Raw genomic sequence first — 72,089 nt, 5'->3', positions numbered from 1 at the left:
CCTGCATTTCTTCCCATACATCTTCATCTATAGCTGTACAAGAAGGTGAGTGGTGCATTGGTACTATCAAACAATGTCCTTCTGTTAAAGACTTATAATTAGGTAAACTTAAATATGACTGAAAAACAAAAATTGTTGAACTATTATTATCAAATCTTATATAACAGTCTCATTGTTTCACATCAAACCAAAAATAATTCTTTTCTTATTTTAAAGATGCATATGTGCAGAATAAAGTGTTCGTTCTTGTAATATTAATTTTATTTTAGACTTGACTAATACTCTGAAAAAGAGTTAAAAAAGTCCAAACATTATAATATTTTCTAATAAAAATTTGTAAGGGTTCCGTGGAACCCAGTGTCTCGCCTACTTTTGCTGTTGTCTATGTTTTCAGTGTGATAGGGGAATGCACATAATAGATTTACAGTTAATGAAATAAAACGTTTGAAATGTATGAAAAATGTACGCTTGTAAAAAAGGAATGCAGTATGCAATCTATAGATTTATAAAAGAGTTGAAACATAAATTTATTGAATGGGGGAAAATTATTAAAAAATTTCCTCTAGATACTATCTTTTGATTGTAAGAAGTTTCTGTCTCAGTTTGGTAAAAATCCAGGATGGTTTATGAATCAAATAAATGTTTTAAAAACTTGAACTGCAGACTGTATGTAATGTTAACTGGAAGAAGAACAAAGTCCATTTATAAGTAATATTTGGAAAAACAGGAAATAAATTTTTAAAAAATTTCCTTCTAGATACTAGCTTTTGATCATAAACAAGCTTCTGTCCAAGTTTGGTACAAATCCAGGATAGTTTAAGAAAGTTATTAAAATTTTTAAAACTTTAACCACAGAGTGAATTTAATGTTAACTGGCAGAAAAACTAAGTCCATATATAAGTAAAATACGGATAAACAGGATTTTTTTTTACAAAATATACTTCTGGATACTATCTTATGATCATAAACAAGCGTCTGTCCAAGTTTGGTAGAAATCAAGGATAGTTTAAGAAAGTTATTAAAATTTCAAAAACTTTAACCACAGAGTGAATATTTGAGGACTCCGCCGACGACCACGACACAATGTAGGATCGCTATGTCTCGCTTTTGCAACAAAAGTCGCAGACTCAACAAAAAGAGTGTATGAAACATGCATAGACTGGATTGAACTTCAAAATATAAGTATCAAATTAAGTAGTGTTTGATATATATATATTAACCTTCGTTCCTATGGCTATAATTAAATGTTTTGGCACATTTCCAAAACAGAAATGACATTTCTCTAATGCCCCAGCCATCTTTTTATGATCTGTAAATAAAATAAAATATACAATAGCTATGAAACATAAAATATCAATTTTAATTCCTTTGACTAAACTGTCTAAAGATGGATGTCTCAATACACTTTGTAAACTTTCCAAATACAATTCTGGCATACAATTTAAAAATTATTTGAATTATAATTCTTTGCAATCTGTTTTAGGTTGGTGTGTTCATTTTGGGCACTTTTTCACCGGGGACTAAGTAACCAAAATAGGACTGTTGTCAAAATATACTAATTTGGTGTATTTTACAGTCACACCTGTATTAAGAGACCTGCTCAAGGGAGAGGACAAAAGTGGCATCTCTATACATGTGGTGTTTGAGTCCAGTGGATACCAATTTTCCTGGATTGAAGAAAAATTTATTTTTGTCAATTATTAAATTTCATGGTTTTGTTAAAATCTGCATACAAAACTATGAAAATGTGTAATTCTTTATAAAATCAAAATTCTTGGTTTACCTATACCCATCAAATCAACGAAAATTGGTATGCCACGAATAATAATTAATCAACAGTAAAAGGTTTTTTCCCTGCTTGCTTTGTCTTCTTTTATATTTGCGACTGTATTGTACAGCATAAGAAATGTTTTTGCTGAAATTAAGACCAGTCTTATCTATGTTAAAACACCCCATGGTGCATGACCTTCACATATGCTACCAGTTTTCAACAACATTTAAAAAATTCCATGTATAGCAATGGTTTTACAGAATTATTTCTATGAGAAAAGATACAACCATTATTTTGGTACTTTGAAATCGGTTTCAATCATTTTCAAATTTGACTTGAACATCTTGTTCCTTTACTCATTGTCCAGAGGCATTTATTTTTCTAGTCATAAAATTGCGTTGAATCACCAAGTACATCATCAAAACTTTTTGCTTTTTGTCTACATTTAATTTAATTTCATTTGTCATTTAATGTTAATAGTTCCCTTTAGTAGCAATATATAGCAAAAAATCATTCAAATTTAACATTTCAACTTGAAAATAACGAGTAATTAACTTTACATAAAACATCCCTTTGAAGTCTATAGAAGGTAAGGTATTTCTTTATATGTTGATGAAACGATGCACATATTGACTTCAGTGACTTTTCATTTCTAATCACTTGCATACTTTGTGAAAAAAGTTAATAACTGACCTAGAAAACAGTTAAATATTCACTGAATCACTTGAAAAGTAAAGCTTTCTGACAGATTTAACATAATAAAATTATTGCTTTACCATATATAGCTTGTGATCTTTCTTTCATTTCCGATATAGATATGGATTGTTTTTTAGCAGCTCTGTCCAGGAACACATCATCAATCTGGTAATCATCATCTGTCTTATCTATCGACTATAAATAACATATGCATAAAAGATATATTTGACAAAGATAATATGCATTTTATTTGAAGGCTGTTCCAGAAAAAATTGTCTCAGCCTTTTTGAAGAGGCTTTTGTATAAATTTCTACAAATGGTTTGGTTTAGAATATAATTGCATGAAATACATGGTAACAAATCTAACAAGTAAAGATTTTAAACTTAAATAACTTTATAACCATTTTAGGATTTTTCATAATCCAGAGATATCTTCCTGAGTAAAATTTTGAATTTTCTCCCTCATTTTTCTATATTCAACTAATAAAAGGACTTATTTTGGCAGTCAACATACCACTTACAACAGAATGCCAGATGGAAATTTCAAATCACTTATGGCAAGAACTTTCCATCTGGCATTTGTTAAGAAATATGATTATCCAGCCCTTCTGCCTCCTGAATTTTAAAGCCTTAAACAAAAAGCTTATGCAATCAGCATTGCTACCATGTCTTGCCTTCTGTGGCATTTGTCACAAGCAGGATTTACTGTAAATTCAGAAATTATTGCGTGCATTTATTATTGCGATTTCGCCATTTTAGACTAAAATGCGATTTTAATTTTTGCGATATTGTGAAAAATCCTATTAAATTCATATAAAAAATTTCAAAATGCGAGTTTAAATTATTGCGATTATAACCCTGTCGCATTTTTCGCAAAAATAAAACATCGCAATAATTTCTGAATTTACAGTATATAAAATACTATTTATCAATTTTTCAGAATATAAATATTTTAAATATCAGATGACCAAGACAACATGAACCTTTATATCTTATTTCCTGTATCCAATTTAATAGTAAAGTGTCATATTGCGACATCTATCTATTTATACTTTATCACTTAAAGGGGCATTAGGTACGAATTAGACAAAAAATTAAAATAGTTTTTATTTTGTTTCAAACATTTATTAAAGTGTAATGTAGAAATAATATTTCACTATAAGCAGTCAGTTTGGTTCAATTTCGTCAAAATAAGCTAATAAACATTATTAGCTTGCCTCATTTGACTCCTTATTCAGGTAAACTTTAATTTGACCTTTAGTGGAGATGTGTTCAGAATGTGGTTCATTCATTAAAAAGAAAAGAAGGTCAACATTGAACACCAGAAATAACAATTTTGTTGACTGATCCGGCCCACAAAAATCATTCTTGTAGAGGTAAAGCGATAATATACACTTATTTTTAATCTATGACATAAAATCAAACAGAAAAATTCATGATTGCAAGTGCTTGGTTGTCTATTTATATTTATGTTTATAATGGGTTATATGTGGTTCATAAGTGTTTCTGGTTTCTCGTTTTTTATATAGATTAGACCGTTGGTTTTCCCGTTTGAATGGTTTTACACTAGTTATTTTTGGGGCCCTTATAGCTTGCTGTTCAATGTGAGCCAAGGCTCTGTGTTGAAGACCCTACTTTGACCTATAATGGTTTACTTTTATAAATTGTGACTTGGATGGAGAGTTGTCTCATTGGCACTCATACCACATCTTCTTATATCTATATATGACCATCAGCAGTCTTCAGAGGTCATCTAGATGGATAATTAGATGGTGTCTAGTCTAAAATATGCAAAAAATGCTGATACTCTATAACTAATCCATGCATTATTGTTTCTTATGGACTTTTTTGTAATTTGAATATATGTTTTAGTATGTTATAAATCAAATAATAGAGTTTTGGTCAATTGGTGAACAGCTAACGCCTCTTTAAGAAAAGATATATGCATATGTTATCTCACCCTCTGTGCAAGTCTGGCAAACATCTTGCTATCATCTTCAGCTGTACCCATCTTTTCTCTCTCAACCTGTATAATCATTTCAAAGAAATCCACTAGATAATAAAATACTAAGGAACAAAGAGTGATTAACACATTTCTTTATTTTTATTTAAATGAAAGACATGCCACTGCCAAATATTAAATTTTTTTTCAAACATATCTGTAAAAAAAGAATCATTTTAAGTTTTGAAAGGTGAAAAATAATTAGTTAACTGCATTTAATGTAATTTCAGCTCACAGATCATGTAATGTATTGCCATCATTCAGCCTATGTTGAAAAGCTTATTAAAACCTTGCCTTAAAAGGCTATACTTTATCTTGATTTTTAAATTTTAAATATCTTCTGTTCTGAAATCAAATAGTGAAATATTTAGAAACTTTACAGGATGGATGACTGGAAGACAGGTTAAATATTTAGAAACTTTACAGGATGGATGACTGGAAGACAGGTTAAATATTTAGAAACTTTACAGGATGGATGACTGGAAGACAGGTTAAATATTTAGAAAACTTTACAGGATGGATGACTGGAAGACAGGTTAAATATTTAGAAACTTTACAGGATGGACGACTGTAAGACAAGTTCTTGTACAAATGATCATTTACTGCTGAGTAGGTGTATAGAAGTTTTTTTTCAAATGTTTTTGAAAATGTATAAAGCCATTCACTCTTTTGATATCAAATTAAATTTCAATCCTCACTATCTTAAACTATATATTGCCAAGCTTATTTTGGAAATGTTATTTTGATTGCCTGTATAAATAAGGTCTTATGAAAGCATCTGAAAAAAAATTCTCCATGCCTGTATTTATTGATGATTAAACAAAGATACAAAACAGCATGGTTGAATTTCTCTGCAAGTTGGTAAAGGGAAATAATCCAAATTTTCTCAATCTAAAATCCAGTAGTGTAATAAAATAATGTAATGATCTCATTCTTCCTACACTAGTGTTTTGGAATTGAAAACTTTTTTCTTCATACTTTTTGTTAATTTCAGTATTACACAATAGAAACATATCTTTGTTGCAAGTTAAGTCATGTATAGATGACAATAAACTCATCGATTTAAAAAATAATTGACTTCAAAGGGAGAAAAAAGGATGTTTTATGTCCATCTAAATCCAAACCTTGCTGTCCCCTCAATCCATGTTGTTTAAAATAAATGATTATCTGAAAACCATAGAAATTACATGAAAGATATGAAACCTACCAAACTCTTCAAATCAAACTTGTCATCATCATCAAAATACTGTTTTCTCTCTCCTATTCCACCATGGGTATCAACCTGCCAAAGAAATACAAGTATACATTATCCTTAAAAATCAAAGTTTGAGAACCACAAAATACTTACCGGTACTATAATTTATGAAAGCTATATAAAGGATTAAGACAGACGCCAAGGGTAATATTGCAGTTAAATAACACTGGTCTTGATTTAAATGGGAGCTTTAATGTAAACTGATTGCTACTAAAATCAACAGGGAGTTGCAATCAATGTCATGCAGATAAATAAATGAAAAATTCCATGCTGAGTAAGTATAAATAAAAATTGAAAATATCATCAAACAGGAAGTGACTGCCAGCAATTGGCCTAGCAGATCTGAAAATCGTTTGTATGGTACAACTTATCATAATAAAGAGGCAGACCAAATATCAAATGATTCCTTAATACAGAAACCGAAAAATTTCTGTTGAAAAATTCCATGCTTATTAGGTATTATAAAAATTAAAAGTATCATCAAACAGGATCTGAAAATTGCTTCACTGTTCAATACATCATTACGAAGTTTTAAATATCAAATCATTCCACAATGTATAAATTGAGTAATATGTAACAAAAGTTTTGATCCGACAAAATGGACAAATGGACCAGGTGAATGCAGAACACCACCAACTCAGTGAATGGGGGTGTAAAATTGACAATGAAACTTTAGTAACATTTATTAAGAAACTTAGGTATTATTCTTTTTTAAAAGTTAGTCAACCAAGAATTAAGTGCTTTACATGATGCAGCTTTCTAATAAAGTTATTTTTGACACAAAGCAATATCCGTGTTTGGCTATGGGGCACCCCAAAAATAAATACAGAGGCAAACAACTACACATAGTACTGTATGTAGTAAAGTTTCATCCCATTCCTATAAATGTAGGAGATTTAGCATAGACAAACTTTTGAGGTACAGAAAGGCATGATGACTTTAATCTAGGAGAACATGATTATTTATTAGTTTTAATTGGCTTTGATCTAGCTGTCAGTAATTGCGAGTACTCTCAGATCTGTACTTTGAATCTTTTTTGTTGTGGTGTATAAATTCCCTGCAATGTCCAGTCTGTGTTTTTGTTAGTTGTTTTTCTACTTTGTATTGATCTGGTGAGTTAAGCTCTTTTCAACTGATTTTTATAGTTTGTTTGTATGTTGTACTGTTACACCACTGCCCCAGGTTAGGGGGAGGGTTTTATGCCAGCAAACATGTTCAAGCCCCCATATTCTGTATGTGCCTGTCCTAAGTCAGAAACCTGTAGTTAAGTGGTTGTAGTTGGTTCATGTCTGTCATATTTGTTCTTCATAAATTGTTTTGTTATAAATTAGGCTATTAGTTTTCTCAATACCAGTGTTTCACATATTTGATGTCAGACCTTTTGTTATCGACTATACGGTATGGGTTTTTTCTCATTGTTGAAGGCTGTTTGGTTGCCTTTAATTGCTTACATCAACTTCATTAGAATTTTGGTAGATAGTTGTCTCATTGGCAATTATACCACATCTCCTTATTTTTATAATGGTAAAAAAGAACAATATAAATCTGCATTAATATGTGGTCACACATAATTTTTTATATGTTTTATTGGAACTAGAATACATTTAACCACTTGAAAAAATAATAATATACTTTTAGAGCATTTCCACAGTAAAACAAACCTTTTGTTTCTTTCTCCTTCTTTTACTACTAGGTTTTCCGTCTGTTGACATCTCAGGTAAAGGTATGATACGTCCTCGTTTATCTGTTTTTGTAAGGACAACAACATTATCTTCATCACCTTGACCTTCTTTTCTATCACCAGAAGGAGCTACAGTCACATTTCTTTCCTTCAATTCTCTTGCTTGATCTAATTCTACTTTCAGTTTTGCAGCTTGGTCCTAAAAAATAATTATTACGGAGTAAACCTTTTTATTACCAGTTAAAATTTTGTAATATTTGTTTTTTATCTTATAAGCTTTAATTTTTTTCTCTTTTAATTTTAATTTAATTATTTGTATCTGTTTTTGTCTTTCATAATGAACTTTGTCTGACAGACATGTAAACTTTGCAAAGAACCCATAAACCATTTATAGTTATCCTATTATTCATAATAAGTAAGAAATTGACATGACGAAAAAAATATACATTTGAGGTCCAGGACAACGGGTATATGACAGATGGAAACTTCATAACATAAGGCATCTGTATACAAGGTATGCATCATTAAGTTCTTCTATCCTCTGAAATAAAAAGCTTTATACAAATTGCTTATGCAGTGTAAAATTCAAATCATAGAGGTGAAATCTTAAGGATTTCAGTCCAACTGTTGTGAAATGCTATAGAATTTAAGGAAGCATTCTTTTTAAACATCTGATGGCCCAATAGGTTTTTGTCCTTTAAATTTCCAATTGAAAAGAAAATTCTAGAAAAAGCTATAATTATCCTAAGAACAAAAATTGTAATCCTACCATATCTCCCATCAACTCTGCCTTAACAATTTTAGCCCCAAGCTGATTCATTTCTTGTTCGGTAAGAAGTTTTACAGGGGGAGATTTAGGTGTTTCCTCTTCAGACGCTTCTTCCTCTGAACTTTCACTACTACTACTGCTACTACTACTGGTACCTAAGAAAATTATGTACATTTATTATTTGGTGTTGTGTACAAACAAATATGCAGATGTATCAGAGAGAGGTAATAACACACTACAATATAAATTGAAACAGAAGACGAATAAATGAATTATTGTTTTCAACCTTAGTGTGACACTCAAATCGACAACTGTCTAAACAGGTTATTTCGTATATAGATTTGCACCCTATTTAAACTTTTACAATGAATAGATTATGATATCATGAAGCTGTCGTGGGGTTGATTCCAAGGTGTAAGTATTTCATTATTTATTACAAAATGTAGACTATGTATAACTTGCTCTGCCATCTTTGTGCTGTGCTAACTTTTTTGTGTGCTTTCTCTATTTTTAGTTCATTATTGTGTTTTTATGTTGTTGTATATGTTAGTATGTACTCAGTTAAAAGCTCTCTAGAGCTTACCTTTTGTGGTTTATAACTATATTGAATCTAAATAAAGCATTCATAGAAATGCTAGAAATTCTTATTCATAGAACGCTGTTATATAATTTGCAAATTTTTGAAAATATCAAACAGGGTTCTCACTAAGGCTATAGTCCATAAGTCCTGGACTCATAAAAATCTGTCTGGACTCATCATTTTCAAAACTGGTGAGTCCAAAGATGCATCAAGATTGTAAAATTTTGTATCAACTGAGCACACATATCATCATGATATAATATAAATTTGATGTCATTACCTTGCTCAATTCTGTAATGGAGACTGAAATAATCAATTATATAGCAATTAAATTTCTTCTCACTGTCGGACTCGCCATGGCCAAAAAGATGAGTCCCTAGACTGGCCTTAAAAAATCTGCAGTAAGAAACCTGCATCAAATGTTTGATGCAGTCTTATTTAAGTCATCCGAAAGACATACATACATGAAGCACAATTCACTCACAGTAATAACAACCAAATCTTACTTGGTGGTGTTGGCTCCTTTCTTTTTCCTTCTTGTACCTTGTCATCTCTGTATTTATCCACATTCACAAATTCCTTCTTTTTCCATGCAGGGATATCAGACTTCTTGGATGAATACCTGTATCGTCTATCATTTCTTTTCTCTATTTCATCATCTGAACCACCAGGTCTTACAAATCTATTTTTGGGATTATCTGACTTTTTATCAGCAGTTTCTTCATTGTCACTATCTGGTCTTTTAAATCTACTTGATAAAGAACTTTTGTTTGAATTGAAATTTTGTTTAGATTTAGGAGATCTTGACCTCCTTCTATTATCATATTTTGGCGACCTCGACCTATCTCTTCTTGAAGAACTTTGATAGGGAGATCTACTTCTATAATCTTGTCTTTTTACTGGTGACCTTGACCTCAACCTAGAAGGCTTCATGAACTTATTTTTAGGTGACCTTGACCTTGATCTGGAGGGCCTCTTAAATCTTCTGTCATTAGGAGATTGTGACCTTTTCGTCCTTTCCTTTGACCTGGATCTTCTGTATCTGTCCTTTGATCCAATTCTTCTTCCCTCCCTAGATCTTGACCTTGAAAGTTTTCTGTATCTTTCTCTTGAAAGACTCCTTTCCCTTCTAGTAGACATATACTGCTTTTGTGTATTATCTTCATTGTCATCATTAGGTTTCCTAAATTTCTTTTCTGAATGCCTGTCATTTCTACCTTCATCTTGCTGTTTAATCACTTTCTTGCTTGACTTTTCTGCATCAGATAACATTTTTTCTAGTTTTTTTAATGACTGTAAAGGGAAAATAAATGGTTAAAATAAATTAGATTTGTTTTCCCCAGTTGTAATGAAAATTTTCAAATTCCAGTATAATATTATATTAATACATGTACAACTAAAGGTTGGTCAGTTTGGTTTAAACCATCTAAGTCATTTCAGAGAAGAACAAAAAACTTATCTGGCATCAATTGATTACAATACCTCATGGCAATACCAAGTAATTATCCCAAATCACTTTCTTCAGATATTTTAATCATTGAAAAAAACAAAAATGGATTGTCACTATGACAGCCATGGTAATTTGTTTACTGCATTTCTTATTCTCTGTCCAAAATCAAATTCTATGAGACACCTTTTGAATTGGCTTCTGTTTACAGTCAAATCTGCAATTGACATGTCATAAAAATTACAAGTGATGGTAAGTTATGCCAGCTTTCATTCAAACTATTCATAAAGTGAAATATGAAAAAATTAAGCAAGGTTCTGGTACTTTTCAATTCATGAGAAGAAAAATTGAATTGTTAATTGGTCCATTGATTAAATAGCTTAAAACAAAAATTAATGTTGTACTGACCAGTTACAAGAAAATGGGTTTAAACTTGTATACAATGTAGTTTATGTTGTACTGACCAGTTACAAGAAAACGGGTTTATATTTGTATACAATGTAGTTTATGTTGTACTGACCAGTTACAAGAAAACGGGTTTATATTTGTATACAATGTAGTTTATGTTGTACTGACCAGTTTCAAGAAATTGGGTTTATATTTGTATACAATGTAGTTTATGTTGTACAGAGCAGTTACAAAAAAATGGGTTTATATTTGTATACAATGTAGTTTATGTTGTACTGACCAGTTACAACAAAATGGGTTTATATTTGTATACAATGTAGTTTATGTTGTACTGACCAGTTACAAGAAAATGGGTTTATATTTGTATACAATGTAGTTTATGTTGTACTGACCAGTTACAAGAAAATGGGTTTATATTTGTATACAATGTAGTTTATGTTGTACTGACCAGTTACAAGAAAATGGGTTTATATTTGTATACAATGTAGTTTATGTTGTACTGACCAGTTACAAGAAAATGGGTTTATATTTGTATACAATGTAGTTTATGTTGTACTGACCAGTTACAAGAAAATGGGTTTATATTTGTATACAATGTAGTTTATGTTGTACTGACCAGTTACAAGAAAACGGGTTTATATTTGTATACAATGTAGTTTATGTTGTACTGACCAGTTTCAAGAAAATGGGTTTATATTTGTATACAATGTAGTTTATGTTGTACTGACCAGTTACAATAAAATAGGTTTATATTTGTATACAATGTAGTTTATGTTGTACTGACCAGTTACAAGAAATTGGGTTTATATTTGTATACAATGTAGTTTATGTTGTACTGACCAGTTACAAGAAATTGGGTTTATATTTGTATACCATGTAGTTAATGTTGTACTGACCAGTTACAATAAAATAGGTTTATATTTGTATACAATGTAGTTTATGTTGTACTGACCAGTTACAAGAAATTGGGTTTATATTTGTATACAATGTAGTTTATGTTGTACTGACCAGTTACAAGAAAACGGGTTTATATTTGTATACAATGTAGTTTATGTTGTACTGACCAGTTACAACAAAATGGGTTTATATTTGTATACAATGTAGTTTATGTTGTACTGACCAGTTACAACAAAATGGGTTTATATTTGTATACAATGTAGTTTATGTTGTACTGACCAGTTACAAGAAAACGGGTTTATATTTGTATACAATGTAGTTTATGTTGTACTGACCAGTTACAAGAAAATGGGTTTATATTTGTATACAATGTAGTTTATGTTGTACTGACCAGTTACAACAAAATGGGTTTATATTTGTATACAATGTAGTTTATGTTGTACTGACCAGTTACAACAAAATGGGTTTATATTTGTATACAATGTAGTTTATGTTGTACTGACCAGTTACAAGAAAACGGGTTTATATTTGTATACAATGTAGTTTATGTTGTACTGACCAGTTACAAGAAAATGGGTTTATATTTGTATACAATGTAGTTTATGTTGTACTGACCAGTTACAACAAAATGGGTTTATATTTGTATACAATGTAGTTTATGTTGTACTGACCAGTTACAAGAAAACGGGTTTATATTTGTATACAATGTAGTTTATGTTGTACTGACCAGTTACAAGAAAACGGGTTTATATTTGTATACAATGTAGTTTATGTTGTACTGACCAGTTACAAGAAATTGGGTTTATATTTGTATACAATGTAGTTTATGTTGTACTGACCAGTTACAACAAAATGGGTTTATATTTGTATACAATGTAGTTTATGTTGTACTGACCAGTTACAAGAAAACGGGTTTATATTTGTATACAATGTAGTTTATGTTGTACTGACCAGTTACAAGAAAATAGGTTTATATTTGTATACAATGTAGTTTATGTTGTACAGAGCAGTTACAAGAAAACGGGTTTATATTTGTATACAATGTAGTTTATGTTGTACTGACCAGTTACAAGAAATTGGGTTTATACTTGTATACAATCTAGTTTATGGAATAAATCTATACGGATTTAGAAAACAATGAAAAAAAGATTTTTTTAAGGCTTAATGCTAAAACTGTTTATGCAAAATCCCTACTTATAATTGATTTTAAATCACCTTATTTACAGTTGCAAGAATTTAAAATCTGATAGACACAACACACAAATATGAAATTTTTACTGTTCAACCTGCTTACATTGCTGTATTAAGTATATGTAGGCTACTTCCATGAAAATTCTATTTAACCATCTAAGAATTTGTTTTACTTCCAAAACCTACACCATATTTTTCAGTAGCCACATCGTCTAACGTTCTTCCTTCTTCCTTAGCTTGTTCTACACATCTTTGATAAGCTTTCTTCATCCAACTCAGTCCTCCATCTCCTATACCTACAGAAGTACTTGATTTCTGTATCATCTCCGGTAAGCCAGTGCCACCATCTTTCCAGTATGGGTTTAGTTCCCTTTCATGTTGACCAGGCTGCATAAAAAATAGGTAAATAGAATATACTACATGAGAGATAAAAGCTATGCAAAATAAAGTCTGCGTTAATGAGAAAATGTTGAATGGAAGTCCTGCTATTTGTCTGTTGATGCTAAACTTAATATTTCACTTTACTCAACATCTTGATTGATATCTGTCAAAACTTAAATTTCAAAAGTCATAAAAAATTGATGAATTCAAAATTACAAAGTCTTAAAATATTAAGAAGTCACGATACTGAGTAGAAGTATCAGCATCAAGATAAGCATTAAGTGGAGATAAAAAATTATCAATTTCAGAGAGAAATAGATCAGTTTTGTTTTGGTCTTAATTTTTGGAATAAAAAGTTCCACAATGATTCCTATATTATTGCCTTAATGTCAATATTTCAGAAACTTTTTTTATTCCGAATAATGGATTTATAACTGAATTCCGAAGCATTTCGAAACCCTGACAATTCACATACTGAAATGATATAACAGATTGTATGAGTGATGAGTAACTGGATATTCAAAAATAATCAAAGAGAATTTTAAAAACAAACCAATAAAATGGTAAATCTAGGTAACGCAAAAACAAGCTCTTTTGATCTGATTCACATTTTTAAATTGTTGAGCTTTTATAGCTTTAATAAACATGTACTATATATACCATATTGGTTTTGATCATTTTTGAAGGTCCTGTAGTGAACTATAACTGCTCACATCCTTGTCATTTGCTCACTGGTTGATAGTTGTTTCATTGGTAATCATATAACATTTCTTTATTTAACAGTATACTACTAGTGCGATATAAAAGGTTTGTTTTATATCTAATAAAAATGGCAGCTTCAAAACAGCAAGATCAAATAGAAAAATAGTTAAAAAAAACTAAATTACTTACATTCTTGTTTTATTAGGCATTGATTCTATTTTTGTTTAAATTTGCCCAAACTTTAAAGCAAGCTGTCTTAAAAAAATCTTTTTTCTAAATGGAATCAGTGAATAATTCTTGCTTTCATCTCCATCAAGATTATATAAAGTTCAACCTGTATAAAAGTGAATAGTTTAAAAATCTCATATGTATACAGAGATTGTTTATTGTATATTAACAGGGTTTGATGTCAATAGACATTATCACTTTCACTTCATAACAATAAAAAAAAATTAACAAGATTTAGACACAGTATAAAATGGCATGAAAACAGCTAGATCTACTCCTTTTATATGGAAGGAATGAAATCTCTTTTCTATTTTCAAGACTAGATTATTATTTTCAAGAATATTGTACCAATTACCTGTAAAATGGCAGCATATAATTTAAAATTGATATCAGTGTTTTTCAATTACAAATGATATATTTTCAAATGTTACCGTATCCAATAAATTAGGCTTATCAGCATTCTCTTTTTCTTTTTCTTTTCTTTTCTGTTCAAGGATGTCCTTTTTTGATACTGTTGGAATCAAATCCATAGGACTTTCCATCCAGCTGTCTCTCTGAAATCAGAAAATGATATTTCTGATGGTGATTTGTCCAATGATTTGTTTCCGTTCTATATAATAGGTATTAATGCTTTTAAAAGTATCATTGATCTGGCTAAATTCCATTTAATATAAATGTTTTTTTATGAAGGATTAATATGTTCAATACAGTTAACCTCATCTTTGGAGTAAGTTGAACATATCAGTTTAATTCAAATTTTGGATTTTAATAACACTGTCATGAAAAGAATAACCCTGTGGTTCCTTTCTCTAAAATTCAGGGTAAAATAGCAACCCTGAACCATTTGCAGCTTTACAAAATTTAAAAAGATTATACAAAAGTCATGAATAAATTACATTAAGCAATCAATGAATAAATGTCTTCAAATGTTCAACATATTCTTTTAATGAAGATTTGAAAGACTATCTCATGTACATGGACTTCAGGCAGAGATAAAATTTATTTATTTCAGAAAAAAACTGTGATAGCTGCCCTGAAGGAACAACACTGCAGTCATACATACTGCTTGATTTTTCAGTAAATTTTTGAAAAAAAATTAAAAACAACAACAGCAAGTGACCAAGAGGCCGCTCAAAATTTCCAAAGGACAATGTTTTCATGCATATAGATAATTAAAACTTTTCATGAATAATGAAGTATTTAAAAAGAAAACAATATAAATGCAATGCATATAAAGCAAAACAAGTTAATCATTACTGCATTCTACCTGGAGTTGAGGTCCTCTGATGACTCCTTTTTCAACATTTTCTGATGACCCACTTGTACTTGGTTTGGCAACAGAACCACCCTTCTCAACCCAAACAGGTTTATCATCCGAATCCTAATAATAAACAAATGTAGAACATGTATAAAAGTGTTAACATTCTTCATAAAAAAAATGTCACAATTCAACAAAATTTGATTTTAAAACAAGACAAAAGTATTCTCCCTTTAATCATTGTATACTTAATTCTTTTGAAGGAATAGTACTTTGTAGGTTGACCTTGAAGTGTCCTATATCTGTAAGACACATATGATGTATCCGCATGTTTTAACAAAAATGGACAAAGTTCTGGTATACATCCATATAGTATGGATTTTGCTTTGAATCCAAACTTGTAGGGTCAACAAACTTTTTCACAGATTTTGGCCATTTATGAGGACTTGAAAGTCAGGTTCATATTTTTCAAATTATCAATTTTATACCAGTATTCACAGCATGAAGAACCATTGTCAATAGTTTTACAGCATTAAGTGCATGAAATTTCATACTTACCCAAGCAAAAATATTTTAAACAACTTGTAGAATGCAACAGTAAAAATCAAAATAATTTTAACGACCTAAATTTTCGAATTCCTTGGGAATCAACCATACACTTTTATTTCTGAAACAACAGTCTTAATAAAAAAATCAGCACCTTATTTCTGTGTAATAGGGCCTCCTCTAACAATAAAGCTAAAAATCAGCACCTTATTTCTGTGTAATAGGGCCTCCTCTAACAATAAAGCTAAAATCAGCACCTTATTTCTGTGCATTAGGGCTTCCTCTAACAATAAAGCTAAAAATCAGCACCTTATTTCTGTGTAATAGGGCCTCCTCTAACAATAAAGCAATAAAGCTGAAAATCAGCACCTAATTTCTGTGTAATAGGGCCTCCTCTAACAATAAAGCTAAAAATCAGCACCTTATTTCTGTGTAATAGGGCCTCCTCTAACAATAAAGTAATAAAGCTGAAAATCAGCACCTTATTTCTGTGTAATAGGGCCTCCTCTAACAATAAAGCTAAAAATCAGCACTTTATTTCTGTGTAATAGGGCCTCCTCTAACAATAAAGCTAAAAATCAGCAACTTAATTCCATGCATTAGGGCTTCCTCTAACAATAAAGCTAAAAATCAGCACCTTATTTCTGTGTAATAGGGCCTCCTCTAACAATAAAGCTAAAAATTTAGCACCTTATTTCTGTGTAATAGGGCTTTCTCGAACAATAAAGCTAAAAATCAGCACCTTATTTCTGTGCATTAGGGCTTCCTCTAACAATAAAGCTAAAAATCAACACCTTATTTCTGTAAATTAGGGCTTCCTCTAACAATAAAGCTAAAAATCAGCATATCTGATTAAATTAAATGTACAGACAAAAAAAAAACCAAAAGAAAAAAACAATATTTATATTACCTCAGATGAGCTTTCGCTTTCAGACTTCTTTTTCTTTTTTTCTTTTTTGTGCTTCTTTTTCTTTTTCTTTTCTTTCTTTGCTTTCTTGGACTTTTTACTGAATTCCTTAAACATAAATGAACAAACTTTGATGATGTGGCAGTAATGTTGCAATAAATGTGTAAAGAATATTATTATGTGTATACCGGTAAGTCTAATAGATGTTGGTTTAACATACTTTAAATTGGATGTGTGGATAAGTGTTTTACATTATGAGGCATATCATTGTTAAATGTGTGGAGAACTGTTTTACATTATGAGGCATATCATTGTTAAATGTGTGGAGAACTGTTTTACATTATGAGGCATATCATTGTTAAATGTGTGGAGAACTGTTTTACATTATGAGGCATATCATTGTTAAATGTGTGGAGAACTGTTTTACATTATGAGGCATACCAGTGTTAAATGTGCGGAGAAGTGGTTTAAATTATGAGGCATATCAGTGTTAAATGTACAGAAATGTGTTTTAAATTATGAGGCATATGACTGTTAAACGTATCATAATACATGTTTAACCCCACCACATTTTTTGCGCCTGTCCCAAGTCAGGAACCTCTGGCCTTTATTAGTCTTGTGTGTTTTTTTAATTTTGGTTCATTTATATGTTTCGGAGTTGAGTGTGGCATCCATTTTGCTAAAATAGTATACATTATTGCTTAGGGGTCATCTGAAGCCACCTCTGGGTACAAGATTTTCTCGATGCGTTGAAGATCCATAGGTGGCCTTGGGTTGTTTTCTGCTCTTTGGTCAAGTTATTGTCTCTTTGACACATTCCACGTTTCCTTCCATTCTCAATTCTAAATACATGTATATAATCATCACAGAACTCAACACAAACTTCATTTTTGCTGAGGTGTGGAGTGGAATTTCAACATACTGTGGATTCATTTATTTTCGTGGGTATCAATTTTCGTGGATAGAGAAAAAATTCGTAAGGGTTCCGCGGAACCCAGTGTCTCGCCTACTTTTTCTGTTAATCGCAGGCTCAACAAAAATGAGGAAGTAAATCAATAAAAATATTCCTCTTGATACTATCTTTTGATTGTAAGAAGCTTCTGTCCAAGTTTGGTAAAAATCCAGGATAGTTTATGAATCTAATAAATGTTTAAAAGCTTTAACTGCAGACTGAATGTAATGTTAACTGGAAGAAAACAAAATTTACTTCTAGATACTAGCATTTGATCATAAAACAAGCTTCTGTCCAAGTTTGGTACAAATCCAAAATAGTATAAGAAAGTTATTAAAATTTTAAAAACTTTAACCACAGAGTGAATGTGTTGTTTCCTGGCAGAAAATCTAAGTCCATTTAAAAGTAAAATACAGAAAAAAATGGATTTATTTTTTTTACAAAATTTCCTTCTAGATACTAGCTTTTGACCATAAACAAGTTTCTGTCCAAGTTTGGTACAAATCCAAAATAGTATAAGAAAGTTATTAAAATTTTAAAAACTTTAACCACAGAGTGAATGTGTTGTTTCCTGGCAGAAAATCTAAGTCCATTTAAAAGTAAAATACGGAAAAAAATGGATTTATTTTTTTTACAAAATTTACTTCTGGCTACTATCTTATGATCATAAACAAGCTTCTGTCCAAGTTTGGTTCAAATCCAGGATAGTTTAAGAAAGTTATTAAAATTTTAAAAACTTTAACCACAGAGTGAATGTGTTGTTTCCTGGCAGAAAAACTAAGTCCATTTATAAGAAAAATACGGAAAAAATGGAATTTTATTTTTACAAAATTTACTTCTGGATCTATCTTATGATCATAAACAAGCTTCTGTCCAAGTTTGGTAGAAATCCAGGATAGTTTAAGAAAGTTATTAAAATTTTAAAAACTTTAACCACAGAGTGACTGTGTTGTTTCCTGGCAGAAAATCTAAGTCCATTTAAAAGTAAAATACAGAAAAAAATGGATTTATTTTTTTTACAAAATTTCCTTCTAGATACTAGCTTTTGACCATAAACAAGCTTCTGTCCAAGTTTGGTACAAATCCAAAATAGAATAAGAAAGTTATTAAAATTTTAAAAACTTTAACCACAGAGTGAATGTGTTGTTTCCTGGCAGAAAATCTAAGTCCATTTAAAAGTAAAATAAGGAAAAAATGGATTTTTTTTTTTTACAAAATTTACTTCTGGATACTATCTTATGATCATAAACAAGCTTCTGTCCAAGTTTGGTACAAATCCAGGATAGTTTAAGAAAGTTATTAAAATTTTAAAAACTTTAACCACAGAGTGAATGTAATATTTCCCGGCAGAAAAACTAAGTCCATTTATAAGTAAAATACGGAAAAAATGGAATTTTATTTTTACAAAATTTACTTCTTGATACTATCTTATGATCATAAACAAGCTTCTGTCCAAGTTTGGTAGAAATCCAGGATAGTTTAAGAAAGTTATTAAAATTTCAAAAACTTTAACCACAGAGTGAATATTTGTGGACGCCGCCGACGACGACGCCGACGGAATGTAGGATCGCTATGTCTCGCTTTTTCGACTAAAGTCGAAGGCTCGACAAAAAAGACGTTTCGTGGTATACGTAAATTCGTGGAACGCTGATCACAAAAAAATATAAATTCAGATTCGTAATTCGTGGATTTCTTTTTGATTTAGGAGATCATATAACCTCCTTAGTTTGATCAATAATAAAACAAACAAAAAAGAAGGAATTCATTGAAAAAGTTTTGAATTGTCAAAATCCTCGCTTGGTCATTCTAGGTTAAAGTGTTCATTGAAAACTTCTATTACAATAATGGACAGAGACAACTAATTATTTGTTTGTTTTACAATTTATAAATTCTTGTCGGAATTTTATAAGGCATTCAAAACTCTATGATTGAAAGCTCATTTCCCTAATCACGATATAATAAACAGTCATATAAGTAAAAGGTGTGAAAATAAATGTTCCTGTCATAAACAAAATTACCTACGGGCAATATCCCCGTACTTAATCCTATTGATTTTTAATCACCAGTAAACCAAACTATGACAAGGTAATTAACAACTTGCAGTTATTTTCCAAGAACAGTTTTAATCAATTTTAAAAAGTAAGTTATCACTGATATTCGATATATTTATTATTGATTTAATCAAAATGCTTGTATCTTCTTTCAATAAAAACACGTGTTATGTTACAATGTTTATCGCTACTCAACACTATACTAGAACTGCATAACATAACCGGAAATAAACATCCGACTCCATACACATTTCTCGGGATTATTCTTCGTTAAATTCTTAAATTCGTGGTTCGCTGTGACCCACGAAATCCACGAAAATTGGTATACCACAAATAAAAATGAATTCACAGTAACAATATACATAATACCATGCATGTAATTTTATTACCTTTTGTTCCCTTTCAAGTCTGTCATTTAATGCTGGAAGCATCCATGTATCCTCTCCTCTTAATTTGGCTTGTTCTTTTTTCCATTGCTCTTTTTCATACTCCTTTTTAGCCTGAAAAGAAAGATTTCTAACATGCACTTTAAGGCATGTGTGATATATCAATGTTAAAAATACACATCAGGGGTGGATCTAATATTTTTTAAAGAGACTGGGGGCGTAATTCCATTAAAGAGAATAAATCCAGCCAAGTGGAACATGGCGAAAAAATTTGTGGAAATTTTATCCTAAAAAATTATAAAACTTCCATTCAAAGGGGGTTTGTACACCCTTTACACAACCCTGAATCCAACACTGCACATGGCAGAATTCTGTAGTAATCAGTATAATTCACTCAACTGTGGAGACAAATTGTAAATCCTTCAGGCTACATTGCTATTCCTCCTCAAATGAGATTTAATATAAATAATGCAAAACGGACATTGTAGCACATGCACTATTAGATTTGGGTAGCCAAATACAAAAATGTGCTCCGCCAGGAGCAGCTGGATACGACCGCAGAGGTCGAACTCTGAACAGTTGGGGCAAGTATGGACACAATATTCAAGCTTGATACAGCTCTGAATTTGAAAAGTGATTAAATATTTGACACATTATAGATTTCTGACACAGAATAAATGTGGTCAGATAACTTTAAAATTTGAAATGGGACATTTAATCTACTTAATGGTCCAATATCCAAAATCTAATTCCATGGTTAATTCAGCATATAAAAAAAAAATGAATTCAAACAAAGTTTAATTTTGGACCCTTTGGACCTTAATATGGACTTATTTGAAAACAGGGCCCAAAATTAAAAATCTGAATGCACAGTTAGATTCAGCATATCATAGAACCACAAGAATTCAGTTTTTGAAGAAATCAAACAAAGTCTAATTTTGGACCCTTTGGAGCTCAATGTAGACCTATTTAAAAATGTCCAAATATCCAATATAGTAATACATGGTAAAAACCTCAAACAATACAAGACTTGATATTAACCCTCACTGAAATTGGTTAAAAGATTTGTATTTATTTTCAATTGAAGATTTCTTGCTGTTGTGCAATACTTAGTAAATCTGTTTACAAACTAAATATAATAATTTGCACACCCTGTTTGGTGTGTATCTCCTGCCATATCAGTATTTGTTGTCTCTTTATATAGATCAGGAATAATTTATGTTAGAACCAGCATAGCCAGTATTAGAAAAGTCTTGTTTTTGGCCCCTATTTGGCCTCTAGTTTCTTAACGATTAAAGCCACAACCCACAAAATCGACCCCAATCTTTTGTGTGTGGTATGGAACCTTGAGGTACAATTTCATAGAGATCCATTGACTAATGCTTAAGTATTTGTCCGGAAACCAGAAAAACCTTGTTCCTCACCCCCACCCCCCCTTTTTGGCCCTGATTCCTGCACGATTTGAGCCATAACCCCAAAGTCAAACCCAACCTTCCCTTTGTGGTATGCAACCTTGGGTTTCAATTTCATAGAGATCCATAGACTAATACTTAAGTAATTGTCTATTAACCAGAAAAACCTTGTTTTCCCCCCTTTTGTTGCCCCTAATTCCTGAACAGTTTGGGCCATAACCCCCAAAGTCAATCCCAACCTTCCCTTTGTTGTACATGTATGGAACCTTGTGGTACATTTTCATAGCGATCCATACACTTATACACAAGTTATTGTCTGGAAACTAGAAAAATGCCTTTTTTGGCCCCTTTTTGATCCCTAATTCCTAAACAGTTGGGACCATAACCCCCAAAATCAATCCCAATCTTCCTTTTGTGCTCTTGAACCTTGTGGTTAAATTTCATAGAGATCCATTCATTTATACTAAAGTTATTGTCCGGAAACCAAATGTCTTTGGACATCGACGACGACAAAGACATAATAGCAATATACGAACGCAAATTTTTTGCGGTCGTATAAAAATAGCTCTGGACATAAAATTCCAAAAGGGATTATCTGGATTACATCTTTTCTTCTTCAGTTACAGAAAACCATCAACATAGTACTAATGTTTACCAGGTTGGGAACAAACCCCCTAAACCTATGGTGATAATACTTGCATAGAGTGATTACCTTCCTATAGAGGGATATATTTGTTCAGACTGGATTTAAAGCAGGAAGATGGCAAAAGTGCATTTTGTAGTTATATTGGCTATAATCTATAGCATTACAATGCATTATAGGTATCAATTATTGCACTTTACTAAAAATCAGGTTTTCTTCTAAAGTGACAGAACTTGCAATCTATTGTGTACCTATCTGAACACCTGATCAACAACAATAGGGACAGTTGACGTTTAAATTTTATGTTAAATCTAACAATAGAAATCTGTCCATTGACATTGAGGCATAACTGAGTGGAATTTACCTGCATGATCATCACAGCTTTCAATTATGATGAACAATAGATTGTATATTCAGTCAGTTTAGCCAAGGACTTGTATATTTAAATATACAATTCCTTGGTTTAGCAGCAAACTAGATATGTGCATATCAAATCTTAAGTACATCAATTGGTGCATCCAATGTTGCAGGTTACTGCCATAATAAGTAGAAAATGCGCATTTGCCATTTTCTGCTTTAAATCCAGTCTAAACAAATATATCCCCTACAGAAGGTTAATCACTCTATACAGGTATTATCACCATATAGCGGGTTTGTTCCCAACCTGTTTACTTTCAGGAAAGATGTTTACTTTGTTTTTAATTTTAGCCTTACTTCAATGGAGCGCAGTCGCATTGTAGATTAACATAAACAGCATGATATAATTCTAATGGACTCATGAGAGGAAGGTCAAAAGTGTTAAAGGATTAAAACGCATGTTGACTTTGTTGAATCCGGGTCCGTTCGCGCCCAATCATGTTCGCCCCCATGCCATTCGCCCCCTTTCACTTTCGCACCCTACACGTTCGCACCCAAAGTCCGTTCGCACCCTACACGTTCGCGCCCAATTTTTATTGGTTTTGTGTTTAATAATTTGTAAACGAGTTTTGGTAAGTGTATTGCTATAAATACATATTTTTTCATTGTTTCTAAATAAAGTGAGATTCTGACAAGGTTTTTTTTTGTGTCATGGTAAATGTATTGCTATAAACTTTTTTTTTTCATTGTTTTTAAATAAAGTGAGATTCTAACGACCAGTATCTTATTTTTGTGTTGAATAATTTTTAATCATGTTTAGGTAAGTGTATTGCTCTCTATATATCTATCTATATATATATATATATATATATATATATATATAAATTATTTTTTTTCATTGTTTCTAAATAAAGTGAGATTCTGACAACGTTTTTTTCAGGTGTTGATAAAATCTTAATCATGTTTTGGTTAATGTATTGCTATAAATATTTCTTTATATTGTTTCAAAAGGAAATGGGATTCTGACAACGTTTTTTTTTATGTGTTGAATAATTCGTAATCATGTTTTGGATAGTGTATTGCTATAAATATTTTTTTTCATTGTTTATGAATAAAGTGAGATTCTGACACACATGATTTCACAGGAGCCAAGCTGTTAAAACAATTATCTTTCATGTTTTTTATTTAAAATCTTCAAAGTTTTACTCATACCAAGCTAAATACATGCAGTATTTACATTTAAAGCAAGTTAAAACAACCATGACAACAATCATGATTTTTAAACACTCAACAATAACATCATATTAGGCTGTGTATAAATACCAATTAGCAGTAATCATACATAATTAACATTTAATAATTAATCATCAAATCAATTTAAAACAATATTTCATTTAAAAATTCCCGAATTTTTATTTATGAAAATAAAAATATTTTACAAAACATCTAAAAATTTATCAGGTTTTTGAATAAAAAAAGGGTGCGAACGAGTAGGGTGCGAACGGATCTAGGGGGCGAACGTGTGGGGTGCGAACGTGTAGGGAGCGAACGTGTACTGGGCGCGAACGGACCCGATACTGACTTTGTTGTGTATCCTGCCTTGTCCTAACCCGAATAATTCAGTCGTTATATTCCGCTGATCTACGATGGCTACATTAACGCCTGAACGCCTTCGTCGATAAAGTCCGTCAACCGGAAATTTTACTTCGCAATGAATTGTGGGAGTTACAAATAATTTGGCGGTAAATTAAGGAGGAGCTATCGATGTTTGTATTCATATGTAAATATGTGAAATGGATCATTGTAATCAGATTTGTTTTCATTGTACGCATGTGTTTGACCTTAACAACTTAAAGAATGAAAAGAGGCGAAATTTGAAAAACGAAATAAAAGAAGTTAATGCTGTTAAAATACTGTCAGAGTGTTATGAAATAGATGAAGAACAAATTCGCTATGTTGTTGACTTGAGAGTTGATGATGTTTTCATTTGTAACCAATGTGTTATTACTTTAAAGGCCGTATTTACGTGTGAAACTAAGTTGAAGAACTTAGTGAACAATATTAAGAAAAGTGCTTCACCACAATTCATCTCCTCGTGTGGGAGAAAATCGGACACGGAAAGGGCTTGAATTATTCGAGTTAGCCTTGTCCTAGATTTTGAATTTAGAGAAACCTTCAAGTAGCGTGTTAGTAAGGGGTAAAAGTACGTGGACCCTCTTTCTACTTATAATTACTTTGATAACTAAATAATCCCTGGCTTCTTGTCTTTCCTTTCTTTTAGCCTTTTTGTCTGTTGTGCTTTCAAATGCAATACCACTCATGTTCTCTAATGTAGAGGTTTGAAAAGTGTATAAGGTAAAAAGAAGAACAATTGACGGAACAAATCAAATCCTTTCCGGAAACGTTGATAGCGACGGTAAAAACATATTGTGAATATTATTCAATAATGAAGATCTTGATACTGTTATTAAAAATGTTACTTATTTAAATTTCGATTTTTTTTTACAAAATTATAAATCAAATCAGTGTATTTCCTAATTAAATATCAATTACAAACAATTATATAACATGTACAAAGATAAACAATTTGTGAGAGAAGCCCGCTGGGCTAAAGAAAGAGAACTCCACCCTATATAATGTCACTAAAACCTACAGTTAGGTGTGTCAATTTTAAATTTAAAAAGAATTGTTGGTAATTTGTCAAACTAAACTTTATTTCATCTACATTTACATCTATATATATACTGTTGATTTGCAGTCGAAATCAAACACAGATAATGCATTATTTCATACCTTTACACCTTTTGTGGCATTTTTGTAGTGAATATATATGAGGCGCCGTTTTACTATTTATTCCCTATTTTCTGATATCAAAAAATGATTTTCTGATATCAAAAATTCTATTTTTTGATATCAGAAAATCGATTTCTTGATATCAAGAAATAAAGAATATTTTCTGATATCAAAAATTCGAATTCCTGATATCAAAAATTCATTTTTTGATATCAGGAAATAGATTTTTTGATATCAGAAATTCGAATTTTTGATATCAGAAAATATTTTTGATTTTTTGATATCAAGAAATAGATTTTTTGATATAAAAAAATGATTTTTTGATATCAAGAATTCGAATTCCTGATATCAATAAATGATTTTTTGATATCAGAAAATAAGAAATAAATGAATGATGGCTCCCTGTGTATCATTTAAAACATTCAGGCTCACCAGTGAGGCCAAACATCAGGAAATATCTGAAATAATGTTCCCGGTAGACCAATTGTTTTATAGTGTGGAGTACCACTATACACGGTATTGGTCATTATATATTGGACATTGTGTCCCTTGTTACAAAAAAAATGCTTATACACTTCAAGTTTTATAAACATGAATAAGACTTCAAAGTCTCCGGAAAACTGCTATTTAATAACAATATTTGAAGCAAAAAAAGTATTTACACTAATCTTCAGTTTGATTAAACTTATTACGAAATTCAAGACCCATGCACTAAAAGACAATATATGGAAGATTTTTTACAATTATTCCTAAATAAAACATATTTACTCTTGTGTCGTACAATCCGAATGGGCGGGATATGTCGACCTAAGAATTTACTACATACTGGAAAATGTTTTCAAGATTTAGATACGATGGCTCGATAATATATTCAGGTTCAACTGGCGATATACACGATCTTTTCGCCTTATATATCTAATACAATGCATAAACAAGTCTAAATTGAAAACAACGTTCAAACCTATGATTGCGTTGGATAAAAACCGCAATTTTTATACGTGTGCATGCAAAAAAAAATTCTTGGTAGAGGGGTCTAAATACAGCACAAACAACATTTTCCAAAAGATCAAAAAAGTGAAAAAGTATATTTTAACAATACGCATTTGACTAACAGGTCGAACAACGGATATTATTAAACCCTGTTGACTGCCATTGGCGATTGCCAAATAAACGGATCACAAGATGTAACAAAATTGATCTTAATTATTAATTTAATACCAAACAGAAAACAATAAACTTGCGGAAAAGATGGTATACCGCAAACATGAGGTGCAAAAATTTGTACACCATATCCGGATTTCGACAATTAATATCTCTTCAGTGATGTTAGGAATCGAAACGGTATTTGGAAGACCATATAATTTACCTCAATTTAGGATAGACTCTTGAATTTTGAAGAGTCGAAATGTATACCCTACTAAATTGTACTTACCACTTTTCTCAAAATGAAGTGAAAATTTCTTGACAATCCTTTCAATATAAAGACAAACTTTTCCAAAATGAAGGTATTTTAGAGATGAAAACGTACATCCAACCTACTGAAACGTTTCATTGCTTCACAGAAAAAGCTCATATGTATTTAAAAGGTTTATGGAAGACGCGGTTCATAAGAAATACTAGCAGTCTCGTAAAAAGACGAAATAGACAAATCTTTTGAAAATACAAGACATGCATTTTTTTATGTTGTTGTTGGCTTTGAACTAGTTGTCACTATCACATCTGTAATTTGTGTCTTTTTGTATTTTTACCCTGCCACGTTTGTTCTTACACTATGTTGTAATGTAACACCAGTGTCCCAGGTTAAGGGGAGAGTTGAGCGCTCAAACATGTTTAATCCCGCCACATTCTTTATGTGTCTGTTCCAAGTCCGGAGCCTGCAGTTTCGTGCATTGTCTTGGTTCATAGAATTGAGAATGGAAATGTGGGGGGGGGGGGATGTCAAAGATAAAACAACCCGATCAAAGAGCAGACAACAGCCGAAGGCCACCAATGGGTCTTCAACGCAGCGAGAAAATCCCGCACCCGGAGGTGGTCCTCAGCTGGATCCTGAACAAAATTGTGTACTAGTTCAGTGAAAATGGACGTCACACTAAACTCCAAAACATATCAATGAACTAAAATTAAAAAACATACATGACTAACAAAGGCCAGAGGCTCCTGACTTGGGACAGGCGAAAAAATGCGGCGGGGTTAGACATGTTTTGTGAGATCTCAACCCTCCCCCTATACCTCTAGCCAATGTAGAATAAAGAAAAACATAGCAATACGCACAGTAAAACTCAGTTTAAAAGAAGTCCGAGTCCGATGTCAGAACAGGTAACAAAATAAACTAAGCAAAATGACAATGATACATAAATGAACAAAGGACTACTAGCAGTTACTGACATGCCAGCTCCAGACCTCAATTAAACTGATTGAAAGATTATGTCTTCATCATCATAATAAAATCCAGTACAATCCCTCCCGTTATGAGTTTAGTATCATACCACCATAGAATATATAAGAAGAACATAAACCGTATCATGCCCACAACTGGTTTTAGAATAAATGTGTATATTTCCGATGCAAAGACCCTATGAGTGAATCAATATTAATACCAAAATATGCAATCATTAATGACTAATTGACAACAGTACCGTAACTACCGGTATATCCTTTCCGAATAAGTCTGTTTAAAGGTTTGGTTAGATTTTGAGGTGAATGCCGACATTTTTGTGCTTTGTAAAGAAGTCTGCATGTTGATTTATATTTACGAATGATGTCTGCCATATTTGTTTTACGTAAATTGTTTTGTTATAAATCATATAGGCATTTAGCTTTCTAAATTGAGTTGTTTATTTCTTTTTCATATTGGAGCCTTTTATAGGCGACTATATGGTATGGGGTTTTCTCATTGTTGAAGGCCGTACGGTTGCTTATAATTGCTTACATCAACTTCATTTGAACTTTGGTGGCTAGTTGTATCATTGGCTATCATACCACATCTCCTTATTTTTAAACTTAACAGAACTAACTTACTTACTAAATCCTCAACATAAACAACGGGAAAAAAAATTTAAAAACAAGATGAACAAAACACTGGGGCTTGATATTTGCAAAAACCTGACTGCACAAATCTGTTTCAGAGGAAACCAATAATTGCTTATAAAAGAAGCGAGAACTTACAATTGTTGACTATAAACCTTAAAATAATAAATATGTGAAACACAAAAAACACAAAAGTTCTTATATTAAGACTGATGAAGTCGAACTCTGATATATGCTTTCGTATAATATATTACACGACCGAAACACCAGACTTAATGTAAGGGCTCATTGGTGAACGTTGATGCTTTTATTGACACACAGGGAGCAATCGTTGATATTTTTCTTATTTTCTGATATCAAAAAATCATTTTTTGATATCAGGAATTCGAATTTTTGATATCAAAAAATCAATTTTTGATATCAGAAAATGTATTTCTTGATAACAAAATATCGTTAGTAATATTTGATATCAGAAAATCTATTTTTTGATATCAGAAAATGGATTTCTTGATATCAAAAAATGATTTTTTGATATCAAAAAATCGAATTTCTGATATCAAGAAATAAAGATTATTTTCTGATATCAAGAAATCGAATTCTTGATATCAAAAAAGGCAATTTTTGATATCAAAAAATTGAATTCCTGATATCAAGAAATATTTTTTGATATCAAAAAATCATTTTTTGATATCAGGAATTCAATTTTTTTATATCAAGAAATATTTTTTGATATCAGAAAATAAGGAACAAATAGTAAAACGGCGCCTCATAAATATAATGTTAATAAAATTAAGCATGTAAAGTCTATGGCTGATACAGAAGATTTTTTTACAAGAACTTAATTCGTATAGTTATTTCTTGCTGTTACGTGTATATTTCTGTTGTTAAAAGATTCTTAAAAGCCACTGATTTAGATATATCCCTAACTCGGAGACGTACGTACGTCACATTCAGCGTATCTTTTTACGGCAGATGAATTTGGACTAAAAACTACCGAGAACCTTCTTCGCTCTACTGGTAGTCATCGTGAACGTTAATGATTACTCATACAGAGGTTTCAGAGGATTTATATTTTAAATTTAAAATATTTGTTCTTATAGTTTTAATTTTGGATGTAACACATCTTCTGATTGGCTGAAAGTTTTTTTGTCTATCAGCTCATAGACACAATTTTGACATGTGACCGTGACGTCATCAAAGTTTTTTCATGATTTACTCCTAAAAAATTGAATTTCAGAATTAAATTATCAGGAATGACTGTAATATTTTTTCTATCTATTCGAAATAACCTACAAAAATGTGGTGCACACTTTTAAATAACCTGCCACGCGAGTTATTCAGTGTGCACCACATTTTTGATGTTATTTCTTCATAGACAGAAAAAATATCACTGTCATTCCTTAAATATATCCAAATTTTGATAACGGACAGGATATCTTTCATTGGGCTGTTTCGTGTTACATGAAATAAATTTAAAAATATGCTTTCTCTTTGAAGGAGAAAAAAAGAACGTCAAAAACTTAGTATTTGTTTTAAACTGTCCGACAAAGTCTAAACTAAAAAAATTTGACCGCTTTAGACTATTTCAAAATTTCAATTATAATATATATTAACTGCCTTAATTCGTCAGGCAATTTTTTTCTGAATCATTTTACCTATATAGCTTAATATATCATGAAACATACTAATTTAAATAACTATAGTATTGTTAAAATTATTGACACTGACGAAGGCTATTTGTTCAGCCGAAATATTTGTCAACACGATTTTGTAACACCATCTTCGTATATTACCATCTTATATTAGTACCGTTGCGCAAATCTTTATACTTTTCTCATTTTTTTTCCTTATCTGCACAGTATTGCCTATTCTAGACGATCCGGTACATATTAAATTTGCTGGTTGGTCGTTTTTATAGACTTCTATATATATATATATAATCTTATTGCCTGTCTTATTAACAAATATTTAAATGATTTGCCAACCTATTTTGACCAAACATGTGACCCAATTCCATTAAACACACACCCCTTAAACATTTTAATGTGTGCTGGTTATGTAGTTCTTTTATCAGCACCAGAGCAAGGACTTAAAAATTAAATTGAATTGTATTAATAAATTATTTGAATTTACAGTAGGTTAGAAAATGACATTTAACACCAAAATGACCAAGGTTCTTGTAATCAACAAACATAAAAATATCAAAATATCCTTAGAAGCCAAGACTTTACATCCACTTCATTTGAACTTTGGTGGATAGTTGTCTCATTGGCAATCATACCACATCTCCTTATTTTTATATTTAGAATTAGTACAGGGTTACACATACTTAGAAATAAATTTTGCAGCATCTGGGAGCTTCTAACAGAAACAAAAACTTTATAATGAAGGAATGAAAGCCTATTTCAAATTATCGGGGTGATATACCATATAAGAAACAGAAACGTATGAATAACCTTATTTCAAAAAAAAAAACTGATTATCTTGTACTAGAGAAAATCCCTCCCTACACCTTGTTTTATGTTATTATGAATATGATAAAATATTGTTCATCTTATACGAAAGAAACTGAACCTTCAAATATTATCTTATGGGAGGCCATACGTCTATCCCAGTCTATGAACAATCTAACCAGGAATCTTAGATTATAAACATTTAGACATATATTTAAATTCCAGGATTTAGACTATCTATTTGTAAACCAGTCAAACTTTAAACGAAACCATATATTAAAAAATAAAAAAAAACTCTATAACAATAAAATTTAAAGAAATTTGGGTAGCTAGTTTAGAAAGTAATTCTGGGAAGAGTACCAATCTACAGTCAGCCGATAGATTAAGAACTTACATAAAATTTTAAAATATTTTTATGTTTTAACCATATTTAACAATCATGTATTTGATTTTAACGAAAGAAACCTCTGTATTACTGAAAAATTATTACACCAGGGTTTTCGATATCACAAATTAGTCAAAACATTTACTAAATTTTATCATCGGTACAAGGACATCATTCGTAAATATAAATCAGAATGCAGACATACGTTCAGGTATTTCACATCCAATCTTTTATGGTAATATTCTATACAAAGCACAAAAATGTCGTCATTTACCTCAAAAGCTAACCAAACCTTTAAACAGACTTATTCAGAAGGTCATTAAAGATGGCATATTTTGGAATTATTATTGATTCACTCATAGGGTCTTTGCATCGGAAGTAAATACATTTATTCTAAATAAAACCAGTTGTTGGCATGATACGGGTTATGTTCTTCTCATATATTTTATGATGGTATGATACTAAACCCCTAACGGGAGGGATTGTACTTGATTTTCATATGATGACGACATAATCTTTCAATCAGTTTAATTGAGGTCTGGAGCTGGCATGTCAGTAACTGCTAGTAGTCCTTTGTTAATTTATGTAACATTGCCATTTTGCTTAGTTTCTTCTGTTACCTATTTTGACATCGTCTCGGACTTCTTTTAAACTGAGTTTTAATGTGCGTATTGCTGTGTGTTTGTTTATTCTGCATTGGCTAGAGGTATAGGGGTAGGGTTGAGATATCACAAAATATGTTTAACCCTGCCGCATTTTTGCGCCTGTCCCAAGTCATGAGCCTCTGGCCTTTGTTAGTCTTGTATGGTTTTTTTTTTTAAATTTAGTTCTATTATATGTTTCGGAGTTTATAGTGATGTCCATTTTCACTGAACTAGTAAACATTTTTGTTTAGGGGCCAGCTGAAGCCCTCCTCCGGATGCGGGGTTATCTCGCTGTGTTGAAGACCCATTGGTGGCCTTGGGCTGTTTTCTGATCTTTGGTCGGGTTGTTGTCTCTTTGACACATTCCCCATTTCCATTCTCAATTTTATTAAGAATACATTTTTTTTTAAAAGACAGGCAACTAATTACAAGATTTAGAACAACCTGTCATGACGTTGAAATTGAAACATGGAGGTATATTGGTATGAAAGCTGAAGACATAAAATGTAAGCTATGTAAGAACGCTGTTGAAGATGAACTACATTTTCTTTTAAAACGTCCTATTCTCAAAGATACAAGACCTCATCATCTGTCTAATTTAAATTTTAAATTTAAAAAAAAGTTATCTGATGTGATGAAATTTGTTTGGATTCTTTCATCTTACACTTAACTGCGGTCAAGCTTAGCGAAAGGCCGTGTGACATAATCAGTCAAACAAACTTTATTAGATCAACTCGTTAAGAAACGATCGTTGTCATTGGTCAATTCAAACATTCGACCTTAAATAAACTTTCCGAACACTTGCTAAACACCGTACTAGAACGATCGAAAGCTGAATGGACTGATCACGTACAGGATTGTGACTGTACTTGATTATCTCATTGCAATTCTAGCTTATATAAATGTGATTGTAAAATGATGACGAAGCTTATATAAATGTGATTGTAAAATGTATTAAACGGTTTTCACGGCGAAATATTGAATCCAGCAGTTACTGTCTCCTCTCGAGTAGTTCTGGACTAACCCCGTGCACCTTTTCTATCTGTTAAGTTACATTATTATGTGTTTGCAATGAGACCAAATTAGGAAATATGAATGAAATGACTCGATGCTGTAAATGAGACCGTAATTAACTACAAATGCAGACAAGTCAACATCTTGTAGACCCTTCAAACTTCATTTCAAATCGGCATGTAGTGAGTGGTCTTTTTAACTTATTATCATGGTTTTTAATCGAAATTTCAATTTCGCAGACAGTTATGACTTTTAAACAATCAGTTTTCCAGCAGAAATTGTTCTTTTAACAAACGTGGCGACCGATCGAGAAAGAGGATTGTAAATTTTTTCATTATATATCCGTAATTTGCCGATGGAAATAAATATTAAACATCGTGGCGACTGATCGAGAAAGAGGATTGTAAATTTTTTCATTATATATCCGTAATTTGCCGATGGAAATAAATATTAAACATGTAAGTAAAGCATGTCACAAAATTATTTTCATTTACCTGTGTATAATATGACGCAGGTTTTTTTCAAAAATGATGATTTTCTAAATATTGTTTAACATTTCACAGTGGTATCATACTTTAACTTTGTTTCAACCTGTTTATTTACTTTTGACCTTAATTATTTATCCCTTATAATTTTTATTAACTATGTATTTGCATTCAGGTATCACAGATCAAATTTATTTGTTCATTGTGTGTTAATTTACGTTTTTTGATTTAGGTTAAGCCTTCCAATTGATGTTTTGTAGTGTGTCTTTCTATTTTGTGATGTTATACTATTGTTTCAGAAAAAAGGAGAAGGTTTGGTACCATTAAAACGTTTAATCCCGCTGCAAATTTTTGCACCTGTCCTGAGTCAGGAATCTGATGTACAGTAGTTGTCGTCTGTTTATGTAGTTCATACGTGTTTCTCGTTTCTCGTTTTTATATAGATTAGACCGTTGGTTTTCCCGTTTGAATGGTTTTACATTGGTAATTTTTGGGGCTCTTTATAGCTTGCTGTTCGGTGTGAGCCAATGCTCCGTGTTGAAGGCCGTACCTTGACCTATAATGGTTTAGTTTTATAAATTGTTACTTGGATGGAGAGTTGTCTCATTGGCACTCATACCACATCTTTCTATATCTATATATTTTCATTGCTAAAACATAAATACTGGTATCATAAAGCGGTCAAAGACTTTCAACAAATTTTGTTACAAAATTGCGATTTATTGTGAATGTCAGTGGTAGTATGGTTCTATGAGGCACATATTTTGTCAAAATTATGCATGTTTTAAGGAGCTCCTAAACTATATCAGAATCTCCATAATTCGATTTCAGGATATCCTGCAAACTTTGTATTTCAAATCCGACTTACTGGCTTAATAGACTTACTGAGATTTGAATTTGAAAAACAAACAGTCTAGTTTAACCCTGCCGTATGTTGATGTGCAAGTCCTAATTAAGCCAGTAATCTAGTCAATGGTGGTCTTTTGTTATACCTTAATGGTTTGGGATTTTTGTTTGTTTGTTTGTCAGTTAAAGAGTTTATGGTAGGTCTTTGATAAATTCTGTTAAAGTTATTCACCAGGCAATTAACAACTTGACATAGTGTACAGACTGTTGTTTACTATCTAAGACAATATGTTTATCTCTTCAGTCAAAACCTATTCAAAATCTTATATAGTTGTTATTTTGTGTCGTTTGGCGAATACACCAAAACCTCCGTTTATTCACAATTTATCAACATGCATGTATTTATTTATAATTACATTACATGTATGTTTCACGAGAATTCGTTAGTTTGATTGGCTAACAACAATCGCGTCATTCAAAATTTAAACTTCATATCAAAATGAAATATTACATTCGTGATGACACGTGCTTCTACAAAAAAAAGTGCACAGGTAAATAAAAGAAAAACTTGATAAAAAAATGTTCAGGGTCTTATTAGCATAAAATTTAAATTATAAGACATGAATAGGATGTTCAAAATTTCGAAATCTGTCATTTCAGTCGGGTTCAAATAACGACTGTCCTAAATGTTAGATGTACCAGAGACATATAATACATGTATTATATGTCTCTGCCACAAATTACTTAAAACCTTTACTAAATTCTTCCACAGATATAAAGATTTGGTTTTGAAGTTTGGTTGTACCTGTAGAAAACTTATTTCAAACGGGACTGCACATCCTCATTTTTACGGCAATATTGTTTACCGTGCCCGGAAATTTAGAAACGATCCTGGTAAACTTATCGATCTTTTAAATAAACTTATTCTAAAAGGTAACCAATTCAACACTGTAATTAGATCATTAAATATTGTTTTTATTGGTACTAATATTGATTTTCTTATCAGTAAATTAAAAGCAAACTAAATATTATTGTTATATTCATATACACATTCATGGATCTACAATCTGTCGATACCTGTATCTTGGCATTGCACAAGGTCATGTTTTTCTCTGATTGTTTATGACGTCTTTACACTAAATCCATTGGATGTTGGATGTGTACGGATTGATAATTTAGTCTTAGATGCATGATTTTTTTTATTAGTTGTTAGTGGCTTTGAACTAGCTGTCAGTAATTGCGAGTACTCTCAGGTCTGTACTTAGTGTCTTTTTGTTGTTTGGATGTACAAGAAACCCGGCCACGTCCACTTGTATTTGTAGTATTTGTATTTTTATCCATCTGATGAGTTAAGCCTCTTTCAACAGATTTTTATAGTTCGTTCTTATGTTGTACTGTTACACCACTGTCCCAGGTTAGGGGAAGGGTTGGGATCCCGCTAACATGTTTAACCCCGCCACATTCTGTATGTATGTGCCTGTCCCAAGTCAGGATCCTGTTATTCAGTGGTTGTCGTTTGTTTATGTGTTACATATTTGTTTTTCGTTCATTTTTTGTACATAAATTAGGCCTTTTATGATAGCTGATTGTGCGGTATGGGCTTTGCTCATTGTTGAAGGCCATACGGTGACCTATAGTTGTTAATTTCTGTGCCATTTGGTCTCTTGTGGAGAGTTGTCTCATTGGCAATCACACCAAATCTTCTTTTTTATATGATGTATTTGTTAGTTGTAATTGGCTTTGAACAAGCTTTCAGTTACTGCAAATACGCTTGTATTTCGGTACTTTATGTTTATTGTCATAATGTTAGTTTTTTTTTTCTCGTACCGATCTTTTGAGTTAATCCAATTGCAACTGATTTTTACAGTTTGTTCTTATGTTGTACTGTTACATCACTGTCCCAATTCGCATTCACAAACATATTTAACCCTGCCACATTCTTTATGTGCAACAGCCTGTCCCAAGTCAGGAGCCTGTAATTCAGTGGTTGTTGTTGGTTCACGTCTGTCGACACATATTTGATTATTTGTAAATGTTTTTGTTATATATAATTAGGACTTAGTTTTTTCGTTTGAATTGTTTCACATTTTTCATGTCGGCGCCTTTTATAGCCGACTATACTGTATTGGTTTTTGTCACTGTTGAAGGAGGGTATGAATGCCCTTTACCGTCAGGCGTCAAACAGTCATTTTCGGCTACCGTTAGCGTCAAATTGATTAAAATTTAATCGTGATTCGTCAAAATATCCTTAGCGTGATTCGTCAGAGGTCTCAAATAATTATCGTTACCGTTATTTTGGGGGAAAAAATTAACGTGATTCGTCAAATCAGTCGATTTTTCATCGTCTAAAAGAAAGTGTATATTTTATCGTCATGCTCGAAAAATTACCGTTAACGTCATTTGGCAAGATTTTTTTACCGTTACTCGTCATGAGAGTACCCCCATTACGATCCTCTTGAAGGCCGTACGGTTGCCTATAAGTTGCTGACACCCCTTCATTTGAACTCCGGTTGATAGTTGCCTAATTGGAAATCATACAACATCTCCTTCTTTTGATAATATATGCCTGACTTTTATACTCGTGTTTTCCTAAACTTTGTGACATGCATGAAATATTAGTCACTGGACGTTAAAAATAAGCAACCAACAATCGATCAATTTAAACTCGTCACACGGTTAAATAAGGGGAAAACCATTTGATTTATTTTTTTAGTGGGAGTGAGGGGTGACAGGCCGGAGTATTTTGAATATGAATACGGTTGCTTGGTAAGAGCTGAAAAAGATAGGCATGCTTAGCGACAGATTAAAATGAATAAAAAATCCGCAAAAAATCATCCTGCCCCCTCCCCTCCCCACAATATCAAATAGTCGTCCCCTTACTGTTATATTGTCCGTGTAGTTCTTATATTTATACAGCTTATCGTCTCTACAGGGATGTCCTACTAAGGCTGTCATACCATAAAAACGTTTATCACACAGCTCACACGGCTGATTCTATTATATCTGCATTCATAAATTTATTAATATCATTTAGACTAAGCTGGGAACAGTATATCTATATATCAATATATATATGTTCCTGGACTAAGCGACGCCATGTTTGTTATGTGCCTCTGTCGTCTAAACTACCTATTTAAAAGGAAGAGGTAGAAGAGAGCCAGAAGATCTTCCCAATGCAAAAAAAAAAACGTTGTATTAAAGCCAGTATTGGTATCGACAACGTATTCATACAGATACAGATAACAGAAATGGACCTCTTCTGGCTCACTACCGAAGAACAAAAAAACACGCCCCAGTTTAATTACTATTCTTTTCGAGTAGACCTACGTACTGATCACGTGACACACTATTTTTTTTTTTTCATTTTTCGTCCCTGGCAGAGGTTTGTACATGAAAATATTTTATCGTTGCAGTTTTCTCTTGCAGTCAGTAACTTCGTTGACACATTATTTAATTTCAGCATTTTGGTACATAGTTACCTTTTTTATAAATATAATTCTTATGAACACTTTTCTTTTAAACAGGTTGGGAACAACCCCTCAAATGAGGTGTAACCCCTCAATGTACTATCCCTTTTATGAGGGATACATTTCAAGTGATAAAAAAATATTTTTTTGTAAAATCCACTTCTTAGTACAAAAGGGCACATATTTATATTATTTGAAGAAACTTTTCGCAAAGAACTAAACATCTATCTGGTATTATATGGTCAAAACATGTCCAAGAATTTTGTTATATTCAATTCAATTCAATTCAATATTTTATTGGAAAGAGCACAATAGAGGCGTGATCCAAGTACAGACAATAATATATTCAACAATAACATCTACTATAAATGAAATAAAGATCAATGTAACAACAAGTTGCTTTCTTTGAAAAAAGAAATGCAATCGTAAACCCAAATGCTTGCTTGGCATTAGATATAAGATAATTGTTTGAAAAAAAAGATTTAATGTTTTATATCATTTTTGTTATATAAGAATTAGAAACTGACAGTGACTGTTTACTTAAAGTAAATACTGTTCAATGTGGGGTGAAATATTCTTGTTAAAGGAATATTTTTTTCTCTCCTCTCTCCCGAAAGACATCATGTTAAGTCACCCACTTGATGTTCCATTCTAAGATGCTGGTTTTTGTTTTTAAATTATAGTTAGTTTTAAGGCTAAAGTTCAAATGCAAATGTGAAGAAATTTAATCAATTAATGATTATATGTGTTTAAGAAATGCAATACGTGAACCTGTAAATAGCTATTTTTTATTGGAATTTGAGATATGTTCATGGTTATTTGAACAATGGCTTGATATTGATCATTATTAAGATCCTTACACCTGCTCTGCAAGGTTTTTATACAACCGCAAAAAATTTTTGCGGTCGTATATTGGTATGACGTTGGCGTCGTCGTCGTCGTCCGAAGACACATTGGTTTTCGCACTCTAACTTTAGTTTAAGTGAATGGATCTCTTTGAAATTTTACCATAAGGTTCAACACCACAAAAGGAAGGTGGGGATTGATTTTGGGGGTTATGGTACCAACAGTTAAGGAATTAGGGGCCAAAAAGGGGCCAAAAATAAGCATTTTCTAGTTTCCAGACAATAACTGTGGAACGGTGTATGGATCTCTCTGAAATTATACTACAAGTTTCCATACCACAAAGGGATGGTTAGGATTTGCTTTGGGGGGTTATGGCTCAAACCGTTTAGGAATTAGGGGCAAAAAAGGGGGAAAAACAAGGTTGTCCTGGTTAATGGACAAATACTTTAGTACAAAACATATATAAAGCAGTGTAAGGGAGATAAATCAAATACATCATTGAAATTATCTCCCTTACACTGCTTTTAAATTATGTATAAAGAAATGGTTAATGAACAATTAAGATAATTTAAAACAGTGTAAGGGAGGTAATCCAAATACAACGTTTTGGTTACTTCCCTTACACTGCTTTTAAATTATGTTTAAAGAAATGCATATTTATAAAGGAAGACCAGTAAAAATATCTGCAAATGTTGCATCTTTTTTTTTTTGATTGAGATTATGACCATATCTTAAGGGAAAGAATTTTTTGGGGGAAAAAGGGGGGGGGGGGGGTTAAAAGAAATTGTGGGGGGTCAATTTTTTCTCATTTCAGATTTCAGAAATTAAAAAGAATTATTCTTCAAATATTATTTTTTTTTCAAATTTCAAATATTGAAAAATTTCAAGAAGTAATCTTTAATTGCACAGTATGGCGCATTAGATTTGTAAAATCTTTGACCACATTTATTTATTTGTTATGCCGAATCTAACCGTGTATTTAGATTTTGAATTTTGGGTCCAGTTTTCAAATTGGTCTACATTAAGGTCCAAAGGGTCCAAAATTAAACTTTGTTTGATTTTAACAAAAATTGAATATATGGGGTTCTTTGATATGCTGAATCTAAACATGTATTTAGATTTTTGATTTTTGGCCCAGTTTTCAAGTTGGTCCAAATTGGGGTCCAAAATTAAACTTTTGTTTGATTTCAACAAAAATTGAATATATGGGGTTCTTTGATATGCTGAATCTAACCATGTATTTAGATTTTTTATTTTTGGAAACCCCTAAAATCAAATTGGTTCATATTGAGGTCAAAAGGGTCCAAAATTAAACTTCGTTTGATTTCATCAAAAATTGAATTATTGGGGTTCTTTGATATGCCAAATCTAACTGTGTATTTAGATTTTTAATTTTGGGTCCAGTTTTTTAAATTTGTCTACATTAAGGTCCAAAGGGTCCAAAATTAAACTTAGTTTGATTTTAACAAAAATTGAGTTCTTGGGGTTCTTTGATATGCTGAATCTAAACATGTGTTTAGATTTTTGATTATGGGCCCAGTTTTCAAGTTTGTCCAAGTTGGGGTCCAAAATTAAACTTTGTTTGATTTCAACAAAAATTGAATATATGGGGTTCTTTGATATGCTGTATCTAAACATGTATTTAGATTTTAGATTTTTGGCCCAGTTTTCAAGTTGGTCCAAATTGGGGTCCAAAATTAAACTTTGTTTGATTTCAACAAAAATTGAATATATGGGGTTCTTTGATATGCTGAATCTAACCATGTATTTAGATTTTTTATTTTTGGGCCCGCTATCAAATTGGTTCATATTGAGGTCAAAAGAGTCAAAAATTAAACTTTGTTTGATTTCATCAAAAATTGAATTATTGGGGTTCTTTGATATGCCAAATCTAACCGTGTATTTAGATTTTTAATTTTGGGTCCCATTTTTTAAATTGATCTTCATTAAGGTCCAAAGGGTCCAAAATTAAACTTAGTCTGATTTTAACAAAAATTGAATTCTTGGGGTTCTTTGATATGCTGAATCTAAACATGTGTTTAGAGTTTTGATTATGGGCCCAGTTTTCAAGTTTGTCCAAGTTGGGGTCCAAAATTAAACTTTGTTTGATTTCAACAAAAATTGAATATATGGGGTTCTTTGATATGCTGAATCTAAATATGTATTTTGATTTTGGACATTGGACCATAATAGGTAAATTAAAAAAATTCAAGTTCTTAGACCACATTCTTTCTGTGTCAGAAACCTATGCTGTGTCAAATATTTAATCACAATCCAAATTCAGAGCTGTATCAAGCTTGAATGTTGTGTCCATACTTGCCCCAACTGTTCAGGGTTCGACCTCTGCGGTCGTATCAAGCTGCGCCCAGCGAAGCATTTTATTTTATGCTTAGGGTAGCAAGCATTGGCAATTTTTAAGTTCTGCGCTTTGTGTATGCTCTTAAAAGTTTTAGATGACAAACCTCTTTTGTTAAAAACAAACACTTTTAAAACCTTTAACTCGCTTTGAAGATATTTTCTGGATGTCCCTTTTTATTTTGATGTTTTCTTATATTTTAAATTGTGGGTCATGAAAAAAGGCCTGCAAGTTTAATTGTAAATATATACAATTTGAATCGCACTGTATCCTCTTCACCTTGATAACCGAAACCAATTCATTAAAAAAGATATTTATAGCCTAGACAAAACAGCTTACACCTTGTACTTATAAACAAACAAACAAAATTGAAAACAACAAAAAAACTAACATGGTCAAACCTGAAATTACCACTGATCGGTATACCCATCACCTAAATATGAGTTTTTTTAAAGGTCACATTTATGAACTGTTGTAAGGTGTTCCTTTTTGTCGAGCCTTCGACTTTAATCGAAAAAGCGAGACAAAGCGATTCTACATTCCGTCGGTGTCGTCGGCGGTGGCGTCCACAAATATTCACTCTGTGGTTAAAGTTTTTGAAATTTTAATAACTTTCTTAAACTATTCTGGATTTGTACCAAACTTGGACAGAAGCTTGTTTATGATCATAAAATAGTATCCAGAAGTAAATTTTGTAAAAATGAAATTCCATTTTTCCATATTTTACTTATAAATAGACTGCTGGGATACAATACATTCACTCCGAGGTTAAAGTTTTTTTTTAATTTTAATAACTTTCTTATACTATCCTGGATCTGTACCAAACTTGGACAGAAGCTTGTTTATGATTAAAAGCTAGTATCTAGAAGGAAAATTTTTGTTAAAATTTTGTTCCTGTTTATCTGTATTTTACTTATAAATGGACTTAATTTTTCTTCCAGTTAACATTACATACAGTCTGAAGTTAAATTTTTTAGATTTATAAACTATCCTGGATTTTTCCCAAACTTGGACTGAAGCTTCTTAAAATAAAAAAAAATAGTTTTGAGAGGAATATTTTTATTGATGTTTTTCCTCATTTTTGTTGAGCCAGCGATTTACAGCAAAAGTAGGCGAGACACTGGGTTCCACGGAACCCTTACGATTTTTTTTTATCTGAATACGATTTTTTCATTAAATATTAAGTGGTGTCTTTTACATGGTTAAATTACACTACTGTCTTATGGTATGTATGTAAATTCTTTTAAACCAGGTGTATTCATAAGCACATGTCCCAAGTCCGAAGCATGTTGTTTAGTGGTTGTCTTTTTTTGGTGCAGTTCATATTTGCTTTTTGTTTCTGGTTTGAAGTTAAATTAGATCTGTTTGTTTTTTCCTGTTTAAATTGTTTTATAACAGTGTTTTGGGGCCCTCGGTAGGATGCTGTCCAATGTGAGCCAAGCTTTTGTGTTGAAGGCTGAATTATAACCTATAATTGCTAATTTTGACTACACTGTGTTTTGATGGAGAGTTGTCTTCCTACCACATTTAAAAAGATATTCCCTGACATTTGACAAATCCATTAGAATAATCGAGATATTGAAATTGAACTTAAGTTGCCTAGAAGGTTTCTTACATTGACCCGGCTATCCTTTTTCTCTCTTGCTGGATAGTTTTATACTGGTCATTTGGGGGGCACTGTGTAGCCTAATGATCAGTGGGATGGCTCAAAATCTTCTTACACTATTTTACATTTTCGTACTTAATATAATAAAACCGAAAATTCATCATCTGATCGTCTTTATGAAATAATAATTATTTATTTTTATTTTGACGAACATTTTGAAGAGCAATAATTACTACAGGCCGAACATATAGTTAGATAATCTGTTCCCTGACCAAGATAACTATAAATAGAAATTATTTTTTCTTATCTCTGCCTGCATCTGTCATCACTCGGTGTCTATTAATTAATAGACATTTGATAAGGAAATAACGTTGCAATATTTAAACAAAGAAAATTGCAATTTTAAAGAAAATAAAAACTATTCAAGGACAGATATCAATTTAGATTATATACGTCCTTGGTCTATCCTAGACGTAAAATTTCAATAAAGTGCAAGAAAGACTTCATTTTAATTTCAGTTTTGTCCTTTAGTTAGTCCCTGACACGGATGTTGAGGTATGAAAATTATGAAATAGCCTGCTTGGTACATTATGTACATTTTCCCTAGACTCGGAATCTTAAGTGAAATGCTAGTAATACTTCTTTAATAGATTTTAGTTTTAACAAATCTCGATTCGAATATAAATCGCATTGTTTACGTGAAATCTTATCTCATATCTAAACACAGCTGGTTTCAACGTTTGACTCTTAATTAGAATAACTACGCGTATATGTAAGGTAAATATTAGCAGCTTGTAATTGCGTGCAAGGAAGTATTCAAATGCTTATTAAAGTAGCTTGCGTCATAATAAATTTCGCATCATATGTAACATATCTCTATAGCAACTTTAAGATGCTAATGATACAACAGGTCAAATAATAAGCTATTGCGCATGTATATGAAAGGTGGCCATAGAAAGAAACAGATGTATTCCGAATAACATCCGGTGTTCCGAAAGACTACGGACATCGTCCAATATATACTGCGTAAACCCTCAGGGGTTTACGCAACAAGTCATAAGTCAATTCTAGATATGGTCTATCCTGTATGAAATATTCCACACAGAATGTACACGGAATATAGTAGGAATATTGCATTGAATTCCTACCAGAAAACAGTGATATTCTAGTCAGACAGTAGTAGGAATCCTCACGGAAAATAGGCGAAATATTTAAATAAGCAGGAATTTCTTAGTAGGAATATTGTATATTCCTACCAGGAATATTTAAATTAGCAGGAATAATTTGGCGGGAAAATAAAATTCCTACTAGAAAACCTGGCAGGAATTTTTCAAAATTCCACATAGAAAAAAATATTTTTTAGTAGGAATCTAAAAATATACAAAATGTAAGTGTATATTCACAAATACACAACTGGGTCAATCATTTAAGTTTGAATCTCAACAACAAAGAATAAAGGAAATGCATGGAATATATTCACTTAAAAGTTGACTTTGGAAATGTATGACTATGAGGAAGCTGTGATATATCCAAACATATTAAATGGGCAAAAATGTTGATTAAAGATGAAATTAAAGAGTTATGAACAATTAATGAGTAAAATTATGCACTTTTGTTCAATTAACTGATTACTAAATATATTGGCAAACGGATAAAAAATTTCATCTTAAAAGTATAAAATTTACCTTCAATCTACATGAGCCATATTTTTTCATATTTCAATATTGTAGTTGTTTTTAAAACCCTTGCAGCATATTGTGTTCCAACACAACTTTTCATTCTTCTACCCTCCAACTTTTGAATTTGTGAACTGGAACTTGTTTGCATTTAACACAGCAAAATTTGTGTCATTAGCAAACAGGAATCCAGTTTAAGATAATTAAAAAGATTCCATGTAGAAAGATTTTCTAATAGGAATAAATTATTTCTGGTAGGAATCTTGTAGTAGGAAAATGAATAATCTTATCATATTTTCTGTCCAAATTCCAACTTAAGATTTTCAAAACAGAAAAAAATCCATACAGACTTTTAAAATTCCACCTAGATGGTAGGTTTTTGCTGGTAGAGAAAATAAAAAATCCAGTCAGAATTTTGTTCATTTTCCATGTCCGCCTACTTTCTATATAGAATCTTTGATTCTAGGTGGATTCCTACTACATTCCTACTAGTGTCTAGGTGGAATCCTACTACTTATTTCGTACGGGATGGATACCATAACATTCAGAATTCTTCATGATACCATACACATATACATCATGATTATTCTAAGTTTTTCATAATTTTACTTAAAAACACAGTCACCTATATATAAGATATATGTGTATATGCACAAGCGGCTATCCGATGAAACAGTATGGTGGTCTCTCAAATCAAGAGCTTCTTCAATATACATACAAATTGATTTTAGTTCTTTTTTTGAGAATTGGGATTTAAAATTTTGATAAAATTTTCATTCGAATTATTTGAATTTATTTCATTGATTTTATATTTAGATCTAATTTTGTTATATTGATCATGAGAACATTCAATCAAGAAATGTATCTCATTTTCAATTTGTCCTGTGCAAAATTTACAAAATCTCTCATTAGAGGGTATTATTGGTCTTGCATACCTACCAGTTTCCATTGCTAATGAGTGTGCACTTATTCTTAATTTGGTGAGTTTTTTTCTGAGATATTTAGGAACATTAAAGTTTAAATATTCTTGTTGTTTAAATTTAGTATAAATTTTACTAAAAAATAAAAGTTTTCATCTTTTATTTTAGATTAAGTTCAAATATAAATTTGTTTTTGTAGAAATCTTCTAGTTTCTGTTTGAAATTAATATTACAATGCTAGTTTAAGGATATTCCAATATATTTTGATAATTCAGTTAATTTATTAGACCATGAATTTTCTCTACTTGTTAGAGTTTTGTCCACTTCAAAAGCAGCCTTGAGAATTTCATGTGGACCACCAGACTGTTCACCAATATCACTGAGACGCACATAGTATTTATACATAAGTTGATAACATTTAATGCTAATATGTAATGCACCCAATATGGCTACGGGACGTATTATGGTATACCGTTGTCCGTCTGTCCGTCCGTCCGTCTGTCCGTTCGTCCGTCCGTCCGTCCGTCCGTCCGTCCGTCCGTCCGTCTGTCCGTCTGTCTGTCTGTCGTCAACATGTCGGACATTAACTCAAAACTCTTTAACCAATTTGCATAAAACTTTGGTGAATTGTTTATATCTATTGACGTGAGCTCCCTTTCGTTTTTTATAAAATTTAGATTTTATGTTTCCAAGTTGTGGGGTTTTATTCATTAAAAAAAGGGGGATTTTCTAGTTTTTGGACAATAAGTCAAGAATGCTTTCATCAACTTGCAAGAAATTGTGGTGAATTGTTTATATCTATTTACATGAGCTTCCTTTCGATTTTTATAAATTTTAGATTTTACGTTTCCGAGTTACAGGGTTTTATTCATAAAAAAAGGGGGGATTTTCCAGTTTTCGGACAAGAACTCAAAAATGCTTTCAGCAATTCTTATGAAACTTTGGTGAATTGTTTTTATGTATTGATGTAAGCTCCCTTTAGAATTTTATAAATTTTACATTTTACATTTCTGAGTTGTGGGGTTTTATTCATTAAAAAAAGGGGTGATTTTCCAGTTTTTGGACAATAACTCAAAAATGCTGTCACCAATTCTCATGAAACTTTGGTGAATTGTTTATACCTATTGATGTAAGCTCCCTTTTTATTTTCATAAATTTCTAATATGACATTGAGAATTAATTGAACTTTTATTTGTTTATAGTCTGACAACAGATTTACTAAGTATTACACACAACAGCAAGAAATCTTTAATTGAATATAAATTCAATTCATATAACCAATTTCAAGTTCTTTGACTACATTTATTCAGAAACCTATAATATGTCAAATATTTAATTACAATCCAAATTCAGACCTGAATCAAGCTTGAATATTGTGTCCATTTTTGCCCCAACTGTTCAGGGTTGGACCTCTGCGGGCGTATCTAGCTGCGCTCAGCGAAGCAGTTTATTAAAATCTACAAAACACACGTATAGTTTTTTTGCATTTAAACAAATATTTGTTTATTATTGTTTTTAAAATAAAGACATGATGTTCAAGCTGAGTGAGTTCCTTAATTTTTAGCTCACCGGGGCCCAAAGGGCCCCATGTGAGCTTATGCCATCACTTGGCGTCCGTCGTCTGTCGTCTTCGTCTGTTGTCGTAAACTATTTAAAAAATCTTCTCCTCTGAAACTACTGGGCCAAATACCTTCAAACTTTAACTAAATGTTCCTCAGGATATCTAGTTTATAAATTGTATCTGAAGTTTTGATCCATTGACAAACATGGCCGCCATGGCTAAAAATAGAACATAGGGGTCAAATGCAGTTTTTGACATATCTTAAAAACTAAAGCTTTTAGAGCAAATCTGACATGAGGTAAAATTGTTCAATTGGTCAAGATCTATCAGCTCTGAAATTTTCAGACGAATTGAACAACCCATTGTTGGGTTGCTGCCACCGAATGGGTAGTTTTAACAAAATTTTGCAGTTTTTTGTTATTATTTTGAATATTATTAGAGATATATATAAACTGTAAGCAGCAATAATGTTCAGCAAAGTAAGATCTACAAAAAGGTTAATATGACCATAATTGTCAATTGACCCCTTAAGGAGTTATTGCCCTTTAAAGACAATTTTACACAATTTGTTCATCAAGTTTGCTAACATTTAAAAATCTTCTCCTCTGAAACTACTGGGCCAATTACCTTCAAACTATAACTAAATGTTCCTTAGGATATTTTGTTTATAAATTGTATCTGAAGTTTGTATCCATTGACAAACATGGCTGCCATGGCTAAAAATAGAATATAAGGGTCAAATGCAGTTTTTGGCTTATATCTCAAAAACTAAATCTTTTAGAGCAAATGTGACAGGGGTAAAATTGTTTTATTGGTCAAGATCTATTAGCCCTGAAATTATCAGACGAATCGAACAACCCATTGTTTGGTTGCTGCCACTGAATTGGTAGTTATGAAAAAAATTTGCAGTTTTTTGTTATTATTTTGAATATTATTATAGATATATATGAACTGTAAGCAACAATAATGTTCAGCAAAGTAAGATCTACAAAAAAGTTAATGTAACCATAATTGTCAATTGACCCCTTAAGGAGTTATTGCCCTTTAAAGACAATTTTACACAATTTGTTCATCAAGTTTGCTAACATTTAAAAATCTTCTCCTCTGAAACTACTGGGCCAATTATTTTTAAACTTTAACTAAATGTTCCTTAGGGTATCTTGTTTATAAATTGTATCCTGAGTTTGTATCCATCGACAAACATGGTCGCCATGGCTAAAAATAGAACATAAGGGTCAAATGCAGTTTTTGGCTTATATCTCAAAAACTAAATCTTTTAGAGCAAATGTGACATGGGGTAATATTGTTTAATTGGTCAAGATCTATCGGCCCTGAAATTATCAGACGAATCGAACAACCCATTGTTGGGTTGCTGCCACCGAATTGGTAGTTTTAACATTTTTTTGCAGTTTTCTGTTATCATTTTGAATATTATTATAGATATATATAAACTGTAAGCAGCAATAATGTTCAGCAAGGTAAGATCTACAAAAAAGTTAATATGACCAAAATTGTCAATTGACCCCTTAAGGAGTTATTGCCCTTTAAAGACAATTTTACACAATTTGTTCATCAAGTTTGCTAACATTTAAAAATCTTCTCCTCTGAAATGCAGGTGAGCGATTCAGGCTCTTGAGAGCCTCTTGTTTCTAAAACCACCTTGATTTGAACATAATAAATTATTTGTTTCATGAAAATCACTGTCTTTTTTGTAATATGGAGGTAAATACTTTATCAAGACAGCTTGTTATGCTTATACCTCTATAATTCCCACAATCAGATGGGTCACCAGATTTATAAATTGATGTCAATAGAGAAATGTTCCAAATTTTGGGAAATTTTTCTGAATTAAGTATCTTATTAAAAAATTTTCTCAGAAGTGAAACTAAAGTGTTTGACCCTACCTTTAGAAACTCATTAATTATCAGATCAGGACCTCCAGATTTTCCCTTTTTTAACTTCTTAATGCACTGTTTTTGATTTCTTTACATGTAATAGGGACATTAAGGGATGTATTAGTACATTTATGGTCTTTGTTCTCTATATTTTGATTAGTATCAGTTTTATCATTTTCACTTGTAGCAAGTAAATTTTTATAATGTCAATCTCCCATTCTTTGGCAGAAATAGCAGGCTCACAGTTATTGTTCTTTTTTAAGCCCCCGCCGTAGCGTTGGGGCATTAAGTTTTACCGTTGTCCGTCATTACTTACATACGTACGTCCCAAAATTGGTTTCCGTTCTCCAACTTGAGTTTGCCTCAACCAAATGTTATGAAACTTATACATAATGCTTATTATTACAAAACACAGATCAAGTTTGAATTTTGGTGGCATCACTTAAAATGTTCTAGAGTTATGCCCCTTTATAAATGGAAAAATTGCAAAATTTTTATTTTCTTCTAAATATCAAGTAATTTTTAAAATTGGAGTTATCTTCCTTTTTCCATGATTATAGTTGAATCAACTGCTATCAATGCTTTATCCAATGCATTGTTTAATTTTGACTTCCACTGATAAAACACAGATCAAGTTGAATTTGGGTAGTGTCACTTTAACCATTATTGAGTTATGCCCCTTTATAAATTGAAAGATTGCAAAATTTTTAGTTTCCATTCTGTTACTTAAGCTTGCTTCAACCAAACATTATGAAACCTATACACAATATTCATTACCACAAAACTAAGATCAAGTACAAATTTTTTGTTTCCGTTTTCTAACTTTAGTTTGCCTCAACTAAATGTTATGAAACTTATACACAATGCTTATTACCACAAAACACAGATGAAGTTTGAATTTTGGTGGCGTCACTTTAACTGTTCTAGAGTTATGCCTCTTTATAAATGGAAAAATTGCAAAATTTTTATTTTCTTCTAAATATCAAGTAATTTTTAAAATTGGAGTTATCTTCCTTTTTCCATGATTATAGTTGAATCAACTGCAATCAATGCTTTATCCAACGCAATGTTTAGTTTTGACTTCCACTGATAAAACACAGATCAAGTTGAATTTGGGTAGTGTCACTTTAACCATTATTGAGTTATGCCCCTTTATAAATTGAAAGATTGCAAAATTTTTAGTTTCCATTCTGTTACTTAAGCTTGCTCCAACCAAACATTATGAAACCTATACACAATATTCATTACCACAAAACTAAGATCAAGTACAAATTTTTTGTTTCTGTTTTCTAACTTTAGTTTGCCTCAACTAAATGTTATGAAACTTATACACAATGCTTATTACCACAAAACACAGATGAAGTTTGAATTTTGGTGGCGTCACTTTAACTGTTCTAGAGTTATGCCTCTTTATAAATGGAAAAATTGCAAAATTTTTATTTTCTTCTAAAAACAAGGAATTATTTGAATCTGGAATAATTTTGAATTCTGGAAAATTGATGAGAAATATATGATGAAAACTAACCCAACTAAATAGGGTTAGCCATGCGCGCATGGCTAAGGTGGGTTAGTTAGTTCATACTGAAATGATAGTGAAAGTAAAATTAACCTTAGCCATGCACACATGGCTAACCCTATTTAGTTGGGTTAGTTTTCATCATACATTTCTAATCAATTTTCCAGAATTCAAAATTATTCCAGATTCAAATAATTCCTTGTTTAAATATCAAGTAATTTTTAAAATTGGAGTTATCTTCCTTTTTCCATGATTATATATAGTTGAATCAACTGCAATCAATGCTTTATCCAACGCAATGTTTAGTTTTGACTTCCACTGATAAAACACACATCATAAGTTGAATTTGGGTAGTGTCACTTTAACCATTATTGAGTTATGCCCCTTTATAAATCGAAAGATTGCAAAATTTTTAGTTTCCATTCTGTAACTTAAGCTTGCTCCAACCAAACATTATGAAACCTATACACAATATTCATTACCACAAAACTAAGATCAAGTACAAATTTTTTGTTTCCGTTTTCTAACTTTAGTTTGCCTCAACCAAATGTTATGAAACTTATACACAATGCTTATTACTACATTATACAGATTAAGTACGAAATTTGGTGGCGACACTTTTACCATTCTTGAGTTATGTCCCTTTATAAACATAAAAATTGCTGAATTTTTCGTTTCCGTTCTCTAACTTTAGTTAAATGTCTCAACCAAATGTTATAAAACTTATACACAACGGTTCTAGAGTTATGCGTGTTTACAAATAGAAAAAATTGCTGAATTTTTAGTTTCTGTTCTCTACTTAAGTTAGCCTCAACCAAATGTTATGAAACTTACACACAATGCTTATTACCACAAAACTCAGATCAAGTTGAAATTTGGGTAGCGTCACTTTTATCGTTCTTCAGTTATGTCCTTTTATAACTATATGATATGCAAGCGGGGGCATCATCTGTGTCCACATGTGGACACTATCCACATTTATTTTTGTAATTATTAATGCTACCCCAAAATTCTTTGGTGTTCTTTGGATTTATATCATTTATTTGTTTTATCAAGGATTGAAAAAAAACCTTTTCTAGTTTATTTTTAATTTATTGTATTCACTTTTACAGTTGCAATAAGTCAATCTTAATGCATTATTATTGGGTGCTTTAGCTAATTTATTTCCTAGGGAGCAAACTCCTTTTCTAAGGAGTAAGCAATCATTTAACATCCATACTTTTTTAGGTTTTGCCTTTTTTGTTTGTCTTTGCATGATGGATTTTTTAAAATTTGCTTTGAAAGAAACTGATTTTTTTGCAGCTTCTTAATAGATTTCATTAGTTTTGGTAACTAAGAAATCAATATCATTTAAACTATTTTCGTCAATTAGTTTGTTTAAAGATAGAATGTCTTCTACACTGTTTTCTTCTAAAAAAGCGTCAATATAAATGTCCTTGCTCTGATTGGTCCATTTAAAAGTACCAGGAAGGGACCATAGTTCTTCCTTCTTTATTTCTTTAGGGGTGTTTAAAATTTAAAATATTCAATGCTATTAAGGGTATACGATACAGTTACAGGGGAAGTAATGACGTTGCTAACGTAAATTGTTATTTTCGCGACGTCAAACTGTGACTTATCGGGAAAAGATGCAGTTTTCGACTGATTTTTATCATTCAAACTGATTTAACTTGAAAACGAGTTCATAGACCCTTCTTTTTTAAAATGACATTTGGTTTGATTACGTATGAAGATTATGTGTACCAATTTTCATGAAAAAGTCAAAAGTGCAATTATTTTGAATTTGATAAATATACAGCTAAAAATGACGTTTTTTTTCTACATTCATGAACATTTGATAAATATGAGTTATTTGTAAAAATAAAACATACAAATTTATAGAACATTTATATAAAACAGAAATTACAAATAATTTAACAAAAAACAGCTTGTGTTTATCTTTTAAAACAAGAAAGTTATGTATTTCTGTCGAAAGGAAAAATACGTCCACAAATCCGAATTTTGAGGAAATATCTGAAATTTCAACCTCAATTTACTCAAAAAGTTAAGCACATGATGGTATATTTTTTATTGCATATTTGATTTAATCAGGTAAAAAATAGCCTATATGCAAATTTTCACCAAAATTTCATTACGGGATCAAAACTGTATCGTATGCCCTTAAACAATGATCTGATAAATCAGTAGGTGGTTTTACCATAAAGTTATTGATGGTATAAAATAAATTCTGTGATGTCAGCATATTAATAATCTACTCTGCTCTTACCATTACTATTACAAAATGTAAAGTAGCCAAGTGAGTCACCAAGAAATCTTCTGTTCACAATTCTTACTTGAGAGGACTTACAGATATCAACTATAGATTCCCATGTAAATTGTTTCAGAACCATGATCTTTATTAATATATGGTTTGATTTACAATGTAAGTAATACATAAAAAAAATGTCTCTCCAAATTGAGGAAAGTTCCATCTTTTTTTAACCATATATTGAGAAGTTGTTCTGTTTTATTTCAGAAATTACATTTTTAAATTTGGCTTTTATAAATACAAGCTTGCCACCTAATGGTCTCCCCCTTTTTTTTTGGCCTCAGTAGGCTTAACTAAATAGGGAGATGTAAAACGTGGAAGATTTCCCAGAGACTCTCTCAACATAGTTTCAGCAAAACAAACTATATATTTACAAACATTTTCAATAAACAAATCATCCTGAAATTTATCTTCATTTAAACCATGGATATTCCAATAGGCAATATTCATATAGTAGGTCCGAGGACACAGTTATGTCCTTAGATTTTCGTTGTCTACAAATATAGTCCCTAGTGTGGACAGTGTATAACTTGCAAATTTTTTTCATATACTTTCCAAATTTATTTCTCTATATTTTATCATGAAATATTAAGTAAGGGGATAAAATTACATGTTTAAAAAATTTGGTTGCTGAATCTTTATGTTAAGTAGTGATTTGGTCCAGTTAAAAAAGGTCAAAAACTAGTATGTCTGAAGCTGTCTAACTGAATTTTAGACCCCCTTAACATAGAATTGTCAATATTTTGAGTTAGAGCTGGTAGACTTTTCTATAATTTTGATATTATTTGTCCCAATAGTAGTACACTACACTGTAAAAATCTTTTTGAGATAGAGCAGGTGCGATTTTTTAAATTTGACTTTATTGTCTAAAAGAAATGCACTACAAAATAACTGTGTTCTCGGGCCTAAGAGATGAATTCAGGAAATGTAGATTCTGTACTTTGGCAACGTCCCTGAATGGTTTGCTGGTTTCAATTTGTCAAACTCAATAAAAGTAAAGGATTTACACCTTTGTTTGAAAGAAATTCTGTTAAAATGTCCCATTTTGACATGATATGGCTAAAATAAGCATTTTAAAGCAGTTTCCATTTTTGTCGAGCCTTCGACTTTAGTCGAAAAAGCGAGACATAGCGATCCTACATTCCGTCGTCGTCGGCGGCGGCGTCCACAAATATTCACTCTGTGGTTAAAGTTTTTGAAATTTTAATAACTTTCTTAAACTATCCTGGATTTCTACCAAACTTGGACAGAAGCTTGTTTATGATCATAAGATAGTATCCAGAAGTAAATTTTGTAAAAATAAAATTCCATTTTTTCCGTATTTTACTTATAAATGGACTTAGTTTTTCTGCCGGGAAATATTACATTCACTCTGTGGTTAAAGTTTTTAAAATTTTAATAACTTTCTTAAACTATCCTGGGTTTCTACCAAACTTGGACAGAAGCTTGTTTATGATCATAAGATAGTATCCAGAAGTAAATTTTGTAAAAAAAAAAATCCATTTTTTCCTTATTTTACTTTTAAATGGACTTAGATTTTCTGCCAGGAAACAACACATTCACTCTGTGGTTAAAGTTTTTAAAATTTTAATAACTTTCTTATACTATTTTGGATTTGTACCAAACTTGGACAGAAGCTTGTTTATGATCAAAAGCTAGTATCTAGAAGGAAATTTTGTAAAAAAATAAATCCATTTTTTCAGTATTTTACTTTTAAATGGACTTAGATTTTCTGCCAGGAAACAACACATTCACTCTGTGGTTAAAGTTTTTAAAATTTTAATAACTTTCTTATACTATTTTGGATTTGTACCAAACTTGGACAGAAGCTTGTTTATGGTCAAATGCTAGTATCTAGAAGGAATTTTTTTTTTCTTCCAGTTAACATTACATTCAGTCTGCAGTTAAAGTTTTTAAACATTTATTAGATTCATAAACTATCCTGGATTTTTACCAAACTTGGACAGAAGCTTCTTACAATCAAAAGATAGTATCAAGAGGAATATTTTTATTGATTTACTTCCTCATTTTTGTTGAGCCTGCGATTAACAGAAAAAGTAGGCGAGACACTGGGTTCCGCGGAACCCTTACGAATTTTTTAAGCCTAAGAGGCATGCTGGCTTTCTATCTGACAGCTTTTTATGCTTTGATATTTGTGTTTCTATGATAAATTCAAATTCTATTAACTATTTGTGAACTCTGAATATAGAGAAAAGTAGAATATCACAGAAAAAATGTGCAAAATGTGTTGTATTTAGGCCCTGGTCGAACGGCCTGTTTAATTTATGTGAAATGTGAAGAGCTTTGTACATTAAATATGTAGTCAATCATAAATATTTCACTAAATATGTAAAAAAAGGCACTTGACAATGATCTGTGCACCTTATCCATTTCATATACTACCTTTATTTTCTTCTGTAGGATAGTATGTAGTTCAAATATATGCCAGTTGAGACTAAAACTACATGCAAGTTTTCCATTGAAAAGTGAAAAAACTGTGCATCAGACCATACTGTCTGCAAAAAAAGTTGAATGCAAGAGTCATTTTGCAATTAGACATCTTGTATCATGACATCTTAGCATAGAAATGAGCAAAAAGTAACAAATTTCCATTTCTTATAGCTTCTGTATGCATTTTTATATGTAAATATGTGCTACATCCTAAATTGACTCTAAATAATGTTCAGTCTTACATAGCCTAAGACCATTTTATACTCATTTGGTATGCTTTTTGTAACTTTTCTTTCCATTTAAAGTACATTTAATATATATGGAAGATTAATTTATGGTAAAAAAACTTCAAAAACTTCAAATTGGTAGAAAAAAATGCATGTTTATGTAAGGCTCCCCTTAATTTGAAAATCTCTATTTTCAGGCACAGGCTCATATAAATTTGACTTTTGAATAATTGTAATAAATCTGATAAATCAAATGAGTGTTCAGTTGCTTTTAATACTTAAAATATTATATTTAAGAGCATTTAAAAAGCAAATTTTTGCAATATTTAAATTTTTTAAGCCCAAATCTTGATAGTTGAAATTATTTGATTTAAACGTCAAAATTAAACATTCAAATTTCAATATTAAAATGGCCATAGTTTCTATAATGTATATTCTATGGCCATGAAACTTGGCCAACTATCTTATAATTCTCTAAGCTTAGGTCATGCAAAGTTTTATTAGAATTGGTCAAGTCTTTCTATACTATTAGGTCCAAGGACACAGTTATCGTCCTTAGATTTTCGTTGTCTACAAATATAGTCCCTAGTGTGGACAGTGTATAACTTGCAAATTTTTTTCATACACTTTCCAAATTTATTTCTTTATATTTTATGCATGAAATATTAAGTAAGGGGATGAAATTACATGTTAAAAAAATTTGGTTGCTGAATCTTTATGTTAAGTAGTGATTTGGTCCAGTTAAAAAAGGTCAAAAACTAGTATGTCTGAAGCTGTCTAACTGAATTTAAGACCCCCTTAACATAGAATTGTCAATATTTTGAGTTAGAGCTGGTAGACTTTTCTATAATTTTGATATTATTTGTCCCAATAGAAGTACACTACACTGTGAAAATCTTTTTGAGATAGAGCAGGTGCGATTTTTTTAATTTGACTATATTGTCTAAAAGAAATGCACTACGAAATAACTGTGTTCTCGGGCCAGTAAGTCAAAATATCTATTTACAAAGGACATGGGGAAAGGGAAATAACTCCATTATTATTACTTTACAGATCTTTTTTGTTAATATATGCAGGGACATATAAGTCATTGATTATTATATATGTGTAATGTGTATATTTTCTATTTCATTTAGTTATCAAAATAATATATAAATATATAAGTTTTTTTTACTTTAACTTAAAACACAATAATGAGTTTCAAACATGAGACAAGGGAAGTAAATCTAAATTTTTCTGTTTCATGAGAAGTGTTCTAATTTTATGTATCATAAAACATTGATAGCAATATGTATGTAATAGTGCCTAGACTACAGTATACTTTTAAAGAGTGTATATTGCAATATACATGTAATCAATGACATTTGCAAGCAACGTAAATAAAAAATGAAAACACACTATTGTGATTTTTGTACAAAAATAAAAATAACAACTATAATAAATGCTTATTATTCTAATTGGCCTTATGATTAAAGTATATGGCTAAATGCACTGTACTATATAGCTTTTCAGTTAAATCTATAGCTGAATTATTGTGCAAGTTCAATAAGTCTACTGAGAAGTAGGTTCATCTCACTTTTGTTGGATCTCCCATTGTTAGCGTTGTGATATTGTTGACTACCGGTATAATAGTTACAGGGGTTTTGGTTTTCATTGTACATGTAGTTTTGCCTGTAAGACTGATTTTCATTGTTTTGTCGACCATATGAGTGGTTATGTCTAAAGTTTCAGTTTTGTGTTTTACTTGTAGAAATAGAAGTTTTGTACTCATTATAAGGTCTAAGTCCAAATACTGGGTTCAAATGTGTTTTTATACGACCGCGGTTGTATATTGGTATCACGTCTTCGTAGTCATCTGAAGACACTTTGGTTTCCGGACAATAACTATTGTTTAAGTGCATGGATTTCTATGAATTTTACCATAAGGTTTATGACCACAAAAGGGAGTTGGGATTGATTTTGAGGGTTATGGTCCTAACAGTTCAGGAATTAGGGGCCAAAATGGGGCCCAAATAAGCATTTTTCTAGTTTCAAGACAATAACTTGTGAAATGGTGTATGGATCTCTCTGAAATTATACCACAAGTTACCATATCACAAAGGGATGGTAAGAATTTGCTTTGGGGGGGTATGGCTCAAACTGTTTAGGAATTAGGGGCAAAAAAGGGGAAAAAAACAAGGGTTTCCAGGTTAATGGACAATTACTTAAGTACAAAACATAATTTTAAAGCAGTGTAAGGGAGGTAATTCAAACACATATTGTCAAATTACCTCCCTTACACTGCTTGTAAATTATTTATAAAGAAATGTATTGTCTTTAGGTGATTAGCTGTCAATTTATTTTTAGAAGTTACTATTTTAAAAATGTTAAATAAAGGTAATTTAATTATAGCCATGATTATGTATGTGAAGGAATTTTATTTTTAGATATTACTATTTAATGTTGCTGATGGAGGCTTTTTAATTTTAGGCATGATTATGATGTCATTTTCTATTTTAAAAATTATTTAATTTTAGCCATGATTATGTATGTGAAGGAATTTTATTTTTAGATATTACTATTTAATGTTGCTGATGAAAGTGTTTTAATTTTAGGCATGATTATGATGTCATTTTCTATTTTAATACTTTTATGATGTATTTAAATGGATTTTTATGGTTGCAAAGTCCTAGCTGTCAATTTATTTTTAGAAGTTACTTTTAAATGCTGATGAAGGAATTTTATTTTTAGATATTACTATTAAAAGTTGCTGATGAAGGTTTTTTTAATTTTAGCCATGACTATGATGTCATTTTCTATTTTAATACTTTTATGATGTATTTAAATGGGCTTTTATGGTTAAAAAAAGCATTTTTCTAGTTTCCAGACAGTAACTTGTGATTAAGTGTTATTATGGATCTCTCAAAAATTATACTATAAGGTTCCATACTACAAAGGAAAGACTGCAATTGAGTTTGATGGTTATAATGCTAAAAGGGGGATTCAAAAAGTTTTGGGGGAAGGGGGGGTTTCCAATTTTTGTCGAGCCTGCGAATTTTGTCGCAGAAAGCTCGACATAGGGATAGTGATCCAGCGGCGGTGGCGGCGTTAGCTAACTTCTTAAAAGCTTTATATTTTAGAAGCTAGAAGACCTGGATGCTTCATACTTTGTATATAGATGCCTTATGTTATGAAGTTTTCGTCTGTCATATGTCCATTGTCCTTGACCTCATTTTCATGGTTCAGTGACTACTTGAAAAAAAAGTCAACATTTTTTGTAATGTTAATTTCTTTCTTACTATGAGTAATAGGATAACTATATTTAGTATGTGCGTACCTTGCAAGGTCCTCATGCCTGTCAGACAATTTTCATTTGACCTCGACCTCATTTCATGGATCAGTGAACAAGGTTAAGTTTCCGTGGTCAAGTCTTATATCAGATACTACAAGCAGTATGTCTACTATATTTGGTACATGGAATGATTGTAAGGTGTACATTTCCAACTGGTAGGTGTCATCTGACCTTGACCTCATTTTCATGGTTCAGTGGTCAAAGTTAAGTTTTTGAGTTTTGGTCTTTTTTTCTAATACTATATGCAATAGGTCAACTATATTTGGTGTATGGAAATATTTTATGATGTACATGTCAGTCTCACAGGTTTTATTTGACCTTGACCTCATTTTCACGGTCCATTTCTCAGTGTTAAGTTTTTGTGTTTTGGTCTGTTTTTCTTCAACTATAAGCAATAGATCATCTATATTTGATGTATTGAAGGATTGTAAGGTGTATATGTCTGTCTGGCAGGTATCATCTGTCCTTGACCTCATTTTCATGGTTCATTGGTCAATGTTAAGTTTTCATGGTTAAGTTTGTTTCTTAGATACTATAAGCAATATATGTCAACTATATTTAATGCCTAAATTGATTGTAAGGTATACATGTCTGTCTGGCATGGTTCATCTGACCTTGACCTCATTTTCATAGTTCATTGGTCAATGTTAAGTTTTCTTGTTTAAGACTGTTTCTTAGAAACAATAAGCAAAAGGTCAACTATATTTGGTTTATTGAATGATTGTAAGGTGTACATGTATTTCTCATTTGGTTTGTCTGACCTTGACTTCATTTTCTTGGATCATGTTAAGTTTATGTGTTACTTGTAGTAAAGCTTTGTATTTAGGACTATCAACATAAAATCAATGGTTAGTAAAGAAGGCAAGACATTTCAGCGTGTGCACTCTTGTTTTTTAAAAGGGTTCATATTTTTTTTCAAAATTTTCAAAATTTCAAATTTTTGAAAAGTTTCAAGAAGAAATCTTCAATTGCACGGTATTGCGCATTAGATTTGTAAGATCTTTGACCACATTTATTTTGTGTCAGAAACCTATATTATGTCAAAATTTGATCACAATCCAAAGTCAGATAGTATCAAGCTTGAATATTGTGTCCAAATTTGCCCCAACTGTTCAGGGTTCGACCACTGCGGTCGTATCAGGTTGCGCTCAGCGAAGCATTTTATTAAGATTCTGACGAGGCATATTTTGCCTGATTGATTAAAATGAATGCCATCCTCTTGAAAAATGGAGGTGTTAATACCACTTATGCCATTGTTCAAAATGAATTTAACATCTGATTGATTTTTGCAATATTTCTTTATTTCTTCATTGAATTATTTTGCTTTTTGTCAAGTCTGCGACTTTTGTCGCAAAAGCGAGACATAGCAATCCTACATTCCGTTGTCTGCGGCGTCCACAAATATTCACTCTGTGGTTAAAGTTTTTGAAATTTTAATAACTTTCTTAAACTATACAGAACAGAAGCTTGTTTATGATCATACAATAGTATCCAGAAGTAAATTTCGTAAAAAAACAAAATCAGGTTTATCTTTATTTTACTTATAAATGGACTTAGTTTTTCTGCCAGTTAACATTACATTCACTCTGTGGTTAAAGTTTTTAAAATTTTAATTACTTTCTTAAAATATCCTGGATTTCTACCAAACTTGGACAGAAGCTTGTTTATGATCAAAAGCTAGTATCTAGAAGGAAATTTTGTAAAAAATTATTTCCTGTTTCCCCATATATTACTTATAAATGGACTTAGTTTTTCTTCCAGTTAACATTGCATACAGTCTGCAGTTAAAGTTTTTAAAACATTTATTAGATTCATAAACCATCCTGGATTTTTACCAAACTGAATGGACAGAAGCTACTTACAATCAAAAGATAGTATCTAGAGGAAAATGTAAAAATTATCTTCTTTATCATTATGTTTCAACTCTTTTATAAATCTATAGATTTGATTGCATACTGTATTCATTTTTTACAAGCATAACTTTTTTCATACATTTCAAACATTTTATTTCATTAACTGTAAATCTATTATGTGCATTCCGTGGAACCCTTACGAATTTTTATTTGTTGAAACAGGGCTGTTTCACACGATCAAATGTTGGTAAAACATGTATGTCGGAACGAGTATGACTGTTTTTTGTGTTTTCTATAAGGTTTTTCATTTCATTTTCACATACAGTAGTTGTTTTGATACTCAAGTCATTGCTTCCTACACCTAAGACAATATGTCTGGTGTCTTTGTTGGTTGTTTCAAGAATAGTCTCCCCTGCACCTTTATTTTATTCTTCTTTCCTGGTCCAAGAACCTTGATTTTGGATTGTATGTTTCTGTACAGTTTGGTTGCCAAAAATAATAGACCATTTCCATGAGAGTCAATAATTATTTCTAGATCTTGAGCATACCTGTATGGTTTTTCTTTCGGAATACTGTTATCATCATCTTTCTTTACTTTTTGTTCATCTCTGATTTTTTCATGCATACTGTTATCATCATCTTTCTTTACTTTTTGTTCATCTCTGATTTTTTCACTTATATCTGTCATGTCATCATTTTGTGTTGTAAGCCCTGTAAATCGGTTGTGTGTGCTTATGGTTGCCTCGTATTCAATTTCGGGTACATGTATCTCATGAAGTTGCTTTTCAAGATCAGATAGTTTCTTGTTTAAAAACTGATTTTGCTCCTCAAAAGCCTCGTTTTGTGTTCTAAGTTTTGAGTTTGACGACTCCAAATTTGTCAACGCTTTCTTTAAGTCAGAATTTTCCTTTAATGTGACAGTACTAGTGTAAGTAACTTCGTTTCTTTGTAAATTTATTTTTGTCAAAATTGACTTTTCAAAGTTCAAGTTTCTTGTCAAGGACGGCTGAACTTGCAAATTGTTTCTTCATCTGATTAGATGATATAACACAAGACCATGAAGCTCTTTTTCTAATTTTTGTTGATTTCCTTTCAGGTCATCAAGATTTTGATTTAGTTTTAACATTTTGCTATCATAGTTATTGTTATCTGTAGGGTTGTCACCTTTTAAGCCTGCACAGGTGTTTGACACTTCACATAGTTTACTCTCTAATAGTTGCAATGATGCAAGAATATTTTCAGTAGATCATGTTTATTTATCACACAGTATCATGTGTTCTTGGTGTTACAATTCTAGGGGTTGACATTTTCATAGGTTTTGTCTCACTTTGACTCAACTCCCTCAGGCAAAGTTGACCTTAGATGGATTTGGCTATTTGTTTTAGGTATTTTTGTCATATAGCTCTTCAACTGTTCCGGTACTTATAATTATAATATACATCCTTCGGATTTCAAATGTTTGGCTTTGAGCGTTCCTGATGAAGGAAAATCCAGAAAAGCGCTTTGGACGCATGAAATTATTAAACGTGTTGTTTTCAATTTTTTTGGTCTAATTGTGTTATGAAGTCAGCAGTGTATTCTGTGTTGGATGCATCAAGAAGACTATTATGTGTTCACGATTTGTGACTGTATTATTGTCTAGTTTAAAATGATTGTCTAGTATTGATTAAAGATATTGGAACTCTGTTTTTGTCCATGATAAATAATGTGTTCCTTGAACTAATATGAGAAAGTTTTGGATATAAATGAAATGTAAGTAGTTTGTTTGAGTCAGTATTTATTTCATCTTCAGTGCCCTTGAAAATTGTATAAATATTTCACCTATGTTGCCCTCTTTAGTATTTTCCTTGTCTGTCCACTTGCAAGTAAAGTTGTTATTAGAGCCCAAAATTGGGAATGGTAGCGAAAAGCGAAAGTTTTTATCCAAAGCAGAAACCGACCTTTTGATTCAACTCGGAATGCTACCATGCGTGCAGCTGGCCTGTACAAGTCGTGATCAAGTTTTTCAAAAGGTGCATTGATAGCAATGCCTGTTGGTGGTTTTGGTTGATCAGGCAACTTAAACTTAATAAATTCTGACCCAAAGATTGGAATGATGAGTAACACTCTCAACGGCAATTTTAGGTACCGGTAGATCGTCAAAAATTAAAACGCCATATTATTGTTAGTTGTCTTGCCTTGACGGAGTCAAAAAGCGAGACATAGGTATGCTGTTTCCGGCGTCGCCGTTGGCGGCAGCGGCGTCAACAATGTATTAGTTTGTGATTAGGTCTAGTTCATGGTGAACCACTAGTGGTAGGTCAATGATATTTGGTGTTCAGTTGTATAAGCATTGGCATATCTCATTTCCATGGAGATTATTTGGCTCCGCCCCCTTAGTCATGGTCTATAGACTCTGAAAATTTTGCTAAGTTAACATGTATTAGTTTGTGATTAGGTCAGTTCAAGGGGAACCATTAGTGGTAGGCCAATGTTAATTGGTGTTCAGTTGTATAAGCATTACCACATCTCATTTCCATGGAGAATACTGGCCCTGCCCCCTCAGTCATGGTCTATTGACTTTGAAACTTTTTCTTAGTTGACATGTTACAGTATTAGTTTGTGATTAGATCAGTATAAGATGAACTGCTAATGTTAAGTCAATGATATTTGGTATGCAAATGTATTGGCATTTGCACTAGTATCGTTTCCATGGAGATTATATAGCCCCACCCCTGATCATGGTTCATTGACTTTGAAACTTTTACATAGTTTACAAGTTAATGTTTGTGTGTTGGTTTGTTTAAAGGGAACGACTTATGATAAGTCAATGGTATTTGGTATGCAGTTGTATTAGCATTGGCACATCTCATTCCATGGAGATTGTTTAGCCATGTACCTTCAGTCATGGTTCATTGACTTTGAATATTTGCATAACTTACATGTTAAAGTATTGCTATTTTAATTTCAACATTTGCATTATCAAAATTACAAAAAGGTGAGACATATCTCTGTGATAACAGTTTATTTTTACAATGACGTGACAAGTTTTGGGTCAAAGAATGTATATAATGGGCACGATGGCGATAATTGCCATGGCTGTTGTGGTGGATGCTAACAGTATAAGGAGTCTTTATATATTACTTGGAACCATTCCCTGAACATTTGTCCTTCTATATTTAGGAATTGTTTATCATAGTTTGTCTATTATTAAAATGCACATGTTCCTCAACCGGAACCTTAAGTAATATTGTCCTCAACCGTAACTGGAAGTAATATTGATGGACTTATTATCTTCTTTATTATTAAAAATAAGTGGACCCCTTTTTTAGAAAAGTTGTTTCAAAAATAATGAATTTTTCCATTTTAAGTTAAAAAATTCGTAAGGGTTCCGCGGAACCCGGCCAGTGTCTCGCCTACTTTTTCTGTTAATCGCAGGCTCAACAAAAATCAGGAAGTAAATCAATAAAAATGTTCCTCTTGATACTATCTTTTGATTGTAAAAAGCTTCTGTCCAAGTTTGGTAAAAATCCAGGATAGTTTATGAATCTAATAAATGTTTAAAAACTTTAACTGCAGACTGCATGAATGTAATGTTAACTGGAAGAAAACAAAAATTTCCTTCTAGATACTAGCATTTGATCATAAACAAGCTTCTGTCCAAGTTTGGTACAAATCCAAAATAGTATAAGAAAGTTATTAAAATTTTAAAAACTTTAACCACAGAGTGAATGTGTTGTTTCCTGGCAGAAAATGTAAGTCCATTTAAAAGTAAAATACGGAAAAAATGGATTTATTTTTTTACAAAATTTCCTTCTAGATACTAGCTTTTGATCATAAACAAGCTTCTGTCCAAGTTTGGTACAAATCCAAAATAGTATAAGAAAGTTATTAAAATTTTAAAAACTTTAACCACAGAGTGAATGTGTTGTTTCCTGGCAGAAAATCTAAGTCCATTTAACAGTAAAATAAGGAAAAAATGGATTTTTTTTTTTTACAAAATTTCCTTCTAGATACTATCTTATGATCATAAACAAGCTTCTGTCCAAGTTTGGTAGAAACCCAGGATAGTTTAAGAAAGTTATTAAAATTTTAAAAACTTTAACCACAGAGTGAATGTAATATTTCCCGGCAGAAAAACCTAAGTCCATTTATAAGTAAAATAAGGAAAAAATGGAATTTTATTTTTACAAAATTTACTTCTGGATACTATCTTATGATCATAAACAAGCTTCTGTCCAAGTTTGGTAGAAATCCAGGATAGTTTAAGAAAGTTATTAAAATTTCAAAACTTTAACCACAGAGTGAATATTTGTGGACGCCGCCGCTGTGACGCCGACGGAATGTAGGATCGCTATGTCTCGCTTTTTTTACTAAAGTCTAAGGCTCGACAAAAAGCTAAGATGTTCTTTTTTCTTTTCTACAACAGCAAAATGACCCCTTGTCTGGGGGACAGTCCCTCATTTAAGGGATATCCCTCATTTGGAGGGTTGTTCCCAACCTGATAAATTATATTTATAAATCAAGTTAATTAGGTCACAAGGTGTACGTTAATGATAAAGTGATAAAAGATAAAAATGAACTCGACGAATGCAGGAGTGACTTATTCATAAAAAAGAGTCCTGTACGTATCTTCATAAAAAATGTCCTGTAACACACCCCTTATTGTACTGTTTTTCTATAGCTATGCTGGGGGCAAAGTTGCACAACTTACATGATTTATATTAAAACTTTTCCCTTCAGGGGAATGTTTTATTATCTGAACAAAATTCTGTTACATAATTTGGTGAAATACCTTTGTCAGGTTAAATTATTTTTGTACACAGCTATAGTTACTCAAGTGTGAAGTGAGTAGATGTGATGAACAGATTTATTACCTTTATGATCATGTGATCAAAAGGTTAGAATTTGACTCCAAATTAGTTTGTCATCTTTCCTTGAATAAAGACATGGATTATTTCTTTAGAACTTTGTTGGTACACCAAATGTGTTCAGAGGTTTATGAGGAGTTTAAGGTATTATTTAGTTTTAATTATTCGCTTCAATGCAATCACTTTGGGATTTGAAAGCTTTTAGTTCTAGAAAACTACTTTTGTAGAATCAAAAAGATTTCACAAAATTTTCATGCAGAATTAAAGGTTGGATGTGAAATAAAAATTCGTAAGGGTTCCGCGGAACCCAGTGTCTCGCCTACTTTTGCTGTTAATCGCAGGCTCAACAAAAATGAGGAAAAAAATAAATAAAAATATTCCTCTCTATACTATCTTTTGATTGTTAGTAGCTTCTGTCCAAGTTTGGTAAAAATCCAGGATAGTTTATAAATCTAATAAATGTTTTAAAAACTTAAACTGCAGACTGTATGTAATGTTAACTGGAAGAAAAACAAAGTCCATTTATAAGTAAAATACGGAAAAAATCAAACAAAATTTTAACAAAATTTCCTTCTAGATACTAGCTTTTAATCATAAACAAGCTTCTGTCCAAGTTTGGTACAAATCCAGGATAGTTTAAGAAAGTTGTTAAAATTTTAAAAACTTTAACCACTGAGTGAATGTTATGTTAACTGGCAGAAAAACTAAGTCCATTTATAAGTAAAATACGGAAAAAATGGATTTTTTTTTTTTACAAAATTTACTTCTGGATACTATCTTATGATCATAAACAAGCTTCTTTCCATGTTTGGTAGAAATCCAGGATAGTTTAAGAAAGTTATTAAAATTTCAAAAACTTCAACCACAGAGTGAATGTAATGTTTCTTGGCAGAAAAACTAAGTCCATTTATAAGTAAAATACGGAAAAATGGATTTTTTTTTTTACAAAATTTACTTCTGGATACTATCTTATGATCATAAACAAGCTTCTTTCCAAGTTTGGTAGAAATCCAGGATAGTTTAAGAAAGTTATTAAAATTTCAAAAACTTTAACCACAGAGTGAATGTAATGTTTCTTGGCAGAAAAACTAAGTCCATTTATAAGTAAAATACGGAAAAAATAGAATTTTTTTTTACAAAATTTACTTTTGAATATTATCTTATGATCATAAACAAGCTTCTGTCAAAGTTTGGTAGAAATCCAGGATAGTTTAAGAAAGTTATTAAAATTTCAAAAACTTTAACCACAGAGTGAATATTTGTGGACGCCGCCGACGACGACGACGCCGACGGAATGTAGGATCGCTATGTCTCGCTTTTTTCGACAAAAGTCGAAGGCTCGACAAAAATGATAATGATGACTTTACATTTGTTTATATATTGGAGAATTTTGTAAAACACTCTTCAAAATGTCTGTACATGCCTTCAAGTTTACAAGTTTTGCAAAAGCAGATGCTGATTTAAGGGGGTGCGCCTTCACCTTATGTAGCTACATTTATGGGCCCCCCTTTTCAAAATCCTGGATCTGAAATCCTTATATTTATTTATATTTCTAGGGTTATTTGACATAATGAAAATCGGAATGTATTGAGGTGAGTTTGACTTCTCTCATCAGCAAGTAGATTGTTCTAGTCTACTGGTATGTAAAAATTTTCATGACCTGTTTTAATATTAAATGTTTCTTTTCAGTTCTTGGAGTACTTATAATGAACTTGCAGTCATCTAACTTTGTATTCAGATGCATTTAGGATAGCCAGACATTATTACAACTGCATTATATTGACTTTCAACAATGGTAGACCCAGTGTTATAATACAGGTATAATAGTTAATAGTAAATAAAAAAAAAAACTTTTACAAACCCTGGTTTTTGTCGAGCCTGCGACTTTTGTCGCAGAAAGCTAGACATAGGGATAGTGATCTGGCGGCGGCGGCGGCGTTAACTAACTTCTTAAAAGCTTAATATTTCAGAAGGTAGAAGACCTGGATGCTTCATACTTTGTATATTAGATGCCTTATGATATGAAGTTTCCATCTGTGATATGTCCATTGTCCTTGATCTCATTTTCATGGTTCAGTGACTACTTGAAAAAAAAGTTGATTTTTTGTAATGTTAATTTCTCTCTTATTATGAGTAATAGGATAACTATATTTGGTATGTGCATACCTTGCAAGGTCCTCATGCCTGTCAGACATTCTCACTTGACCTTGACCTCAACCTCATTTCATGGATCAGTAAACAAGGTTAAGTTTTCGTGGTAAAGTCCATATCTGAGATACTATAAGCAATAGGTCTACTATATTTGGTGTATGTTATGATTGTAAGATGTCCAACTGGCAGGTGTCATCTGACTTTGACCTCATTTTTATGGTTCAGTGGTCATAGTTTAGTTTTGGTGTTTTGGTCTGTTTTTCTAATACTGTATGCAAAATGTCAACTGTATTTGGTGTATGGAAATATTTTACGATGTTCATGTCAAGTCTGGCAGGTTTTATTTTACCTTGACCTCATTTACACGGTTCATTAATCAATGTTAAGTTTTTGTGTTTTGGTTTGATTTTCTAATATATTCTGTATGCAGTAGGTCAACTATATTTGGTGTATTGAAATATTTTACGATGTACATGTCAGTCTGGCATGTTTTTATTTGACCTTGACCTCATTTTCACGGTTCATTGCTAAATGTTAAGTTTTTGTGTTTTGGTCTGTTTTTCTAATACTGTATGCAGTAGGTCAACTATATTTGGTGTATGGAATGATTGTAAGGTGTATATGTCTGTCTGGCAGGTATCATCTGACCTTCACCTCATTTTCATGGTTGATTGGTCAATGTTCAGTTTTCCTGGTTAACTTTTTTTCTTAGATACCTTAAGCAATAGCTCAACTATATTTGATGCATGGAATGATTTTAAGGTGTACATGTCTGTCTGGCAGGGTTCAAATGACCTTGACTTTATTTTCATGGTTCATTGGTCAGTATAGAATTTCCATGGTTTGGTCTGTTTCTTTTATACTATAAGCAATAGGTCATCTATATTCTGTGTATGGAGGGATTGTATTAAAGGTGTACATATATTTCCGGCTTGGTTTATCTGACCTTGACCTCATTTTCTTGGATCAAAAATGTTAATGTGATACTTGTAGTAAAACTTTATATGTAGGACTATCAACATAAAATCAATGGTCATTATACCTAAATATTACACATATGTACTTTCACGGTAATACAATCTGTCAGTACCTATAGTTTGGCATTGCACAATGTCATGTTTTTCTCTGACTGTTAATGATGTCTTTACCCTTAATCATTTGGATATTGGATGTGTACTGATTGATATTTAAGCCTTAGATACATGATTTTTATGCCCCATTTATGGGCCTTATGTTTTTTGGTCTGTGCATCCGTTTGTTCTTTCTTTCGTTATTCTGTCTGTTCGTTCGTCTGTCTGTTCGTTCATCTGTCTGTTCGTTCGTCCGTCTGTCCCGCTTCAGGTTAAAGTTTTTGGTCAAGGTAGTTTTTGATGAAGTTGAAGTCCAATCAACTTGAAACTTAGTACACATGTTCCTTATGTTATTTTTTTTTTATTATTAGTTGTTATTGGCTTTGAACTAGCTGTCAGTAACTGCGAGTACTCTCAGATCTGTACTTTGTGTCTTTTTGTTTTTAGGATGTATAAGTACCCGTTTAAGTCTACTTTGTGTTTTTGTTAGATGTATTTCTATTTGTATCAATCTGATAGGTAAAGCCTTTTTATACGACCGCAAAAAAAATTTGCAGTTGTATATTGGTATGACGTTGTCGTCGTCGTCCCAAGACACATTGGTTTTCACACTCTAACTTTAGTTTAAGTGAATGGATCTTTATGAAATTTTACCATAAGGTTCAATACCACAAAAGGAAGGTTGGGATTGATTTTGGGGGTTATGGTACCAACAGTTAAGGAATAAGGGGCCAAAAGGGGCCAAAAATAAGCATTTTTGTAACTTCCAGACATTACTTGTGTGTTAGTGTATGGATCTCTCTGACATTGTACCACAAGGTTCCATATCACGAAGGGAATGCTGGTATTGATTTTGGGGGTAATTGCCTCAAAATTATAGGAATTAGGGGCCAAAAAAGGGACAAAAAACAAGCATTTTTCTAGTTTCATGACAATAAGTGTATGGATCTTTCTGGAATTGTACTACAAGGTTCCATATCACAAAGGAAAAGCTGGAATTAAGTTTGGGGGTAATTGCCCAAAACGTTTAGGAATAAGGGGCCAAAAAGGGACAAAAAAATAAGCATTTTTCTAGTTTTCAGACAATAACTTGTGTTCAAGTGTATGGATCTCTCTGAAATTGTACTGCAAGGTACCATACCACAAATTGGGGTTGATTTTGGGGGTAATTGCCTCAAAATTATAGGAATTAGGGGCCAAAAAAGAGGCAAAAAACAAGCATTTTTCTAGTTTCAGGACAATAACTTGTGTGTAAGTGTATGGATCTTTATGAAATTGTTCTACAAGGTTCCATATCACAAAGGAAAAGCTGGAATTGAGTTTGGGGGTAATTGCCTTAAACGTTTAGGAATTTGGGGCCAAAAAGGGGCCAAAAAACAAGCATTTTTCTAGTTTCCAGACAATAACTTGTGTTCAAGTGTATGGATCTCTCTGAAATTGTACTGCAAGGTACCATACCACAAAGGGAAGGCTGGGATTGAGTTTGGGGGTGATGAATCATAAGGGGGTTCAAAAAAAGGGGGGGGGGTTCCTTTTTTTCCTTTTTTTTTCTTTAAAATTTTCCATTTTAAATTGGTTATTTCTGATTTATATATAAAAGCAAATAGTAATGATATGGTTTGAATAGGTAAATTAAAAAATTTTAATTTCTTAGACCACATTCATTCTGTGTCAGAAACCTATGCTGTGTCAAATATTTAATCACAATCCAAATTCAGTGCTGTATCAAGCTTGAATGTTGTGTCCATACTTGCCCCAACTGTTCAGGTTTCAACCTCTGTGGTCGTATCAAGCTGTGCCCAGTGGAGCATTTTATTCTCCATCTGATGGGTAAAGCCTTTTTCAACTGATTTTTATAGTTTGTTCTTATGTTGTACTGTTACACCTCTGTCCCAGGTTAAGGGGAGTGTTGAACACTTACAAACATGTTTAACCCCGACACATTTCATTCTTTATGTGCCTGTCACAAGTCAGGAGCCTGAAAGTTCAGTGGTTGTCCTTGGTTCATTTTTGTCATATTTGTTTTTATGTAAACTGTTTTGTTATAAATTAGGCTGTTAGTTTTCTCAATTGAATTATTTCATATTTTTAGTGTCTGAGGGCCTTTTAAACCCGACCATCATGATTTATGGTTATCTCATTGTAAAAGGCTGTACAGTTGCCTATAATGACTTACATCTACTTCATTTGAACTTTGGTGGATAGTTGTCTCATCATACCACATCTCCTTATTTTTATATGAATGTGTTAGATTGAATAAACATTAATTTTATAAAGAACTATAAATAAAATAAAGTTTTAAGTTTCCATCCTTAAATATTTTATACTTATCTGATATTTTAGAGGAACCCAACAACTGAACAGAGCAGAACAGTATTCAATGACCTTGAAGAGCAAGCAATGTGTACAGTAAAACAACTATCTTTGTAGTTACCAAAGGGTATGGTATTGTAACGAAATGTTTGTCCCCTGAATTGCAACTTGTTTCCCCTAAAATTGTGTGATGACGTTGTTTAAATCTTACCGATAATTGACTTTTCTTATTATATATTTCTTGTATAACTATGTTTAAAGATTGTTAACTCTAAAACTTTTTATTATTCTTGCCTATGTTTTTACATAGGAACACCTGTGCATGGTGTACTTAAAATGACGTACAATGACGTCATTACCTATTTTGGTAATCACCAGTTCCGGTTTTGGTAATTTAGGTATTTTTCGAAATGGTCAATGGTAAACCAAAATGGTAAATGGTAAACCAAATCGGTAAATTGGTTTACCTAAGTATAATTACGGCGGAGAATACAGATAAGTCTTCAGCACGATTTTACCCTGGGCAAGTAACACACGTTAATTCCAAGCGATTTTGATATACGTACAGATACCATGTACCATACCAAGTAGTAACCAGACAGCCAACACTATCACAATGTCCGAGGAGACGACGTCCGTATAATGTGGGTTTGTTAATTCCTTTACGAGTTACATTTAGAGAATAACTTCTCGAGAGAAACTTTATCTTTTGGCATTGAATTTGATCTACCATTTGCTGATTACCAAACTACAATAAGTAAACTTTCAGGGTATATTTTTCCGCTATTCATTTTCTTTAATTCACGATAGAAGGTTAATAAAGAATTAATCTGTTAGACTAGAATACTGTTAAGTTATCTAATATTTATATGTATTGTTGATATTTAATGCATCTTAAAGTTAATACAAGTTGATTTTTATTTAACGAGTCTGTTATTCTTACAAACATCGAGAGTTACCATACAAAAACCTATACTCCAATCTACCCTTTTATATCCGAGTCATTACCTTACCAGAGGAACCAGCCTTACCAGTATGTATTCAGAATACCAGAGTACCACATAGTACCACGATACCAGAGTACCACGCTACCAAAGAAGGGTCACCAGTTATAACTTTTATTTCTTATATACTCGTACTCAACAAACACATTTTTATAGCAACGCACTAAGGGATAAACATTTATAGTTTAACACTAAGGCCCGACCGCTCGGTTTTCGTTACAGTATAATAGGTCCTTATGATATTTTTTGACTATTTGAGGACCATCTATGTTCAATAAATATCATAAGGACCTAAGAGCTATTGTTCCGCAGCTATAAATAATATGGTTGGTTGATCTATTTCATTTTATATATTTTTATGTGTATTGTATATGTATTTATTTTTTATATAGGTTGCTTCAAAGAATTGATGGTAAGGTAGCTGCGGAATCGTAGCTATTAGGTCTTTATGATATTTTTTGACTATTTGAGGACCATCTATGTTCAATAACTATCATAAAGACCTAAGAGCTACAGTTCCG

The 72,089-nt window shown here is 31.7% G+C and overlaps 1 protein-coding gene and 1 long non-coding RNA gene across 2 annotated transcripts in view; one reads left to right on the top strand and one right to left on the bottom strand.

Annotated features, from left to right (window-relative positions):
• The window catches only part of LOC127734330 (CWF19-like protein 2), a 31,355-nt gene extending 6,492 nt beyond the window's left edge, over positions 1-24,863 (bottom strand). Inside the window, exons 1-14 of the mRNA XM_052244176.1 lie at positions 24,755-24,863; positions 20,112-20,222; positions 16,723-16,827; positions 15,276-15,389; positions 14,440-14,562; positions 12,884-13,084; positions 9,261-10,047; positions 8,175-8,329; positions 7,386-7,604; positions 5,677-5,751; positions 4,428-4,493; positions 2,548-2,662; positions 1,221-1,309; positions 2-118 (exon numbers count right to left, since the gene is read on the bottom strand). Of these exons, the coding sequence (XP_052100136.1) occupies positions 2-118; positions 1,221-1,309; positions 2,548-2,662; positions 4,428-4,493; positions 5,677-5,751; positions 7,386-7,604; positions 8,175-8,329; positions 9,261-10,047; positions 12,884-13,084; positions 14,440-14,562; positions 15,276-15,389; positions 16,723-16,827; positions 20,112-20,222; positions 24,755-24,841 (2,364 nt within the window). The 5' untranslated portion in view covers positions 24,842-24,863. The remainder of the gene's footprint in view (position 1; positions 119-1,220; positions 1,310-2,547; positions 2,663-4,427; positions 4,494-5,676; positions 5,752-7,385; positions 7,605-8,174; positions 8,330-9,260; positions 10,048-12,883; positions 13,085-14,439; positions 14,563-15,275; positions 15,390-16,722; positions 16,828-20,111; positions 20,223-24,754) is intronic.
• A 12,626-nt stretch (positions 24,864-37,489) lies between these two features.
• Positions 37,490-70,691, top strand: LOC127734354 (uncharacterized). The gene is made up of 3 exons (XR_007997525.1): positions 37,490-37,549; positions 66,720-66,848; positions 70,595-70,691. It is a non-coding gene; the product is annotated as an uncharacterized LOC127734354 (long non-coding RNA).
• Positions 70,692-72,089: the final 1,398 nt, after the last annotated feature.

The sequence above is a fragment of the Mytilus californianus genome, unplaced genomic scaffold, assembly GCF_021869535.1.
Source record: "Mytilus californianus isolate M0D057914Y unplaced genomic scaffold, xbMytCali1.0.p SCAF_3, whole genome shotgun sequence".
NCBI lineage: Eukaryota > Metazoa > Mollusca > Bivalvia > Mytilida > Mytilidae > Mytilus > Mytilus californianus.
This window is presented reverse-complemented; position numbering and strand designations above follow the sequence as displayed.